General features: G+C 34.6%; 4 protein-coding genes across 10 annotated transcripts in view; 1 reads left to right on the forward strand and 3 right to left on the reverse strand.

Moving 5' to 3' along the window:
- LOC127791368 (phosphatidate cytidylyltransferase 1-like) overlaps window positions 1-10,495 on the reverse strand; it is a 20,931-nt gene extending 10,436 nt beyond the window's left edge. Inside the window, exons 1-5 of one of the 6 annotated variants that reach the window (XM_052321193.1) lie at window positions 10,227-10,495; window positions 9,095-9,190; window positions 6,099-6,370; window positions 5,794-5,945; window positions 5,273-5,414 (exon numbers count right to left, since the gene is read on the reverse strand). In XM_052321193.1, the coding sequence (XP_052177153.1) occupies window positions 5,273-5,414; window positions 5,794-5,945; window positions 6,099-6,370; window positions 9,095-9,169 (641 nt within the window). In that variant the 5' untranslated portion in view covers window positions 9,170-9,190; window positions 10,227-10,495. Of the gene's footprint in view, window positions 1-5,272; window positions 5,415-5,793; window positions 5,946-6,098; window positions 6,371-9,094; window positions 9,191-10,131; window positions 10,197-10,226 lie in introns of those variants that run through there. The other 5 variants (XM_052321194.1, XM_052321195.1, XM_052321192.1 and 2 more) reach the window with 5 other exon arrangements.
- A 12,046-nt stretch (window positions 10,496-22,541) lies between these two features.
- Window positions 22,542-33,991, forward strand: LOC127792074 (protein HOMOLOG OF MAMMALIAN LYST-INTERACTING PROTEIN 5). 2 transcript variants are annotated; one of them, XM_052322405.1, is made up of 6 exons: window positions 22,542-22,723; window positions 22,864-22,964; window positions 29,626-29,735; window positions 31,816-31,891; window positions 32,021-32,152; window positions 32,740-33,991. In XM_052322405.1, the coding sequence occupies exons 1-6, from the start codon at window positions 22,630-22,632 to the stop codon at window positions 33,643-33,645; spliced, it is 1,419 nt and encodes a 472-aa protein (XP_052178365.1). In that variant the 5' UTR covers window positions 22,542-22,629; the 3' UTR covers window positions 33,646-33,991. The 2 variants fall into 2 exon arrangements, with proteins under 2 accessions (XP_052178365.1, XP_052178364.1); XM_052322404.1 differs by having other exon boundaries at window positions 22,544-22,723; window positions 32,012-32,152; window positions 32,740-33,989.
- A 4,755-nt stretch (window positions 33,992-38,746) lies between these two features.
- LOC127791509 (indole-3-acetate O-methyltransferase 1) lies at window positions 38,747-42,734 on the reverse strand. The gene is made up of 4 exons (XM_052321427.1): window positions 42,481-42,734; window positions 41,879-42,298; window positions 40,132-40,407; window positions 38,747-39,451 (listed from the first exon to the last, which is right to left on the reverse strand). The coding sequence occupies exons 1-4, from the start codon at window positions 42,664-42,666 to the stop codon at window positions 39,098-39,100; spliced, it is 1,236 nt and encodes a 411-aa protein (XP_052177387.1). The 5' UTR covers window positions 42,667-42,734; the 3' UTR covers window positions 38,747-39,097.
- An 18,599-nt stretch (window positions 42,735-61,333) lies between these two features.
- LOC127792474 (putative BPI/LBP family protein At1g04970) overlaps window positions 61,334-72,089 on the reverse strand; it is a 19,976-nt gene continuing 9,220 nt past the window's right edge. Inside the window, exons 3-6 of the mRNA XM_052322971.1 lie at window positions 71,629-71,980; window positions 71,298-71,546; window positions 62,836-62,961; window positions 61,334-61,794 (exon numbers count right to left, since the gene is read on the reverse strand). Coding sequence (XP_052178931.1) covers window positions 61,597-61,794; window positions 62,836-62,961; window positions 71,298-71,546; window positions 71,629-71,980 — 925 coding nt within the window. The 3' untranslated portion in view covers window positions 61,334-61,596. The remainder of the gene's footprint in view (window positions 61,795-62,835; window positions 62,962-71,297; window positions 71,547-71,628; window positions 71,981-72,089) is intronic.

Here is a 72,089-nt window from a genome sequence, read left to right on the forward strand (position 1 = left end):
TCATTCCCAACTTGCTTATGATTGATTTGAATCTCGGTCTTGGCATAGCTTTCGTAAGGACATCAGCTTCTTGGGACTTCATAGGAATAGAGGAGAGACTGATACCTCCATTTTTCGATCTCTTGCTCTTGTCAATCCTTACATGTGTCATTCGGTCATGTTGAACTGGATAATTTATATTACCCATGGCTGACTTGTTGTCACTGTATAGCTTCATTGGAATAGATACAGGCATTTGGAGGTCCTTCATTAATCTCTCAAGCCAATTACCTCACATATTTCTTGAGCAATGGTTTGATATTCTACCTCTGCACTACTGCTGGCTACCATGGACTGTTTCTTGCCTCTCCATGTAACTAGATTGCCCCATAACTTTGTGCAATAGTCGAAGGTGGACCTACTGTCTTCAATAGAACCAACCTAGTATGTATTTGCAAATCCCACAATTCCTCTATCTTCACCCTTTTTGAATAATAGACCTTTACCTGATGTCCCCTTAAGATACCTAAGAATATGACATGCAGCATTAAGGTGTCTTTGAGTACAAGAATGCATAAACTGACTTACCACACTCACAATATATGCAATATCAAGACAAGTGAGAGATAGGTAGATTAGTTTTCCTACTAAACGTTGATATCTCCCTTTGTCCACCAGGTGTTTGCTTTCGTCTTCTTCTTTCCACTTCCGGTTTTTTTCTAATGGCATGTTAGTTGGTCTCTCCCAAGTTTGCCTATCTCCTTTAGAAGGTTTAGAGTGTACTTTCTTTGAGAAATAAAGATACCCTCTTTACTTCTAGCCACCTCCATCCCTAGTAAATATCTTAGCTTCCCTAGGTCTTTAACCTCAAAGTCAACCCTCAACTGTGTCTAGAGATTCTCTATTTCTTGACTATCATCTCCTGTGATTATTAAGTCATTCACATATACAATTGAAATTGTCTTCTTTCCATCTGCTGCATGTTTTGTAAAGAATGTGTAATCAGCTAGCCCTTGTTTGTAGTCAAGTTGTTTCAGAGTGATGCTAAATCTCTTGAACCAAGCCCTTGGGGACTATTTGAGGCCGTACAAGGATTTCTTTAGCTTACATACCTTTCCCTTCTTTTCCTCTATCTCAAACCTAGAAGGTATTCTCACGTAGATTTCCTCGTCTAGTTCGCCACTTGGAAATGCATTCTTGACATCCAGTTGGTATAGCTCCCAGTCCAAACTGGCTGCGAGTGATAGCAAGACTCATTGAATTTAACTTGGCAACTAGAGCAAAAGTCTCCTCATAGTCTATCCCATAAGTTTGTGTGAAGCTTTGGGCTACTAGTCTAGCCTTGTACCTCTTAATGCCTCCATCTGACTTTTATTTAACTGTGAACACCCACTTGCTTCCAATTGCCTTCTTGCTCTCAAGTAACTACTGCCTTCCACCTTAGTCTTGTAGGGCACATTGTATGTTTCTAGGAATCTTTTTCTCATCAATGCTAGTAGTGAATAGATAGGATACTTAGCACATGATCTCACCCCTTTTTAAGAGTTATCGGAATGTCCAAATCATCAACCTCCATAGGTACCTCCACATGTTCCTCTCCCACAATGTCATTCAATGGACTTGACTTCGGATCTGATAATTGACCTTGCTAAGAATCTTGAGGCCTTCTAGTGTAAACCAAGATTGGTTTTTCGAGAACTTGCTCTCCCCCTTGATTGGTCACACAGGTTTGGGTAGGGATGGTGGTTGTTTCAGTTTCAAACTCAGCTTGCTGTGGGAGATGGGAGGTAGGAAGTGATTTGGGAAGAAAGATATTGGGATAAAAAGGTTGATGTTTAAGGAATGATACATCACATGAAACAAGGAATTTACGGGAGAAAGGACAATAACACTTGTATCCCTGTTGGGTGGGGGAATAGCTAACAAACACAAATTTGATGGCTTTAGGCTCAACTTTTGTATGGGTGAGATGATGATTATGGACGAAAACAATACAACCAAAGATTTTTGGTGGGTGGAAGAGAATTAAGGATCCTAGTGTGGGGGAAAAATTCAAGGTACTCAAAGGGGTTTGAAATGCAAGAACCTTGGAAGGAAGGCAATTAATGAGATAAGAGGTTATAAGTATTGCTTCCCACCAATACGAGTTTGGAACAGCACTAGTGAACATCACGGAGAGAGCAATTTCAAGAAGATGGCGATTTTTTGGTTCGCCACCCTATTTTATTGAGGGGTGTAAGGACAAGAGCTTTAGTGAAATATTCCTTGTTTAGCTAAATAATGATTGAATTCATTTAAGAAATACTATCGGCCATTGCCGAAACGAGGAACATGGATTGAGGATTGAAACACATTAAGAACCGTTTATAGAATTTTCTGAAAACCGCACATGCTTTGGATTTTTCTTTCACGAGGAATACCCAACAAACCCATGTATGATCATCTATAAAGGTGATAAATCAACAAGTGTTGGTTAGGCTTGGTGTTCATGCCAGTCCCCAAATGTCACTATGAATCAAATGGAATGAATTGGAAGGTTTGTAAGGATGAATAGGGTGAATATTTCAAGATTGTTTAGTAAGAATACAATGCTCACAACGAAAAGAACTCCGTTCTTTATTGATAAAAAAATGAGAGTACAATGCCTTAAGGTAGCTGAAACTAGGATGTCCTAAATGCTTATGCTATAAATAATCTCAGAATCTGAAATAGTAGAAAAAGATGATTTATTGAGAAATCTAGATCTTGAGGGATTACAAGGTTTTGGAACGTAATAAAGGCCATCATTCTCCTCAACACTACCAATCGTTCCCCCACCCCACCCCCCCAAAGACATGTCCTGAAATTTACAATGAGATAGAAAAAATGTCACCATACAATTCATGTCTCTAGTCAACTTACTTATAGATAATAAATTGCATTCTAATTTTGGCACATATAAAACAGATTTCAAAGTTAACTCTTCCAAATGAACTGATCCTTGTCCTGTAGCCGGAGATACCACACCATAAGCCATTGAAATAGTTATATCACAGTCACATGCCTCCTAATCTTGGGCTCCATCAAGTTGATTAACCAAGCCATGACAATAGAGTTTTCAATCTCTCAAGGATCGTAGTTGGCCACTTTAACAATGGGGCATAGAGGTTGACCCTACAAGATACCCAACCTTTCCTTTACCCTTGATGACTAGCAAAACAGATGGGAACCATTCTCTAAAATTGGTTCCATTTAATTTGTGTTGAGTAATCTGAAGAGAGTTGCTATTGAGGGACGTTGGGGTAGCTGGCATCAATGTCACTTGAACTAGGACAGAATCAATGGTAGAAGGCTTTCATGTTGTTACCGTTGATTGATTTCTGACCATGACTTGCGACTTAGAGTTCTAAGGTTTTAAGGGTTATGAATTAAGGGCTGTGGCTGAGAGTTTCAACATGAAGATTGGAAGGTTACAACACATTTTTTTCCAGTTGCCATTCAGCCACAAAGATCAGTGACTCTGATACCATGAACCGATAATTGTTACAAGAAAAATTCTCAAATCATCTTATTCATCAATATCAGTTAGACATATGCAGTAATATTTCCTATAGTTAGTTTACTAAATTATAGGATTGATTGAGATATACAATAGTACTTCCCATAGTTAGTTTACTAAATTATAGGACTAACTGAGAGAATCATAAAAGAAAAACAAACAATCATAAACATGACAACTTCCTAAAAATAGGACTGTCTTAATAGGATTTCTATGAAACTGGTATTATTCTGGGATTCTTTGCCGAAATCCAACAGTGTAAATGACCAATGCAACAGATCACAGAAGATTGAGTAAATAAAACAAAAAGCTCTATACAACCAAAGAGGTGTAGTTCAGAAGCAATTGAAGAAAACACAAAACAAAATAAACTAAGAAAAGGAAAGATCAAACCCATCTTTTAGATCAAATTTATTAGACTCAAGATTGAAAATATTGAATTATTAACCACCATCTCATCTAAAAGGTTAAGTTATTAGATAAAATGATAACTTTATCTTTTATATAATCATTTTTACTCTCAACACACCCCTCACGAGTGGCCAAGCTTCACCACATAACTAGTTAAACACGAGCAACAATTTAAATATTGGGTCAACAATGAGGTTTGTACTCAAGACAAAGGTCCTGTTCTAATACCATATAGAATTGTCAACCAAGATCTCATCTAAAAGATTAAGCTATTAGATAGGGCGTTAAATTTATCTTTTATATTATCATTTTTACTCTCAACAGAAAATATATAATTGAAAAGTTAAATCACAAATTGCCACATAAATACATGATGAATTGCATGCTAACAAATTGACCACTCGTAATAATACCCTTAAATGGATGACAAAAGTAGAATCTTGATCAAAATAATGTAATTAAATAAATAAAGATAAGGGGAGATCATAAAACTCCAAAACCAATTCATACTTCAAGGTATTATAAGATGATAGAGAATCCACTGCAGCATCAATCTGCAAGGCACATGCAGACGCAGCAGGCATCATATATCTGACAATACATATAGAATACTCAAAGTTCTGACCACTCATCTTACTTGAAACATCCCTAACTAAGCTGGACAGTGTGATTTTAGGAGTCAGGATCAAAGGGAGAAAAGAAACTAAAAGAAGACTTAATATGACTATTTAAAATACAAACAATTCAACTAGAACCAATGAGAACTAGCGGCAGCAAGTGGAAAAATAAATATGAACGCAGTATCACTTAACCAGATTCTCCTATGATAAGTAACATCATGCCACAGGAGATTTTATGCAGAAAACCTAGTGACTCCATGTCCTTGTTATACAAACCAAATAATGTGGCAAAAAGGAAAAGAAAAAGATTGACAGCATGATCTTGTTTGAAGTCTCATGTGGGGTTGGTTACACGAATTCTATCTCACCAGTCATTTCTATCTATGGCCTTATCTTCAAATTTTTCATGTTGTTTGATCCGATGAGTTTTACATTGGTTGTCGACTACCTAATGCAATTCTCTTCCTTTACTTTTAGTCTGGTTGAGAAAAACATAAGGGGAAAATGTGGCTGATAAACTATTTAATCAACGAGAAAATGACTATATATCTTAAGTTCATGTGACTAACAATACTATTATCATTAAGAGAATAAAGGAGTGAGATGAATGAATGAAGGGTGTAGCAAGGAACCACAATACAATTCAGAAATAACATAAAAATTTTGAAATCTGAAGTTGTTGATCAAAGCAATATAATAAGAAGAGTCTTGCAGGTCATATTACCAGAAAATCCCTTCAAAAATATTGGCAACAGTAAACGAGGACTGGGTAAAGACCACAATAAGAATCATATGTGTCCATGCATACTGGCCAAACTGATACTTGTACATCTTCTTCTTTAATGTAAGAATAAACCACACGAATCCTGTGTCAAGTACAGAGTAAATTATCAAAATCTGAGAGGCACATTTCAGACAGCTCAATGAAAAAAATTATCCAGAAAAAAAAAACAAGAATATAATTCCGAAAAGTAGTTGAAATGGGGTGGAGCGGAGGGGAGAACAATTCTTATTTCTCAAGGCCAAGAGGTTATTAAGGGTACATTAAATAGACATATCAAATGCATTTGAAGTACGTTGAACAGAGACTGGTGGAGAACAATTGTGATTTCCGAAGACCAAAAATGTTGAAAGGGTACATCAAATAGACATTAATTGAAGCAGCATATTTGAGAGAGAGAGAGAGAGAGAATCTCCAACATCCAAATCATTTATGCAAGTAGTTGTTCTGAGAAATTAACCAACCTGCAATATATAAGAAATAACAAATAACCATCTGATACTTGATAAGGCTGCTCACAAGCTTATAAAAAATCTTTTCTGAAGTTACTGTATTCACAAGCTGTTGATTCAGAATGCGACCATATACAAACAGCATTGCCGTGAAGAAAAAGTGCCTAGTACAATAAACAGTGCACACATCATTAATCATCTAATGATTGTATAAAAAAACTTTTTACTTTTATCTTTCAGGATCATAGAACCAACAATAGCTTGCTATCTTCATTTAAGAACTTAATGCACAAACTAATCATGGCCTGTTGCGTTACCAGTTGAGGAGTCTAAATCCTGGAAGGCGCCTATCTTCATGAGCACGCCTACCTTCATGAGCACGTATGCGCAAATTAAATAGCTCTCGCGCCATAAATATTTGGATTATTACAACCATGGCCCAAATATAAAGGTGACCCAAATAAAGAATGCATGCAAAGCAGGCAAGCATCCACAAAGAAGAATATGCACGGATCCACATTGACCTGTACTTGTTCTTGTCATCAACAAGTAAATGGCTTCCATTTAATTTGCTGAAGTCAGAAGGAATCTGACACCAAAGAGAAAACATCAGGTTATGCAAAAGTGGTTCGCATTTCAATTGCATGTCTAATTAAACTCAATCAGATGACTGGAGGTAATGTGAGAAATTTGATAACTATCTGAAAACGACAACTCCAAGGTACAAGCTTCCCAAGAAATGAACAGAATTTAATCCATTACCAATTGATAAGGTCAATGTTAATATCCCAGGAAGGATCCAGCAATACTGGTATATCAGATCAATCAACATCTCAGCGATCAAATCTAAAATTACAGATGGAGCAACAACAATTTTCCTATTGAGTATTACATTTCTGTAAATTAGTAGGTTGCCGCTACAAGATCATCTTATATTCGATTGAGCATATATATTAGGAGTGCATCACTAGTTTCACAAATTACTGGACATGGGCAGCAAGAGTCACTGTGGGTTTTTCTGAAGTTCATATTTGTTCATAATGGTCAGAGTAGAATAACATAGTCTAGTTGCACAACAAATATGTAGTTCTTTTTTCAATGGAGTTGGATTTTAAAAATTGTGAGAAATTTTGAAATGGTGCGATTTGTTATGTGGTGTTTCCATGGAAACAATTCATTAAGAAATCCTTTGTGGGATTCCTGGAACTTTCTTCCACTTTTCCTTATTTCTCTTAACTTTAAAGAACCAGTGTTCTTGTTTTATTGTTCATAAACAAGAAAATAATCCAAACACTACCAGATCAAGTCAAAATTGATCCTAACAGCTTCCTCTGCCTTTGATCTTTAATCTCAAATTAGAAATCCTACATATAGCCCTTGTTCTCAGAATTTGAATCCTTTCCCCGAACTCTAACCTTATTTTGAAGATCAAAAACCAAATATCATAGACCATCTAATAAAAACCTTACCTCAAGTTTTCTGTAACAAAAACCCATTGTTTATGAAAAAGATTATTGGAAGATAAGCCTGTGCATCCCAGAGTGATCTTATAGCAGTTATCCCAATTACATTGGATGACTACGGAATTGTTTTCCTTCTTTTTCTAGTCCACTCTATGCAAAACAATATTCTCAGTTATAAAATGTAATCTTGTCCAATTGACCCTTTCAATTAAGTGGATGCAAGTATTCTCCAGTTCATAGGACAATAGCATAGTTGAGTCAATTCTTAAGATTAGATCATGAGGAACCACAAAATGACTGAACTTTTCTTTTTCTTTTTTTTACACGAAAATTTAATAGGACTCAAACTCTAGTCTCTTAAGGAGAATTCGCAAGTCCCCAAAAGACAAAAAATGATTACAATTTAAGTCAAATTGTCATGCAATCATCTGCAAGACATTTGAGTAAAATCTCCTCAACTAGGGATAGCTAACCTATACAACAACCACAACAACATATCCAGCTTTTATCCCACTATGTTGGGTCGGCTATATAAATTCTAGACTTCCATGTATTTCTATCTTTTGTCATATCTTCATTTAGGTCCATATACTTCACATCAAACTTTAATGTCTCTCCCAAAGTTTTCTTAGGTCTGCCTCTATCTCTTTTTTTGACTAATTGTTCCATTTCATCAACTCTCCTCACAAGAGTGTCTCTTGATCTCCTTCTCACATAACCAAACCATCTTAGTCTAGTCTCTTACATCTTCTCCTCGATTGGCATTACTCCTACCTTATTAAGAATAACTTCATTTCTAATTTTATCTTTTCTTATATGGACGCACATCCATCTTAGCATCCTCATCTCCGCTACGCTTGTCTTTTGCTCATGCTGGTATATGACTGCCCAACATTCTGAGCCATACAATAGGGCTGGTCTTATAACTGTCCTATAGAATTTTTCTTTTAGTTTTAATGGGACTTTACTATCACATAACACCCCCTATACATTTCTCCATTTTAGCATATAGGTCTTCCAGTTGGGAACAACCTAAATACAAATTTTACTAGCCCACTGGCATGGAGGAGAAAATTGTTCTTAGAGATGACAAGACAAATTAGCCATTGACATATCAAAGGAAACCAGGGATAATTTACTCCATCATTAATGAGACTGTCGATAAATTATTTAAGTAAATCAGTTTAAATTAATGAGTTGGAAACCCAATAGGCTTGGCCATCCAAAAGACATATATTAAGATATACATTAACCAGACGTTACACATTAATTAGGATCTCCAAAAGACATAAATCAGTTAATAAGTCCAAAGGATATTTAAATAATCATAATGATAATAACACTACTATATACTGAGTATCTAGATAAGAGGTTGAGAAGTACTTGGTTCCTAGATAGGTTAGTGCAAAACCGTGACAGAACAGGATCGAATCCAAACTGTGCCCGTATTTTCTAACAACTTCCGTTTAACTATTGTTTGACTATCAGAGCAAGAGAGCATAAGGAAATGAATCTCAAAAGCACCTTCAATGGACCAAAAGCTATGATAGAAGATGATGATGATGAATAATAGTTATTGCTTACAAAAAGGAAAAGACAACGTGAGTAGAGGGCTTTTTGATGGTGGATGCCACATTTAATGAGTTCAAACGGTTAGGAGAGTTCTTAAGCATCATGTTACCACTGGCCATTTCTAGTTAGAAAAAGGTTGGTCCTGGTCAACAAAGTTATGTCCCAGTTAGCATCATTCATTCATTTCTTTCCCATACAACTTGTGTATAAAACATAAATCAAATGTGTTGTGAGTTTGGGTAGAGAGATGCAAATAGTGGATATAGTTTAACACTGACCTCATTTGAACGCCTCCGGTGCCGAATTCGAGATGTGGGTGTTGATGGTGCACTACCACTATGATCCTTTTGCATTTTCTTGTATTTGCTTTTACCCTAAAAAAAAAAAAAAAAACAACTGAGCACACCTGAGGTGAGAAAATAACAAACTACGCTGAAAAAAGGGCACAGTTTCTTCGTATCTAATACAATTAGACAAAAGAAACAAAAAGATTCAATTGATAACTGATTAATATAACTCCTCCGACCATATAATGCATATTTATTTGCATGGGGATGTATAATAGCTTCTAAAAAATAAACACCAGCTTGACATAGTATAACCACACTATAACCATACACTCAATTAACTATGGTAACTATACCGTTAGTGGAGTATACTGGCATTTACGCATTCTAGCAACAGAATAATTCTAAAACACACGTGGGTTATGAGACTCTTAAGGATTCTAACTTCAGAGATTAAACCACCAATGAACTAAGAAAAGTGGTCTGTCTTAAATTTTCAGAAAATAATTTTTTTTGCTTAGTCATCAACAGGCTCACTGCAGTGTCCATAAGAGTCATCTTACCACTGCTATACATACAAAAATTCTATGGATGTGAAGGCTTCTGAGCCAACTTTGTTCTTAGTTGAAAATAAAGACATTAATGATCATTATATTTGGTTTCAGTCACAGGTACAAAGATTTAATTAACAAATTTATTCACTTTAATCCATCACCGCACAACAGAAAGCAAAAAAATTGTTTGGACCATAAAAAGAACTGAAATCAAAGAACAGTATAACAGAGACAAAGTTTCCAAAAGACAAAGAAGCAATAAACTATCCAGAAAGAAAAGAGAGAGAATAGGCCATTGCAATTTGTCTGCTGACAGGGCAAGGTACAACTACTAGACCTCAAATGCGTATATTTCCCATGGCAATGGGCTCATTCAACATAACAAAACAGGACCAAAAAAAAATAAAGAATCAATAAACAAAACCCAAAACAAAAGAAAATAGCATGAGTAAGAAAACAGAAAGGGCCTCTTACGTTTGAATCTGCAATCACCCATATATATATATGCGTACACACAACCAACAGGAATGAAAATATAAGTATTCTATATATATAATGTGTATATATACCTACGATGAGAGAGGAGAGAGTACAGCGACTGATTGAAGACAGTAGAATCCTTGAGAGGGATCAATTTGGCAAGTGAAGACGACAAAATTAGATGATCAAAATGCGTTTTCGTCTTTTGGATCAACGATATAGAAAATGTAAATCAAGGATTAGACGGACTGTTTGCTCATACTTCCTGTTCTTTGGTTTCATTTGTTTTGGCTATTTGGAATATGCTTTTAAAGTAAATAAAATGTTTTTCAATATTTAGAAAACAAATGAGTATCGAATCGAAAAGGGAAGAGATTCACAGCTCACAAAGGTTGATCATGTAATACTTAATTTATCTAAAAAACGAAGCTCATGATCAAATAATTAAACGTAGGGTAGGGTAAGATAAGTATTCAGTCGATTTGATTATCGAATTGAATAGTTCTAATTAAATTAATCGAGCTTACATCAAAAATTGAACCAAATCAAATCAATTAAAAAAATCATAGGGAGTGAAAAGAACTGAAAAAATCAAACAACTAAAATAAAAAAATATAAAAATGACATTTCATTTTTTTTTATATTTCAATTAGTCTGATTATTTTAATTTTTTTCAATATAAATACCAAATTGAAACAATTGAAATTATTAAACTTAAAAATCAAACCGAATCAATCTACCACTTGAATTGAATCAAATTGGCAATTTCAATCTATTCGATTCTTTTATTTCGATCTAATTGAAATATAACCCCTATTTAAGCGATAAGAAATTTAATGTAGATTCTGATAAAATGATAGATGGTATTCTTATAATTGATGTTAACTCTTTTCAAATATCTTCCATTGTTATTGTATTTTTTATATTTAACAAATAATAAATATAAATAAAATACCAGTTCATAGTTGAGCAGTTAATAGATGATATTTCTCCAACTCGTTTTTAACCAACTAGTTAATCAATTCTTGATATTTTTACTATTTTTAAGATTAAGATATTTTGTTATTAATTGTTAAAAATAATTTCTATATTTTGTTAATCCCTGGTGAGAGTCAAAAGTTTAAATTGCGAAGATAATCTCGTTCTTGTAGGCTCTATTTCAATTCAGCCATCCATCTTTGTTACTTTCAATTATTCTTAATAATATTATTTACAAAAAATGACAATCTCCAATCCTCAATAAACGAGATCATGTGAGTTAAATATGCATTTTTCTTGAATGTTCTCACGTTTTTGTAGCTAAAACACATAAACAGACATAGATATATTAAAAAATATGCAATAGAATACAGGCTATATTTTTTATCGTAATTATTTACACCATGATCTAAATTTAAGAACAATGGTCAACACTACCCCTTAATGAGTTGAGGGTTTCATGGAGAATACCAAGTCTCGTGTCACATAATTCGTGCTCAACTTATCATCTTCAATAATGAAATTTAACATCACATTTTCAATATCAAAGCATGTGCCAACATTATCAAAATCAAATATTTAAAATACCCAAATAATAATCAAAATTATAAAAAATTCATAACAACTAGAACACTCATAAGACGACGTTACATAAAAATATCAACTTCAAATGGCATTATTTTACTTATGTATCTTAGGCATTTGACTAACTAAATCTCTACCTTCTTATGAGTTCTATATACTGTTAGATAACTTGCTCGATGAACTAAAATATAGTTAAAAATTTATTTTATTTTATTAAGTTTTGACCTTTCTAAACTTGACTCTTAAGTCAATTAATTTGATTTAGTCAAATTCAAGTGCATTGTAGCGACCCGTAAATAGCAAATTAATTTAATTATTGAGTTATTGTGTTAATCTAAATTAAAATGAATATTAAAATAATTTGTTGTTATAAATAATAATAGATTATGTGATTTTAAGAAAATAAGAAATTAAGGTAATTATTAATTATTTATTTTAGAATATTTTTGGAATAAAACAAAATTGAAATAAATTAAATTGTGGGATTTTTAGAAGTTTTGGGCGTTAGTGTAATTAATTAAGGGGGGTGTGTGTGTGAATAATGGAAGTTGGGGGGGTGGTGCATTTCCGTAAAAGGGACCGAAAATCCCTTTAAGTTTAATGGGCCGTATTATAGGGTTGAGGGAGCTGGCTAGCGAGGGTGGCATGCGGGCATGTGGGCGCGGGCAAGGTCGCGGGTTCGATTCACTGCAGGCGCGCGCCAGGGCCAAATTTTTGGCTGATTTTAATCAGTCAAAAGCATCCGAAACGACGCCATTTCAATGAGGCGGTGGCTTCCCCAACAGTTGTTTCAGCGCTGCCACGTGGTGCCTTCTCGTCCGCTTCTTTTTGCACGAATTTAAGCCCGATTTCGAGCATTTTTTCTGCTATAAAAGCAGCAAATAAAGTGGGAAATTTCAGTGCGCACGCAATCGTGAAATTGGGAGATTTGGGGGCTAAAATTCAGATTAAATCCAGTTAAATTGAAGATTTAATTTGCCAGGTATGTAGAGAAGCTAGTAATAAATATTCTGTACGGTCGGAATTTCGTTTAGAGTCCAATTTCGTTAATTTTGGCAAATAATTTGAGTGTTGCAGTTTGTATAAATTTTTTTCACGTTGGGTCAAATCAAGCCTAAGGATATCTTCGTAAAGACAAATTCTTTGTACCCACCACGTCGATTCTTTCGTTGTCAATTTATTTAACCTCCCTTCAATTGTTTCGACCGTTAATTAATTATGGAATTTTAAATGGTTAGTTTTAAAATTTAATTTATTAAATTGGTCTCGTGGATTTTATTCGTTGGTTGCCTACGGGGGTTTGTGCCACCCTTATGCTTGTGGAAATGATGTTGTACTCACCCGGGGCTAGGTTTTTAGCTGTTCGGTTATTATTATGGATTTTAGTAATTTATAGGCTATAGCGGTTGTGCAGTGGGGGCAATGATCGGCTGTTCGGTGACGGAGTGACTGTCGTACGGTCTATCTTAAGCCGTCGGTTGGTCTCTCCTATTCACTGACCGTTGACCGGTGCTAAACAATGTTGACTAGCTCTGTCGTTACGTGATTATAGCATGACTAGTATCATTTTATTCTTATTGCATGTTTTGGTGTGCACATGGGTACGGGCTGCATGTTGGGATTTTCATGATCTGGTTATGCTTGGTTACGGACATTCTAGCTTGGTTATGATGCATCCAGCACGGGCATATGCATCACGTGTGGTTTACTATGTGGGCGGAGCATGGCCTAATGCCTGGATGTATGGGCGCCAGTGTATCACGTTGATACTCACTACGCCATTGCATTTTTATGTGCATTGCATGGTTACTGGTAGTTATTAGTTCTCGGATGGGAGGACCGTTCTGAAGGAGCCTATGGCTTGGGTGTCGGGAGTATCGACATGGACATACGGGTGATGGGAGTACCGACCCGGGACAGCGCGTACAGGTTTGTGGAGATTTATGTTACCTTTCAGGGCAGCGGCAGGTTGGTATGGGACTTAGGTGCCAGGTGTCTTATGTGGGCCCCAAGGATCGATATGTGCTTTTAATATGCTGCATTATTGTATTGTTATGTCACATGACTTGTGTATACGTGCGGGACTGTATTGGGGGTGATTTCCTCTTTTGTTTAATTTATAACCTTTCTTTTCTTATAACTTGCTGAGTCTTGCGACTCACCTTGCTTTCTATCATTCCAGGTAAGGGTAAAGCAAAGTTCGATGGTGGGGATCGTTCCACCTAGCAGCCAGCCGCGTCGGTAGGGTGTACATTTGGCTTACCCTCATTGTCTCTGGTATTTTGTCAGGATTTTGTTTCTTATTTTTTACTGTTCCGAGTCGTTTCTTGTATTTTTATTTGCTGGCACAAGTGTCTGTATATATTTTTATATATACTCTGTGACCACTGTTATAGCGGGGTACTTGTGTGCGTGCATGTTTGTCATTTTGCTTCCGTTGTTGCTTTTCCTTACATATGCATGCCAGGGTATTTCCGTCTTGTGTTTATTTCTCTTCCCTTATGTAAGCGCTTTCGTTCGGATAGACCGAGTGGTTGAGATATCCGGGCGGGGGTGCTTACATGCATTATCTACCATCTTTAGGAAACTATTAAATGGACTAGTTCATAGTAGTATTTTCTTTCAAACTATTCAGACATGTTTCAGGAGAAAATTCAAAATTGAATGTATAAAAATCATTTTATATGATTTTTGTGTTAAATATTCAAAAACACATCATAATTTATAGGAAAAATACTGGTAGATACATAACAATACATTAGGGATTTTGTTTAAGCTAAAATAGTAAACATCGATAACATAACTATACGTTGATTTCTCATTCCAAAATATTTATGACATAGTTTACTTACAAATCAATATCCATAAAAGTCTATATATCTCTAAATACGATTTGTTTCCATACAAAATAACTCCCTCTTTTACATACAAAAATTTATCATCAAATATGATAATCCAAAACATGTTAGAAAATCTATCTTCAGATATGATAATCCAAAACATGCTAGACGTAAGGATATTTAGATTTGGTACATAACATTGACTTGTGTCTAACATGCTTTATTGCTCAAGGAAGAACAATTTCATTTAATCATCGATATTTTCTTTGCTTTCGCAGATCCCCGTACCTAGATCTACATATATACATATTTCGTAGAAAAAAAATATAGTTAGAGTGAATTATTCGTTTATCAAGTCGTGCATACACATTTTAAAATGTATTACATTTTCAACAAACTTCAATTGCATCAAAACATTCACATGTAACATACATTTTTTAAAGAATACCTAACAATAATATACATATCCATTTTCAACATTTTTCACAAAGTATTTAAAATAACATTTATGAAATCAAATTATCGTGTCAAATAATGTAAGAAAAGTTTACTCGTACTCTTTACCTTGGCAATGTGCTTGAAGATTACTTGTTTTGCTCCTTGACTCGTTCCTTCTTCCTTAATCGAGGTCTTCATTTTCTTCTCTATTATCTCATATTAATTCCACAATATTTATTGAACCACTAAGATTAGAACACTCCACTTTCCTTCTTTATATAGACTTAAATTTTTGCTCTAATTTTTCCATTTCAAGCCCAACTAATTTGAAGACTTATTATTTTATCTATATTTTTGAAACTTTTATTTCTTGTATAATTAACCCATTTAAATTGGATTTGAACTATTTAAGGATAGAAATAGATAAGAGTGAGCAAAATTTTGATTTAACCAAAATAACCAAATTGAATCGACCAAAATTGCTGGTTTGGTTCGGTTCAAGGTAAGGGTTGGTTTGGTTTGGTTTTCAAGTTCGATAATTTCAATTATTTCAATTCAGTTCAAATTTTGTATTAAACAAATTCAAATAATCAAATCGAGCAAAATATCATATTTACTCAAGTAAGATAAACTTTTTAGTTGAGTATTATTATTTTTATTCGAGTAACAAATTGTTAATATTTGTGATTCAAAATGTATTTTACATTTGGGCTGCATTTCATATGTATTTGTGTATATGTTTATAAATTGAATTGGGCCAAAGCCCAAGCCCGTGTCTTGCTTCCTTTCTTATTATTTCCATTCATATCCCTTGGCCCATATATATAAAGGCTGGCATTTGGGGGAAATGTGTGAAAAACAGTCACAAATAGAGAAGCCCTAATCGGGCATCAGGAGCGCGCACAGAGAGAGAGGGCAGAAGGAGAAGATCGCGAAGAAGGTCAAAGGCGCTCTTTGCAAATCAGAACGAAGAAGAAAATGATGGCAGTTCCGATCTCGTTCTCGGTAAGTGCATAATCGCTTGGGTGGTTTGAGGGAGAGATTGGTGAGGTTTGAGTGCATGTGTTGCTCGGGTATTTGGGGCTTTGTACTCTGGTTTTGTTTTGTCTTCTTGTTTTGGTTTGGTTTCTGATTTGAGAGTGGCCGAGAGGATCTTGTGCATGTATTATGTAAATCCCTTGATTATTATTTTAGTGGATTGATTAGAGGCGGAGCCTCTGCCGTGAGTAGGATTCGTTTCGAATCCGAACACGTATATCTTGTGTTTTGCATGTGTGCGTTGTGTGGTTCATTTCTATTTCTTGGATTGGTACTACTATTGGCTTTGTGGTGGTGTGGCCGATTACAGGAAAATACAACAAGTGTTATCAGAACCATTCGAGGGCGAACCAGATCTGTCGGCGTTCAAGATCCAGAGTTGGCATTGAGATCAGAGGATCCGAGATCGGAGAGTCAAGAATGGTCAAGAACGCATGAAAGCGGATCGAAGGCTATCGAAAGAACAGAAGGCTGCGACATTCAGGGAAGATCGGAGGCCGCAATCGGTTTTTCGATTCAGTAAGTAAATATCCTTTTTTTTTTTCTAAGTCGTTTCTGTCCGGTGAGATATACTGGATTGATTTTGATATCCTGTTCTGCTTGTTGTTCTTGTTGTTTTTTGTTTGCGGTATTTACGATGGCTGCAGTTTCTTGTTTTTTGATTTCGTGTTAATTCTTGATTTAAGTTAGGATTTCAACGAGTATGTTTGTTTTTCTCCTGATCCTCACTGTGTTCTTGAGTTGTTTTAAATCGAAATCAAGATAGTTTGAAGAGAGAGTCATTGATCTATAGTGTACTAGATTGGATTATTTCTCTCATTTGTTCAGTACCGTTGCTGTTGATTTCTTGTTGTTATCGTTTCTTTAATGCAAGTTTCATTGCTGATAAGAGTATGTTTCACTTTCTGTTGTAAGTATATATCACTTGATTGTTTCTAAGAAATTGGATCTATTGAGGTTGATTGCATGTAATTGCTAGATGTAATTGGAGCATTGCAATCTGATTCTTGTACAGTTCCTGTGTTGCTGTTCTTTATTGGTTTTTTGTTTCAGTTATTAGCATAGGATGTGATTCCTTGCTGTTGGGTATTTCCTATTCATTTTTGCAAGGGTTGTGAAAGTGTAAAGAACAGTGATTAATCCATAAATTCTTTTTCTCCTTGGTCTGTTTTCTATTTCTGCCTTATGTTTCTATGTGATTTATTGCAAGATTAATTAGGGATTGAAACATGAATTACTCCTTATTGTAAGTATAAATCACTTATTTTTTGGGAAATTTTGTGAGGTTGATTGTGTGTAATTGCTTGATGTATATTGGAAGCATTGCAATCTAATCATCTCATTGTTCTCAAGTACATTTATGTTGCTGTACGTGTTCCGTGTTACTGTCTATTGGCCTGTATTTCCCCTGGCCCGTTTCCTATTTTTTTGCTGCGTTGTTTTGCGTTTGCTTTGCTGTTGGTTCTTTGTTTTTCCTTGCAAGATATTAAAGAACCAAACTGGAGATGGTATCAATTAAGGTGGAACTTGAATAGTTCGATGGCTATGGAAACTTCAGCATGTGTCAGATCAGAAAGTAGTAAAGGCAGACAGGTAAACAAAGAGGAAAAGGATAAGCAACTCTCCATGACCGCCTAAGAAAGACTGGACATGGATGAGATGGCTTATTCCTTGATAATCCTCAATTTGGCAGATAATGTTTCACATCAGGTAAATGAGGAGATCACATCGTTGTAGGTATGGAATAAATTAAAGTATTGTTTATATCTCTGTTTATTGGTAGTGTTGTCCATTTTTTGGATCTAGACATGAAAAGAGTAAGGCACATTGGTCATAAGAGAACTGTTAGAGTTAAGCATGTTAGGCATGAATGGATTTGTTTAGGTTCGTAACCTAGAGGGCGAAATGAATCCTGTTTTATGGTATGGGGTAGAGGTTCCCATAGATGCCTGTGTTTTTTATTCCCATGGGTTGTAAGTTGCTTTCCCTGTCTCTTTATTGGGAGTTGTTCTGAGTTCATAGTTTCTGTCTAGGACCTGATATTTCTTTCTTTATTGATGGATATTCTGGAGAGATTTTGGGTATTCTTCCTTAGGCGTAAAAGTGAATCTTTTGAGAAGTTTAAGGAATGGAAAATCTTTGAATATTGAACATGAAAGATGATTAAGTTTTTAAAACTGATGTAGGTCCAGATGTTGTTGTGTGCCTGGTCTTGTAGCATTTGATGGCCTTGTAGAATTAGACTTACGTGAACAAACTAATAATGTACAGTTTGAGATGGAAATTTGTTATCCTTAAAGTGGAACCTTAGGAAATTTTTTGTGTCTAATGGAAGGCTGAGTGTTAGCCCTGATGTCTTGCTTATAGAAGTCTTGAGAGAGGTTTCTGTTGTCTGTAGTAAGGCATGTGTTAGTCGAGTTTGTCTCAAGTTTTAAGTTTGAGCAAGCTGTGTTGTTGCTCAATGTGCTCCCATTGTAATTGGGAGAGTTGCAGGGGTCTCTGGTCAAGTCCACTATCAATCCATTCTTGAATCAAGGTGGAATTTGTTAATATTTGTGATTCAAAATGTATTTTACATTTGGGCTGCATTTCATATGTATTTGTGTATATGTTTATAAATTGAATTGGGCCAAAGCCCAAGCCCGTGTCTTGCTTCCTTTCTTGTTATTTCCATTCATGTCCCTTGGCCCATATATATAAAGGCTGGCATTTGGGGAAAATGTGTGAAAAACAGTCACAAATATATAAGCCCTAATCGAGCATCAAGAGCGCGCACAGAGAGAGAAGGCAGAAGGAGAAGATTGCGAAGAAGGTCGAAGGCGCTATTTGCAAATCAGAACGAAGAAGAAGACGATGACAGTTCCGATCTCGTTCTCGGTAAGTGCATAATCGCTTGGGTGGTTTGAGGGAGAGATTGGTGAGGTTTGAGTGCATGTGTTGCTCGGGTATTTGGGGCTTTGTACTCTGGTTTTGTTTTGTCTTCTTGTTTTGGTTTGGTTTCTGATTTGAGAGTGGCCGAGAGGATCTTGTGCATGTATTATGTAAATCCCTTGATTATTATTTTAGTGGGTTGACTAGAGGCGGAGCCTCTGCCGTGAGTAGGATTCGTTTCGAATCCGAATACGTATATCTTGTGTTTTGCATGCGTGCGTTGTGTGATTCATTTCTATTTCTTGGATTGGTACTGCTCTTGGCTTTGTGGCGGTGTGGCCGATTACAGGAAAATACAACACAAATCTTTTTAATTGAGTAATATTTTGGGTAAATTATATGAAACCCCTCTACATTTAAGGTCATATGTGTCGACGTTTGATTTCGGCCGACCGTGATTCGTTTTGGGCCGCGGTGAGTCAATCCAAAAAAAATACCGAGAAGGAAGGAAGAAAACCCCCCCTCCCCCAAAGTTCCAAGCGTGTACACCAGAATCTTTTACGTGGTTCGGCCAGAACGATGCCTAGTCCACGGCCGCCCTCTGATTATTCTCCCAGAGTGGCGGTATCTGATTATTCTTTTTTCTGTCCCTCCTCTTTGCTCCTCATGGCCCCCTTTATTTCCATTTTTTTTGAGGGACTTTTACAATCTAGATAATATATAAAAATACAGTGTTTGTATAATGGGGGACAAATAGTTCTTACCGCCTTCGCAAGACCGGGAGTGGGATCCTCATTACGAGGGGCATGGGCTGTTACAGATAAAGTGATCGGACCCTACCTCTGACTTCTCAGCAGCTTTGCCGCTCATGCGAGCTGGAGATTTTAGGCGAGCGACCTGGATGGCCCAGCGATCTGGAGGATATTTCAGGAGCTCGTTAGTCGATTGCTCCGAGCTCGTTGGGGGATTACCGGGAGCTCGCCATACGCTCGCTTTACGAGTTCCGGGTCTTTGATGGAGGCTGGACCTTCCTTGACGAGGTCGTCCGGGCCTTCTTGGCCTTGGGTGATTGGGCCGGTCTATCGGACCGAGTCTGGCCCATGCGGGGAGATGCGGGAAATACATATAACAATATGTAACTTATCCCCCTTTGTTTTCGATTGCATAAAAAAAACCCTTTATACTTTCAAAATGTTGTAATCAGCCACAATCTATTGTTATTTTACATCATTTTGTGCAATCTATTGGTTAATTAATGTAAAATTATGTATTTTTTATATATACTAAAATTCTCTACGTAGAATTATGTATTTTATATATAGATTATTGCACAAAATAATGTAAAATAGCAATAGATTGTAATTAATTGCAATATTTTGAAAGTGTAATGGGTTTTTTTATGTAATCGAAAGCATAGGGGGTAAGTTGCAAATGACCCTAAATTCAGGAAGGTTTCATATAATTTACCCTAATATTTTTTGACTAAAATATGCTCATAAATATTAGTTGAGTAAAAATTATTTTTAATTAAGTATTTTTTTTTTTACTTGAATAACACTTATGTTTATTCTAGTAACAAATCATTTTAATCAAGTAATATTTTTAAATTGAAATCTGCGCACAAAAATCAATCGAGTAAAAATTATTTTTAATCAAATAATATTCTTTTTACTCGATTAACACTTATTTTACTCTAATAACACTTTTTTTTTTTCGATTGGTTTGATTTTTTCCATATTTGTTATATTTTTTTAACTGATTCATTTTTTTTTGTTTGATTTCTTCAATTTTTTGTATGTTCGATTTTTGTATTTCTTCTGTCGGTTTGATTTGATTTTTTATACATGTTAAATTATTTTAATTTCAACATTTCAGTTGATTTGATAACTATAAAGTTGTAATTATTATTCTTTTTTATACAATTATAACATAAAGAAAAATTCTTAAAAAATAAAATATTTAAAAGTAGCCAATGGACAAGGGTGTTCAATTGTCCCCATCTACCCTAGATCATATCAAACCAAAATTGAAATTAGTAAAAATTTTAAATCAAACTCTAGATTGTATGAGGGTGGGGCAAATTTAATAATTCATTTTATTTTGATTCACTTCGATTCTATTAAATTTGTATATAAATACATATTAGTTTGATCAAGTCTTATTAAATATGTATATATATACATATAAAAATACGATAATATATAAACATAACAGTTGTACATTATTGTAAATACAACAATATTTACAATTGTTGTATTTCCAACATTTATAGTAGTATGTATTGTTATATATACAATACAACAATACATATTAGTGTATTACTGAACAATGTTACACACACATATATACTAATTTGTTTGGTTTTGTGTTCAAAATTAGGACTAAATCAAGTCGGGTTGAAAATCGTTTTTTCAAATTTTTTAAACATAAAATATGATTGAATCTTGTTTTTTTTCAGTTTGATATTGTTCGATATTTTATCTTTAAATTCCACTATTTTATAACACGACCTAACATTTGATTATCAAATTTATTTTGATCAAATTTTAATAATTTTTTTCTCAAACTATGATATTTTAATTTTTTATAAAATTTTAAAATGTTACACTTTATATTATATGCTTAATAACTAGATTGCACAGAAACAAAAACGATACGAAATAAAAAATGGAGAAATTCTATTTTTTAAAAAATAAGAAATTAATATACGAGAGAAATGCATAAATAAAAAAAATACAAAGGCATTTTTATAAATATTAAAAAATAATTATTCAATCTAAAAATAGACATAAATTTCATAATATATTTGAACAAATTTTTAAAAAATTAAAAATTTTGAGTTAGAGATAAAAAAATTTCTGTCTCTATCTGCCTATAAGCTCTTCATGAAAAGAAATACGTTTCTAAATTAGAAATACATTTTTAATAATTTTTTAATATTATAAATGATCCTAAAATATTTTTAAAATAATAAAAATTTTAAAATATTTTTTAATGTTTGAAAAACATAAATGTATCAAAAAAATTGAAGTAACACCTCCGAAATATTTTCGTGCATCGTAGTTCCACAATATCAAGGGAGGGCATCTGATAGAAGTTGAATGGCTAAGACAGATAATTGTAGGCAGACACTAGAAAGGGACGTATGGACCATATTGTAGGTACTTCATAGGTTACATAATACATTATAAATGATAAAAATACTTCTTGCACTTTACCGCGCCTCAATGCCTCATGCTGCTTTATTGCCTTAAGTGAGAGGTATTTTAGTCATGTGTCTCATCGCCTCACTTCATCACTTGGGTGAGGGGTATTTTGAATATTTTAGCTACATTATGTAACCCATGATGTAACCCATAGAGTACCAATAGTATTTTTCGGGATGTATAGGTAATGAGTTATGCTGTTTGTACATCACTTTTATATATTTTTTACTACATAAAAGGGTATTATGACCAAAATACCTCTCGTTTTCATGTGTCTCATAATTTTTTTTTATTATTGATATACCTTTATATAACTTAAGTTATACACAAATGTGTACTAATAATATTTTTTATAGGTAATTTGATGAAATATACTTAAAACCGAAGCTCAATTTTGTTATAAACAAGCGACGTCGTATCGGAGAAGTCTTTGGAACCAACACCGCCTTCCCTCTTGTCAAAGACTTTCCTTGTGAAATCCAAATTGGGCCCCTTCTCTCTTCTCTCTTCCGTTTTCTCTCTCGATCGCTGGAACGATGGCGAACGACAATGAACCAGCGAAGCTTCTTCTTCCATACCTCCAGCGAGCCGATGAATTGCAGAAACACGAACCGCTAGTCGCCTATTACTGTAAGTTTCTACTCGTTTTTCTCTCTTAAACCTTACACAACTCTAAACCCTAGCTCCTAAATTGATTCTTCTATGGTTCACTTATTAGCCTTTATTGTGTTTGATTTAGGTTTTATTTTGATTGCTGCTATTTTTCTCAGGCCGATTGTACGCGATGGAGCGGGGCTTGAATATTCCTCAGAGCGACCGCACTAAAACCACCAATGCGCTCCTTGTTTCCCTCATGAATCAACTTGAAAAGGTCTGAAATTATTCCTTGGACGTCACTTCCATTCTTCTTTTGGTGGTTGATTCCCAGGAGAGATGATTTTGTTGGTTTTGGTTATCCATTTTTATAATTTAACTGTTCGATTCACTTCTGAACAAACTGACGGAGAAAGGAGAGAATGCATACACTCACATATCCACATATTGGGAAAGCATTCTTATACATTTTTGTTCATGGATGTGTATGTCAGATCCGTAGAGATCTGACAGTAATTTCGAGAATAAGAGAATCTGATTGGAAGAGAGAGATAAGAGAATTGAGAGAGAGAGAGAAGACTGAAATGAGGGAGAAATTCAGAATGAATTCAAATTCAATTTTCTGGATGCCTCATTACATGGGAGCGGGTCCTTATATACTGGATCCCGCTACCATACTCCCGCCAACAGCAACCTTATTTACATTGATACCCCTTCTAGAATTAGCTAACAAACTCCTAACTGCCTGCATGTGCAATCCCTGCCACCTGCACTATATACTCCCTCCTCTAAGTACTTAGATCATGACAGATTCCCCCTTGCTTGAAACATTTCATGTCCTCAAGAAATGCTAAGTAGGCTAGGTGCTTGAGGGAATTAAAACAACAACAACATATCCAACATTTATCCCACTATGAGGTGCTTGAGGGAATTGCCCAAGTAAATTAGGTAAGTATTCCCAAGTGTTGCTATCTTGGTGGAGATTGGACTACTTCACCAGCACCTATATGATGGGAGCTCCATGCTTGTATAGGACTCTCTGGTCTAATGTGGAATTGGCCTCTGTTGTAACATCCGCATCCTTAGACAGTTGGGGTAGGCTAGAGGCCACTTGCTGTGTTCCCATATATCTCTTGAGTAAAGAGACGTGGAAGACTAGATAAATTCTTGATTCCTCGGGTAGCTACAGTTTGTATGCCAGATTCCCAACCTTAGCTACAATTGGGTAGGGTCCATAATACCTGGGGCTTAACTTGGTCACCTATCCTTGAGCAATTGCTTTGAGATGGGCTGGCCTGAGCTTCAAATACGCCCTTTCCCCCACCTTGAACTCCCTTTCACTCCTCTTACGATCTGCATACTTCATGTGGTTCTGAGCCAAAGCTAGCTCCTCCTTAAGTTGTTGTAACACCTGTTGCCTCTTCTCAATGTATGCTACCATAGTGGCCACTGGGGTCTGTTCTCCTATAGCTAGAAGTAGTGGAGGTTTGTAACCGAATAGTGCTTCGAAAGGTGATCTCTTAATTGATGCATGATGGTGATAGAATTCTTCACAATAGCTTGAACCTCAACTCAAAAAAAAGTAGGAATCCCTCAATTATAGTAGCTTCCACAATGGATGTAAGCAAAAACAATGAAAGAACACAAATCAGGCCTATTCAAGAGGGCTTCACTCTCCCACAACTTCTTCAACAAATTTTCCCCCAACCCTCTCTCTGTTTCTCTCCTCCCTTATATACCTACTCATCCCACTCGTTCCAGCCACATGCTAGATTATTCTCTTCTAACTAACTTGTGACTCTTTTAGCCTTGGGTCATTTTACTTGATTGCCCCCTGTAGTCCCCACCCCTTTCCCCTCCTTCATTCTCCTATGATAAGTTTGTTTAATGGGGGTCTTAACAGATGGCTGGAATTGTACCACTATTGTGCAAGTGAGATCCACTTATGCTAGCCCTTAGGATGCAAAAAACATAAACACTGTAGATAATTCTCCACACACTGATTGACTTGTTTAGTCTAGCCATCCGTTTGAGGATGGTAGGCTGTAAACATTTTGAGCTTCACTCCCAAGGATTTCATCAACTCCTACCAAAATAGACTGGTGAACCTTATCCCTATTCGAATTATTGCATTTGGAACCCCATGTAACTTCACCACTTGATCCAAGAAAACCCTGGCCACTTCTTGGGCAATATAGGGGTGAGTGAGACTAAGGAAGTGCAACCCTGCTGAACCGGTCTACCACTACCAGAATGCAATCCCTCCCTTCTGATTTAGGTAAGCCCTCAATGAAGTCCATATATATACTCTCCCAGGCCTGTGCAGGGATAGGTAAAGGCTGTAATAAGCCTAGTTGAGCTATTGTTTCATACTTGCATCGTCTACAAGTGTTACAGGCCAATACATATTTAGTGACATACCTTTTGAGTTGAGGCCAATAAAAAATCTGCTTGACCTTGTGGTATGTATTCTGAATTCCCGAATGTCCTTCCAAAGGGGATTTATGAAGGGAACTTAGTATTTTCTTCCTTAATGCCTCACAACCACCAATCATGAGTATTCCCTTGTATCTTATCACCCCCTGATTCAGTGTATACCTGGGCCGCCCATTTGGATTCAAAATCAACTGCTCCAATAATTCCTTCATCTTTTCATCTCCTTCATAGCTGGCCTCCACTTCTTGATACCAGTCCGATGTAATCATAGTAATTGCAGCCGCTTGTCCTTTCTCTGAACACCTGGGCAGGGCATCAACAACCACATTTTCTCTCCCTTTTCTATACTATATGGTGTAATTCATGCCCATAAGCTTAGCCATACCCTTCCTTTGGAGGTGTGTAAGAAGCTTTTGATGTAGCAAGAACTTTAGGTTTTCATGGTTAGTTCTAATTATGAATTGACCCCTCTCCAAATAGTGTCTCCACCTCTCCACAGCCATCACTACCGTCAATAATTCCTTCTTGTATATGCTAAGTCCCAAATGTCTAGGGGACAAAGCTTGGCTAAGATAAGCCAAAGGCCCCCCTTCTTGCATTAATATTGCCCCAACCCCCATTCCACATGCATCAGTTTCCAATATAAAGGGCTTACTGAAATCTGGCAAACCCAGTATTGGGGCCTTACTCATAGCTTCCTTTAATTGTTGAAACGCATTCTTTGCCTTTGGACTCCACTTGAATCCATCCCTTTTCAATAATTCTGCTAGGGGCCGGCTTATGACACCATAATTCCTCACAAATCTTCGATAGCATCTAGTTAGCTCCAAAAAACCTCTCAAAGCCTTAATATTAGCAGGTCTTGGCCATGCTACCATGGCTGCCACTTTTCTTGGATCTAAGCTTACCCCTGCACCTGAGATTACATGTCCAAGATATTCAACTTGCTTCTGACCAAAGGCACATTTAGACTTCTTAATATACAATTGGTTGGACTTGAGAACCTCAAATGTAGCCCTTAAATGTTGGCTAAAGGTTTGGCTGTATATCAAAATGTCATCAAAGAAAACTAGAATGAATTTGTGTAGGAAGGGTTCAAAGACTTGGTTCATAAGTGATTGAAAAGTGGTTGAGGGCATTGGTGAGCCCAAATGGCATCACCAAGAATTCATAATAGTCGTGATGGGTTCTGAAGGCCGTCTTGTGGATATCATCAGGGTTTATGCGAATTTGATGATATCTCAAATGTAGGTCTAGCTTAGAAAAGATAGTGGCATTTTTCAACTTAGCAAGTAGGTCTTCAACTATGGGAATATGAAACTTGTTCTTTATGGTTAAGGTGTTAAGTTGACGATAGTCAACACGAAAACGCCATGTACCATCCTTACAAGGAGCACAGGGGATGCAAAGGAACTTTGGCTAGGTTTGATTAAGGATTTATGTAGCATTTCCTTAACCATTCTTTCAATTTCAGTTTTTTGGTGGGGAGGGTATCTGTAAGATCTAATGTTGATTGGTTCTAAGTTAGGTTTGAGATTAATTGAATGATCCAATGTTCATTTGGGAGGTAGGGTACCAGGCTTTACAAATAGGTTCTCATATTCAGCCAAAAGCACATTAAGTTTGTGTAAGTCATGTACCTCCCAATTACTCTGATTTGGTGCATGAATGGCTAGCTGTAGTTTCCCCTCTTGCTCCCTTTCTCCCTCTGTCTCTTCCATCACTTGGATGGAGAATAGTTGGGCAACTTGAGCCCATTTACTCTTGAATAACCTCTGAAGTTTCCTCCTTGTAATCATCTTGCAAGAACCTATCTCCTTACTTCCAGTGAGAGTCAATCTCCTCCCTTCCTTCTCGAAGGTCACTTCCATCTTGTTAAAATCAAAATTGATAGGGCTCACGTTCTTCATCCAGTCTACTCCTAGCACCACAACACAACCCCCTAGGTCAAGCAATCTTAGATTAGTCTCGAATAATTCTCCTTGCATTTCCTAGCAAAACCCTGTGCAAGCTGACTTGCTCAGCACCTTATTGCCTTTGGCAACAGTAATTGTCAAGGGTTGGGTTTCCTTGAGTCTACATTAGAGCTTCTTAGCAATGTTCTCATCCAAGAAACTGTAGGTACTCCCATTATCAATTAGAATCATCAAACTACCTTCTTGCACCTTACCCTCTATCTTATTAATTTTGTTGTTGGTTAGCCCTTTGAGGGCATGCAATGAGATTTCTCCATTGTCCTCCCCTTTTAACTCCACCACCTCTTGTGTTTCCTCCTCTTCTTCCCACACTCCATCCTCTCCTTCCAGCAAGAGCAACTGCCTCTTGCATTGGTGCCCTGGAAAATATCGGTCACTGCACTTAAAACATAACCCTACTTGCCTCATTTGCTCTATCAATTTCCCATTCTGACCTGTTGAAGAGTGAATAGGTATAGGTACCATCATCCCCTTCTGCTCGGAATTCACCCTCATTATCTCCTTGTCATAACCCTTACTTGCCCATGCCAACTCCCCTGCTCTATTGCCTTTGTTTCCTCAATATGGCTTCTGCCATAATCTCCTGCAGCCTAGCACTCTCAGTTGCTTGCTCCATTGTTTTCGGGTGCAACATTTTGACCATAGGCCTGAGTTCTTCACTTAATCCACTCATAAAATTGGAAACAAAATAGGCTTAAGAGAGATGGGGGTTTAGATTGACCATAGTGGATCTTAGCTTCTCAAACCGAGCATGATAGCTTACACCCCTCCTCCTTGTTTGAGTTTATTGAACTCTTCTACAACATCCATTCTATTTCTATCCCCAAACCTTTTACACAACTTGTCAGCAAATTCATTCCACGGGCATTCCCCCCTCACTTTCGACCAACCTTGATACCAGGCATCCCTAACATCATTGAGGTAAGCAGCTGCCAAAGCCACTCTATGTCCCTTGGGTACATTGTACCAACAAAACATATGCTCACATCTTCTCATCCACCATTTGGGATTACTCCCATCAAACAGGGGTATCTCTAATTTAGGCATAGGGAACCTCGGCTGATTGGGTGCAACTGGTCCCTCTCGCCTTTGATCCACTTCAATGTCCTCTCCTCCTCTTAGGATCACCTCAATTTCGGAGGGCTCTGTATTCACATTCCGCACTCCATGGCTGGTAAGGACCGGCTCTGTTCTTTCTGTAAGAGGAAAATCAGGCAATTGGATTGCTTGATTTTGGTGAGCGAACATCATCATGGAATTCTGTAGTTAATCCCTAATCTGAGCTCCCACTTCCTCTCTAATCCCATCCAACCTTCTCTCTAAGCCCCCCAAAGAGGTATCCATCTTCCGATCCATCGCCATGATTGCTTTATGGTTCCAATTGGATCCAATCTCTAGTAATTTCACTTGGGCTTGCAGACTAGTGATCGTCGAGTGGAATTGTTGCACCTGCACCTCAAGGTTCTTCATCCGAGTCCCTTTTGCCATTGCTGATCCTACTGAATTACCCTGGCTTGGACTTGATCTGATACTAAATTGTTAGATCCGTAGAGATCTGACAGTAATTCTCGAGAATTCTATGAAGAATTCTGGAGAATAAGAGAAACCGATAGAAAGAGAGAGATAAGAAAATTGAGAGAGAGAGGACTGAAATGAGGGAGAAATTCAGAATGAATTCAAATTGAATTTTCTGGATGCCTCATTACATGGGAGCGGGTCCTTATATACTGGATCCCGCGACCATACTACCACCAATAGCAACCTTATTTACATTGATACCCCTTCCAGAATTAGCTAACAAACTCCTAACTGCCTGCACGTGCAATCCCTGCCACTTGCATTATATACTCCCGCCTCTAAGTACTTAGATAATGACAGTGTACTCTTATTTCAAGTGAACCAAATGGTTGTGGAGCGCAATTGGAGCAAATAGTTTGGTGTTGATTGGGTTGAGAACGTTGGTCACTGGTCTTCTTCATTCCGTGGTTGGAATAACTTGCTTGCCTAATTGAGTATTGGATACTTGATTTAGAATGATAGTAAAGGGTCAAATGCCAGCCAACATGGTTGGGACCTATGTTTGCCTGCAAGCAATTCAGTTTGCTACTTGCTACTGCATAAAAGATGTTTTGGAAAAACATCTAATTTGTCCTTGTGTGGTCTGTTGGTTGGGGGAATGAATTCTTCTTCTTTGTTTCACAGTATTAAGGATCATAATTTTAGTTGATGGATGTATTGTTATACTAAATCGAAATTTTAAATGCACAATTAGAAGTATAGTTATATGAATTTTATGTTAGCATTATCTATATCAATAATTTGCATCTGTGATGGCAATGAAATATTGGTTAAACTTAATTTTTGTTGTTGTGTGGGTTTGAACCTGGAAATATCTGTCTATTCTGAGTACTATTGCAATCTAATTCAAAGCTCTCATTAGCAATAATCTAACATCTAGATGTTTGGTAAGTGCTCTTTGTTGTATTTGTGTACCTCAGCTCCTCGATGTATATGATTATTTTACAGGACAAGAAGTCACTGAAATTAGGTCCTGATGACCATTTGCACCTGGAGGGATTTGCCTTAAATGTCTTTGCTAAGGCAGACAAGCAAGATAGGGCTGGGCGAGCAGATTTGTATGATAATCTTCTTTTCTTCTTTTATGATAGTTATCTAAACAACATTATCCTGAGGCTGAAATGGTATCTGCTCTCAAGGTCTAGGTGTCAACACTTTGAGAGATACTCTCATATAGTACACATCTTGTACCTTGAAACTTATTTGGGACTTGCACTTCATGATTTACATATGAGATTTTTCTTATTCTGTGCATCTCAACTCCATGGTTTAGCTGAATATTGTTCTGTTACAAAGTACAAAGCCCATAAAATGTTCCTCTAATCATGTTATTTAATAAAGGCTTGTGTTAGTACAAATGAATAATGCAACAATTTATATTCATCATATGATTCAGTGTTGTATCCCTCTTTGCAGTGTAATGCTTCTAGCATATTTGTCATTCTTTTTCCTGACAGAGTTTGCATTTTTTAAAATGTTCTTAAGATGAACTAGACAACATTACACCTCTGAACTTTTTAAATTTTTTATTGTAGAAGTTTTAATTACTTGTACGTACTAAACTTATTGAAACTTTTTGGCCCTTGCTCATTAAGAGGTCATTTTGATTCTCTGTCTCAAAGTTAGTTTCTTTGTTGCTTGTTACATGAATGTATTAGAAAAATGTTTTAAGTGTAGTATTCTTTGTTGCAAACTCGGTGTCTCATGTTTAAGCAGTGTTTCTTAGTTAACTGAAGATGTTTATAAAACCGCTTGCAATTTTTTGTTATTAGAAACTTGAGCTCTCTCCTTTTCCTCTTCTTTTGAGAATGATTGGTAAACATATGGATATATGTCAAGTTTTATGTTTCTTTGCAAGTGCCTTAAGGTTACAACTTCAGTGACGCACATCTGTTGCTATTTTGTGTCATTCCTTCCACAAATTGATAAAAACAAGAATATTTTACGTGTAATAGTTTGCTATTATTATATGACTTGAAAAAGATACTACATGGTATAACATGTTTAAGAGTTTGACAAATGTCTTAATGGTTGGGATTGTAATTATTTATTTCTAAAGGAGGATTACTTTTGGTAGCCAATAACCATCGTAAAACTTGTTGCATCAAACAATATGATTTCTAGATAAATGACTAATTGTTGGGGCATAACCCATTGTCATGGTGGGCTGCACTGCCTGTATGTAGTGAAAAATGAGCCAGGGCTGTTATTGGTGCTTGGATGTAGTGTTAAATCTACAAGGGTTCTTGCATTTTCATGAATGGATGCGAGTAAAGAAGTTAGTCCAATACTATACATTAACGATTGAATCATGGAATATTGGGGCTTTGATAGGAAAATCTATGGAAGTCAGTGGATGTTATTATAAGGAGAAAATTAATATATGTGCCTTCAAGAGATGAAATGGGTTGGAGAGAGCCAAAAATATTGACAGAATCTTGATATAACTTTGGTAGTCAGAGAAGGATTAGGCCAAGTATGGAGTGGGGATTATTATGGATAGGATTTAAACATTAACAAATGAGGTAGTGGATGCAAAGAGAATAGGAGATAAAATTAATGTAACTAAAGTTGTTTTAGGAAATGAATTATAGATATTGTTAGTACATATTATGCGCTGCAACTGCAAGTTGGGTTAGTAAGGAGATAAAAGACCATTTTGAGAAAACTTAGAGGGGTTGGTATGAGAAGTAACTACAGGAGAGAAGATCATTATAGGAGGTGATTTAAATGGTCTTGTGAGAAAGAAGGGAACGGGTATAGAGATGCGCATTGAGATTATGGATTTGAAGAAAGAAATAAAGATGATAAAGTTATTTTTAATCTTGCCATGGCATATGAGATCACTGCACATCATAGCCAACTACTACCCAAATAGATTACTTTCTTGAGAAGCAGGAGGCCTGCTTATTTTGACTCCTGGACCATCCTTTTCCTATTGATCTTATTCCCTGGAATACCTTTGGAGTTACAGTTAGAGAAAGGTTTTGAATCTTGACTAACGCTGTTGGACAAAGATCCCTTATCATTAAGCCGGTGACTAAGGCCAAGGTCATAGGCGCCACATTTCCTTGCCTTTTCATTTGTATCTCAATTTGATGTAATTGTTTGAGAGAGTTACTTGTTGCCTCCTTACAGGAATACAGCAAAGACATTTTATGCAGCAAGCGTCTTTTTTGAAATTCTTAATCAGTTTGGTGAACTTCAGCCTGATGTGAGTCTCAGAGCCCTTGGTTGTCATCCTGTATTAATTATATTTATAATATTTTTTCAATAAACATTTACTTTGCTACAGTGGGTTTTATATTCATGTTTATGATTCTTGGTTTAACAGCTTGAGCAGAAGCAGAAGTATGCAGCATGGAAAGCAGCGGATATAAGAAAAGCTGTGAAAGAAGGAAGGAAACCTGTACCAGGTCCCCCTGGTGGTGATAACGATTTTTCAGCATCATCAAGGACATATAGTGGTGAATATGTATGATTTGAAACTCAGTATGCCTAGTGAGTGGAATTATGCAGTTCTTTATGTGGCAACAAAGACCATACTAGATGCTTTACTTGTTAAACGAATAGGAAAAGAGCACAACTAACAAGATGCTATAACAAAGAATTCCTTCTAGTTTGTCATCTTTCAAAAACTTGGTTGATATAAATAACTCATCTAGAAACTTGTCCAGTTGACTTTAATCCAAGTCACCAAATTGAAACATAAGAAAATCTTGGACAATTTCTATCTGGAAGGACAAAATTTAGCCTCAATAGGGGTTTTGCTTCATGCATGTCTATCTGTAGTGCCTTACTGTCTTTGATGGTAAAAATGGTTGTTGGGGATCTGTAGTACCCTTGAGACTCTGATTTACAGAATCCACTGTTTTCTGTTTGTAAATAGCGATTTGGTTTTTGAAGTATCTTAGGACCTTGATTGGAAAATAGGAGTATATATATATAAAGGCGGAGGCTTTCTATATTTTAATTTTAAAATTATTTTTGGACTTTGATTGGGACATACTTTTATATTGTTCACATATTTTTGAGGATTATGATGAATTCTTTTCTACGCAGGAGGATCTTGAACCAAGTAGAAATGATCCACCTGTAAAACCTGCTGCTGCACAGGAGCCAGATCCATCACCTCATTACTATAATGAAGTAAACCCCAAGCATGCTGCAGATATTCCACCATCGCCTCAGTTTTATAACGAAGTTAACCCCAAGCATGCTGCAGATATTCCACCATCGCCTCAGTTCTATAACGAAGTTAACCCCAAGCATGCTGCAGATATCCCACCATCGCCTCAGTTCTATAACGAAGTTAACCCCAAGCATGCTGCAGATATCCCACCATCCCCTTCGCAAAATCCATCACCACCTTCTTATCCCACTGCAAGTTATCCTTCTCATGATTTGCATCCACCTTCTTCGACCAACCGATCAGAAACTTCTACTTACTCTCAGCCATATCATCATCAAACCTACCCTCAAGAAGGGCCCTATCCTCAAGAATCACAAAAACATTTTCCGCAAAATTATTCTTCTCATGAAGTTTCCCCCTATTCATATCCCAATTTTCAATCTTATCCTAGTTTCACGGATGCCAGCCTTCCAGCAGCCCCATCTCACTACCCCTCCTACTATCAGGGCGGTGATAATACTTATTCAACTGCATCAGCTCCTACCACAGCGACCTATCCAGCAGCAGCACCACCACCACCACCACCAGCAGCAACAGCAGCAGCATCTCATTACAATTCAAGCAGCAGAAATGGCACTGTTTCTGAGCCCGTGCCAACCTCTGTACAAAGGTACCAATATGACAGCAATTACCAGCCAACCCCTGAGAAAATTGCCGAGGCACACAAGGCTGCAAGGTTTGCAGTTGGGGCATTGGCATTTGACGATGTATCTATAGCCGTCGACTACCTTAAGAAATCACTTGAACTACTGACAAATCCATCAGCAGGTCAGTGATTTACTGTACTAGTTGATCTTCTCGATCTGGATTGGGGCAACATCATCTGTTATTCAGTGTTCTTTTGTCGTTATACCTTTTAATGGTTTGATTTGTAAAGTTGATTGGGATTTTCGTTGGAGGTGAGTTCCTGTATCCTTACCTGGAATCACACATATATTTTTATGTGTGTGTAATTAACTGGAAAATCTTAGGGCTCGTTAACGTTTTAAAATTTGGATGTTATTTTATTTATTCTTTTTGCACCCAGGTTCTATTCTGGTGTTGCACTTCTTTTTTGTTTTAAAATCTAAACTATAGGGTTTGAGTTGAAGGGTTTCTGAACTTATGTTGCTGCAGTATTTATTTACATGTCTCATAAATACATCTCTCTCTATTTTACAAATGATTTCACTTTGAAAGAGATTTAATTGCGAGGAAAGGAAACTGTCTTTTAACTTTTTTTTTGTGTAGCAAGGACTATGGGTTTTAGGGCCCGTTTGGTATTGGTGTATTTTAAAGTATAATATTTTTTATTTGTTTTCTTTTTTGGTGGTAAAAAACTAGTGTTTGGTAAAGTATTATTTGAAGCACAATTGCTTTTTCAAGAAAGCATGTAAAATTGTTTTTAGGTAGAAGTAGGACTTCCCATGCTTTTTTAAAAAAAGACAATTTTTGGTGAGATATATCACCTTTAATGATTATATTACCATTTTAACATTTATAAGTACAGTAGCATACTTGATTATAGGGGAGAATAAAAGTTTAATCTACCCGAATTGAATTGACTGAATTTGTTGGTTTTATTTGGTTTTATTCTTGTATCGGTTCGGTGTAGTTAATTTTTTTCAAAAGGTTGGTTTTTGGTTTAGTTTTTTAGTTGGAAGAACTGAATTAATCAAATTGACTGAATTTTAAAACGATATTGTTTTGATATTTATAAAATAATTTTATTTTTTTCGATTTTGTATGTTTTTTATTGCTACTTTGGTTTTTTTTTTTTTTTTTTATGTTTTTTTGATTTAATTTTTTGATTCGAGTTTTTCGATTATTGGTTAGTTCAATTTTTTGAGTGAATCGGTTCGATTTGATTTTACTTCTCAGCTCAGTTTAATCGATTAGTGAATTTAAGATCAATAACCAAATTAACTATTTGTACACCTTTAATATTAATCGAGTTCCTATGCTTAAAAAAGTAGAGCACTGGATAAACAAATACCAAGCAAAACAGGCTTTATAATGGGCTCCTTTGTTATTAGAGATTAAAAACCTTAAGTTTGTATAGAAGCTTTAAACTCTTTTAAGTTTTTGAATAAAGAAAAAAAGTTTTTTTACTTTTATTTCTGTCCTCACGCGCCTCTATGCGCCTCATGAGAGGTTTTTTGTCATAATACCCCATTTTGTAGTCCAAGGTGTACAAAATGGGTGTACTAATAGCATTTTCCTTTAAAAAATATTTCGTTCCCATGCCTCCCCTCTCTCATTTTTTCTATGTCAGGTAATATAAGAGTTGTCTAACGCAAATAACATAATGAAATGCAATATTTTATATTTCAGAATCCAAAAGAAAAAAAAGAACTCAACTTTAACTTTTTAAATCGTGTTTCTTTTATTTCTTTGTTTTCACGTATATGGTTACATTATTGCATTATTCTTTTATGGATGGGATTCACTTACCTCTATATATTATTTATTTATTTATAAATAATGATACAAATGAAGTTAATTAACTTTTTAAATTCATAGTAACTTAAAAAAGTATTTTTTATTAAACAAGAAGATAATAGAAAATGAGATCAAGAAATTTTCAATGTAAGATTAAATTTTTAGACCTAAGATAAGATTGTAAAATATTTTAAAATTTTTATCAAATTATTTGTTAAATTTTTTGAAATGTATTGGGAGACATATATGTTATTTTTTTTTATCTATAAGGATCAAAATAAATTTATCTGAAAGGAAAGAGATAAATTTATTTAAAAAAACCTTGATAAGAAGACACATAATTTTTTTTTCTAAGGATTGTAAAATAAATATAATAAAAATATTTTTATATTTTATTTTTTTCAATTTATATCTTAATTAAATAATGAGGGGAATTTATTGTTTACATTAGGCCCTTTCATTAAATTTAGGCCCAATCAGAGAATTATTCTTTAATTGGGAATAATCTTTCAAAACTAACTCTCTGGGCCCACTACATTTATGGCCCGCGCTTACCCGTTCATAGCTTATTTTAGTAACCTTCACTTGACCCAAATCCATCTTACCCATAGTGGGCCCATTTTTGGTTGCTTGGCTGCCCTAAGACCGAGCCTTAAAAGGCTCTCTTCGGCCCATCCAACCATTAATTAATAGCCTTTTTATATAAGAGAGTTAGTAATAATACAAAACGATATGAAAAAATATTAAACGAAGAGTATGGGATAGAAAGTAATGTAACCCCTTTTTAGTTGTTCGAAAGAGTAATAGAACCATTACTCTTTTAATGGAAAGATGGAGTGCTATTAAGTGCGAATAAATTTGAACATTTACAAAACTATTAAGATTAATGTTGTCAATACACAAATCTTCATTTATTTTCAATCCTTAATTCTTTTCCAATTCTAGGAAGACAAAAGAAATGGGTTTCGAGGAGAATGATGAGAAGCATCTCATTTTCTTTTCATTCTTGTTATATGTATTTTCTGCACCATTTTTCATGGGCTAGACCCAATCCAATAGACCGGTCCAACCACCTAAAACCCAGAAGGCCCAAGTGAGCTCGCCAGGATGAGTTCATACGTCATTAAAATCCGAGCTTTGATCGTGGAACCAAGCGAGCTCCAAACAAGCTCTCAACAAGGTTTCTAGAGAGCTTCCAACGAAATATCCAACGAGCTTCTAGCAATACTCCTAATTCACTGGCCTAACCATTCAACTCGCTGGTTTAAAATCTTTCAGTTTGCATAAACAATAAAGCTGCTAGACAGTCGGAGGCATGGGACCTACTCACTTTATCTGAGGTGAGCCATATCCCTCGTAATGAGGATCACACTCTCGATTTTATACAGATGATAATGACTGTTTGTCCCTCATTATATTATCTTTATATTTTTATATTTTATGTAAATTGTAAAGGTCCTTCGTTATAAATAGGGGGCAGAAATATCACCAAAAAAGGGACCAACAGGAATAATCAGATACTTTCACTCTGAAAGAACTAATAATCAGAGTATAGTCATGGAGTAGGCATCGTTTCGACCGAACCATGTGAAAATTCACCAAAAAAGGGACCAACAGGAATAATCAGATACTTTCACTCTGAAAGAATTAATAATCAGAGTATAGTCGTGGAGTAGGCATCGTTTCGGCCGAACCATGTGAAAATTCTTTGTGTTCTTTCTATTTTGTTCGTCCTCCTTGTATCTGACATTTACTCATTCACTGCGGGCCTAATGAATCACGGTCGACTAAAATTGAACGTCGACAATTATATTATTATGATCAATTTTTATATAAAATACATCAAGTAAAAAGAAAAGAAAAAACACAAGAAGAACACTCTTTTGTCAATTTTCATTTCCTTCCCTTTTTTAGACTCATTGTTAGTGGTTAAATACACTTTTTTTTTCTTTTTTTGTAGCACTTAATACATGTTTGGCATTATTGTAAAAATATAAGAATCATGCTCAAGAAAAAAAAAAACATTTTAGTATTTGGGCTAATCACTTGAGAAATGCTTTTAATACTATTATGTGTTTGAACAATGATTGAAAAATTACATATCTCTGCTTCTACTTTACAACAAACAGTTCATGTTCTGGTTAGTTTGAGATGAAGGATTTTGTGAGCAGCCAAGGATTCTTGTGAAAATCTATATAGAGACAATAAGGTAGGAAAATTTTGGTCAACTCAAGAAAGGTATATTGAGAATGTTTGTTTGTGTGTGCTTAATTTGGCATGAAAAATGTCAAAATGTGAGAATAATACATTACATCCTTTATTTGTTATTTCAGGGTTTTTTGTTTGTTTTATTATCCTCACAGACAGATGAAGATAGGAAGTGAAGTATATGTTTAATGTTGCATATCTTAATGGAGTTGTTGTTTGAGTGAAGTATATCATAATATGTACCCATTTACATATTTCACATACTTTTAAGTGTAATTAGCATGTGTTTGTTTAATCCAAGAAAAGTTCATTGTCAAGTAGTTAATAAGCAGATTTAAAAGCAAAGATATTTGCATGTTACTTTGATGAATTTTCAGAATTTGGATATAATGATATACTTTTTATGGGTTATAAATCTTAAACCTTAAGCTCTAAAATTTAAACCGGATATGTTTTTATTCTTGGTCTAAAGTGTTACTAATTAGTCTTTTAAGGGCTGCTCAGGTAATGACCCACACCAGATAAAGTCGTGGGTTTAAGTCTTTTCATACTTTTTTAATACAAACAATTTTTATAATTTTTTATATTAAAAAAATGTATTACAAATTAGAAATCAACCTTCAAGTACCTGCTTGAAGTTGCAATTATTATCTACTATAGAAGTAGAACATATATGACAATTATAAAAGTAATACCCAAGGAAGCAATATAGTTGAGATGTTTGTATATTAAGCTTAGGTCACTATAGTATTTCATGACAATTAAAGTGTTATTCATATATTGAACTAAGAGGGTGTTTGGCTTACCCTTTTTATTAGGATTTATGTTGATTGAATTAATATGTAACTAATATAATTTAAATTAATTTAATAGAGTTAAGAGAGAAATGAGTATCTTTTTAGAAGGACTAAATTATAGAGATTGTTAGAGGTATTTTCAAATCACTAGAGATAAACACTGATAAAACTACAAAGAAGTCATAAGTGTAATAAAAAAAAAAAGTGGGTAAACGTTATATATATATATTATATAATTACAAAAATAACAAAAAGAAAAGCAGGCGGGAAAAAAAAAAAGTAAGAGTGGGTGAGAAGAAGTGACTTAAAAGTCCAAAAGCAGTTGGCATTTTTTCATTGTTGTCATCCATACAACTTTAGACACATGATAAAACTAAAAAGGAATGAGAAAACGAGAGGAAAGGGAAAAAACAAAGAGGAGAGGTGGGGGTGGGGGTGGGGGGCAGAGCCATATAGCCGGCCTGGCCTGGCCTTATTCAATTTCCTTTAGCTATAAAGCAACACCAAAAAGCATATTTTCTATAAAAAGAAAAAGAAAAAGAAAAGAAAAAACCCAAAAAGCACATAAACCAAACCACCATCAAATGTTAATGCTAATGCTAATGGTGCCAAGACCTAAAAACACCCACAAACACAACTGCTTTCTGATCCTCCTTCCTTCCCCTTTCCACTCTTTTTCTGTTCCTATTTTCCCCTACTACTTGATTTTCATACAAAAGAGAGCCAAAATAAAAAAGTCCAAATTACCCCTTTCTTTCTTTTTGTTTATTTTTTTATTTTGTGATTTTTCTTCGCCTCTTAATTAAGCAAACGAAAGGGAGGCGACAATGTGAAAGAACTGGAGCTGCTCCAGCAGCTCCTTGGCATGGCGGCTAGCGCGGGTCTGGACACGCGAAAAGAGCTCCTCGCCGAGGCGGTCGCCGATGTGGGCGTCGACGAGGACGCCGCTAACCGTCCGGCAGCTGTTGGCTAGGGCTCGGCCGACTTCGGCGGCGTCGTCTGGGGAGTCCACCACCAGAGGGCTTCCCCCTCTGAGCACCTCCAGCCTGTTGATGGCGAAGGAGCCGTTCGCCTCCACCACCTCTTTGAAGTCCTGCAGGCTCGGGGCGTACACTGGAATGTTGAAGTTGTCGCGCTTCTCGCTTGTAATAAGCCCCTGTACGTACGTGTACGTGCGTTCATTATTCCAATCTCTACCTTCACTATTAGACCTTAGAAGTACTAGAAGGAATAATATTTATTAAACTAGAGATAAAGTTGAGTCAATAATTTAAACTGATTTTAATAACAAATAACAAAATACAACGTTTTTTTTTTTTTAAAAAAAATCAAATAAGAATTATCTTTTTTTTTTAAAATAATAATAATTACTTGTTTTCTTTTTAGATAAGAGAGGGAAGATGAGGCAAAGAGAAAGAGAGAGTGATGATAGAAGTTTGATCGGAAGTAGAGATGGCGAACATATTCAAAGGATGGTGAATTTGGGTGGGCCCCAGCAACCAGCCATTGGTTATGATACTGCTAGCATGCTGCTCGACAAATGGAAGGCCACAATCAGTCCATGCATCAAACAAGACAAACCCAATCTCATCCGCCATCCGACGCCCCCACAACCTTTTTAATCATGACCACCGCCATTCCCATCCCATTTCAAGATCGCCGATGGCGTTGTATCCCCCAACACTTCATCATAGCCTCCTCTCCTCTCCTCTCCTTCTATATTTCTTAACTTCCTTTTTCTACTCGCTTTTGATGGTATTCTCTCTCTAGCTATATATAAAATTTAATTATTTAAGTAATTATAGGATGATTAATATGCAAAATGGAAATGATTACCTCTTGGACAAGATCATCCCAGGCATCCTGAAAGTGGGTCCCGAAGAGGAGCCCGGCCCCATCTTGGTCAGTGGGGTCCACGGACGTCCGGCCCAGGCAGACCAAGAACATTGAACCCCCCCGCTTCATCTCCTCGGATCTTGATCTCAGAAACGCCGCCAGGTCCGCCTGGAATTGTTTCCGGTAAGCGTTCGCCGTCGCCTCCGTCGCCCCGTGGATGAATACCCTCTCCTTGTTGTAGGCTGGCGATCTCTTGTCTATCACCGCTTCAGGCACCTGTAGCCGTCTCACCATATAAAAATTATTATTTCTTAACTAGTAAGTATATACAAAAAATATATATATATTATTATTAAATAAAAATGTTATTTGGAAATAAGTCTTAACATTTATAATAAAATTCTGTATTTATTATTATATCTTACGTTATGTATTAACATTTCCATAATTATATATATATATATATACCCACTATTTAGCAAATTCCATATATAGTGGGGATGCAAGTGGAAGTGATGCTGAGTTTTAAAGATGATTAGGTGGACCACAATTATCGAATAATTAACCTTAAAATATAGGTCCTAATTAAGGACGTGGAAGTGGAATTGGAGCCATGCAAGTCTCACGACAAAAAAGTGTAGTATTATGTAGCCCACCTGACGGCCTAATTGTCCAATGCGTGCACGGTAATTGGCTAATTGCGTACGTAATGAAGTCTTAATGTATGATTATAATTATAAGTTAGTATAAGAAAATAGAAACTTTAGTGTCGCACTTGCCGGCATCAGCCTGTTCAGAAACCGTCGGAAGGAAGCAGACAATAAATGAATTAATATCAAAAGGAGAATAGACCACAAGGTGGTACCCCAACTAACAATGTTGAAAACACTTTTATTATTAATTCAAGTAAGTTTTATAATGCCTTTCCTTATTTTAACAATTAAAATTATTAAAATAAACATTTCTTTTGCTCGGACAAATGAATTGTGTGTTTGATTACATGAAAAAGAAAATAAATTTCAATTTTCATGGAAAATCAAAACCAACGTATATATCCCTAAGAATTGATTTTTCTTGATTTTGTAAAAAATATGACATTTTTGTACTTAAATAAAAAATAAATTTTATAAAAAAAATTGTCAATTAAACACCCAAAGTTAAAATTTAACTGAAAAATATTTTATTTTTTATGTCAATCAAACACGCATATCAAATGTCAGAACGTGGATAAGGGTAGAAGGACAAAAATATATATATATTTATGACTGATGGAGAGGAGAGTCAGTCATTGCAATCATGTGAGTTGAGAAACAAAAGAACTTAGGGGACAATTAGACAACAATAGGCCATTCAAATGCATGAATTCATATGTTCATATGTATATGGGTATACATACAGGTGTTTTAAATAAGAAATGATATTTTTACAAAATATCTATATAAAAATATATACCACCAAAATATATTTATGACTATTGCTATATGCATTCCTTTCCTATATGTTATTCTGTGATGGAAATTAAATTCACTACCCGCAAATTAAGATGAATTTGGACAGAAAAATAATCAGAAACAAATGACTGAATATTTTCGGTGTAGATAATCACAAGCCCGGCCGATCACGAGACGAGATTATTGGTAATCAGTTTAAATTCAAAATCACAAAGGATTTCGACCGAATTGCAATCTGTTGTAAACAAATCTAAAAACAGTAAATGTAGAAGCATCAAAGAAAATGTGTATCTGACCTGAGAGAGCCAGTGCAAGGAAAATGCGGAGTAGAAGACGTCAACAGATCTGGACGGAAAGAGGCGCCGGTAGAAGGATCCAGGGACTCCGGCGGCGAAGTAGGAGCGGTGGCCGTTGGGCGCCGCCAGGCACTCCTCCATGCTGCCGCCATTGCTGGCCAAGGGCGGCAGGAGTTGGAAGAGAGTGTTGAAGTCATTCGACGGCAGGTCGGAGAAGAAAGCCGAAAACTCCGGCGGCTCACACCCCACGGCCTCGTACCGCTTGATCACGTGCTTGACGATCACATCAACGATGTATATGGTGTTCGTGCCGGAGGAGCATCCCAAGTCCGCCACCACGAACGGGACTTCCGGCGACTCCAGTTGCACTCTGTCCAGCGTCTCTTTCAGAAGATGAAGCGTACACCGAGCATGCTTCGCCTGTACATACATACATACATACATACATACATCAAATCAACAAAACTTCTCGCCGGTTTCCATCTCCGGCGGCCACGAAATCCGCCGGAAATCGTTTAAAACAGAGTCCGATAACAAATTAGGCTTTAGCAAAATCTAGAGAAAATCAAACAGCCGCGCGCGCGAGAATAATTATCCGGAACCTGAGCTTGAGAGTTGTTGGCGTAGCTGGCCTCTCCTTGGCCTCCTTTCATGCTAAGCAACTTCTCGAGCTTCATCGTAGACACAACGACGTTGTCGCCGGCGGGAATCATATTCCTCCGTTGGCCGATAGAAATGGAACCTAGAGAAAGCGATTTCTGTAATTCTGTTGCCGAAGAGCTATACATTCAGAACTCAATATATATAGAGATCATGGCGGTGGAGCTTTGCCCTTGTACTTGTATCTATGTGTGTATCCGTGTATCTCTATAGCTTCGATTTGATTTTCACAATTAATCAAAATCCTTTAAATTAGGATGCAATTAGAACTAATTAATTATAATTAATTAATCTAATCTAATCAGCTTTTGGTTGCCGGATTTGCTGTTTACAGTTACTAAACAAAAGGAAACCACAAAGTGAGGGAACTTTGATTAATTAAAAGGAAATGTAAATATAATTAATTAATTAATTAATTAATTAAAATGGCCTTGTGATTGTATTACGTGAAGAAATGATTCATACAGTATAAACCATGCAATGGTGATTAGATTGTGTTTTTCTCATCATGTTGTGCCTTGTTTGGTTTAGGGCAAGTCGGGTCATCAACTACCAAACCTCATCGATCATCTCTTACCACAAGAGACAAACAAAACCCACACAATCCCCTCCCTTGCTTTCCTTTCTTTCCTATATTTTTGTGTCTTTTTAGCAACAAAAATGCCAACTCGTGTTATTAATATGCTGTCGTATCATCGCTATTGCGAGTAACCATTATGCGGGTTAATTACTCAAATGAAAGATAAAGTATAAAAATTATGGGTCGAAATAACATTTCCATTTTACATTGCCCATTTGAAAATGTTTTTATCTTTTTAATGTAATTAAATTAGTTTTGTTTACTTATTTGTCTTAATTAATAATATTTTTGTAACGTTATAATCGATTAAGTAAATTCATTGAGTACATGTAATGATTTACAAATTATGTGTAATATACGTAGAGTATGATTTTATCGAGATTTGAATCTTACATGTTGAAGAGATAAATATAACGTCTTTATTGTTGAGACAATTCTTGCGATTTTAAAGATATATATATATAAAATATGTTAAACGTGTATTTAGATAATTTAATTAATCTTATTATTTTTTTTTTCCCCCAACATCAAAAGGGTAATTAACTTGTATAAATGTTTTTTTTTTTTTTTTTGGGTTGAGAAAACTAAGTGTTAGGAAGGTTTACTCAATGTCACCTAAAAGGATCACTTAGGTGGAAGTCAAAGGGACTAATGATAGATGGTAAAATTTTAAAGTTGATCAATGTTTGAATATTAGAGACCCATATTTACTATTTTTTATAATTAATGATGTCTTAGTCATATAATCTACTGGTTTATAGAACTTTTAATCTTATCAAGAAAGTCTGACTAAGAGATTTTACTCATAAGCAATAGATAATTAAGCGCTTGGACCAAACTCGAACGTGAGTTATTCAATTGCTATCTCGAATAGCAATTGAAAACCTCTTTTAGGTTAATCATGCTCTTAGACTTTTCCCTTTTTATCTTGCAAAAGGAAAAAGTCACCTAAAAGAATTCAAAAACAATTTGTTTTGTCCTCGACCCAAGTGACCCGCCTATACACCGTCAAGATTTTATTATACCTTTCGCTTAAATTCGTAAATCTTATAACATAAAAAATATCTCAAATAGTAACATTTAAACTCACTTATATGTGTATCACATCAATATAAATATATAATACACTAACATATAGTCTCAATATCAAAATTGAATGTTTAAATAACATTTAGTACACACATATATATATATATTCTAAAGTGATTAGAAGGGTGTGATGGAGCTGTGGCCATAATTAGTCCAATATCTTGCTATAATGTGCCCATATTAACATATAGGGACTAGGCAAATTAATTATATATTGACTATAGCTAAGAGAGGACTTAAAAAGCAAGGTTAAGGGCATCAATTAATTAAAAGGCACATGAATAAATGGGTGATTGTTGTTTAAATTGAACAATCATCCCTGAAATCAAGGTTCTATTACCCCCCTAAAAAGCTTAAACTAATTACTAGACCTATAGACTTTGTCTCACTCTATGTGTTGCCTCTTACCACCACTAGCCCCATAGTGTTTCAAGTGAGTGAGTAGAACAACAAGCATTTGGGTAATTGTGGATACATTAACTATCTTTCTCCTCTTAAATTTCGGGTCTTGATAAGCATAAAATATTAAAAATTACATAAAAAAATCTTAATTAAATGTGTAGGAGTAAGAGGGTGTTTTAGCTTTTAAACTCTAGGGTTTTAAGTCGTAAATTTTACATTTTATGGAGGGCATTCTAGTCTTTTAATTAGGAGCTTATAAACTTCGTTTGACTAGCAAAATGGAAGAGTCAAACACCCACTAAAGAGTAATAAGATTCTTGGCTAACCTTTCTTAGTGAGCTCTAATATTATACTTAATATATATTAAAGGTTAATTCATCTTATTAACCCAAATTAATTATATAAATTCTAATTAGTTGATCATTTGATAACTATTTAGTTGCTCGATTTAGAATTTCAAAAGTGAAAAAAAAGTAAAAATTATAAAGATAAAATTATTTTTAAATTCATTGAAACCGTCAGGGCATGTATAAATTTTATGAAGATACTCTTTATTGATATCTTGTATTTTATACCATATCGATATAAATGTACAAAATATCAATGTAGAATATGAATCAAGTGTCGAACCATATAACATTTTCGTAAAATTTTGTTCTTTTATGAAAGAGAATATGGATATACTTTCTCTTTGAGAATTGAATCTTTTTATTGAACGAGAATGTGTTGATAAAACAAAGATAGATATTGCGAATAAAGACAAAAAAAGGTTGATCGGAGAATAAGAATTTTGCATTTGACAAGACAAATAACTCAGAGTATGTTCCTATTAAATCCAAGTCAGAGTTAATAAAAGAGAGGAAGAAGAATAATGCAATTGAGAAAACTCAAGAGAGTTCCAAAGACTTAGGTATAAGTAATTATGGATCTAACTTAATGATGTTAGTTTTCTGTATATTTTAATGTTAATACATTATAAAGTTAGTTTTTCGTTAGTTTGTTTTTGTGGTTCTTCTTTATTTTTCTTTATGATTGTTCGGGATATGTCTTAACGTAAATCATACCCGTTTTACGATTTTTTTTAATATAAATTATAAAAAAATAGATAGTGCAATAATAAAAAATTAAAGAGAGATGGGTTGAAAAGAAGGGAATTAATTGCATTGACTGACTGAAATATAATAAGATTATATCATGTAAAATAATATTATAATAATAATAATAATTAATGAATAACTGGAAAGACCCGGAATCTAGCTTGGTGTGGTCTTTATCCAACATAGCCTCCTCTTTTTCTTCTTTCCGCTTAATTCCCCACCGGAATCTGCGAACCGCCGTGATCGGCGCCGGTTCACATGACCATAGGCACAGCCCAACCTAACCGTTTCTTTTATCTTTCAAACTTTTATGCATCATTCGTTTCATTTGGACGGTTAGGCGGCAGTTTATTTGAAATCTACAAAAAAAAAAAAAGACAATGAACACTTGAATTTCATATATAAACTAAATTTTCTTAAAGAACAATTTGTTTATTTATAAAGAAATATAATTTTTTTTAAATTCATTAAATTAGAATTTTCTTAGATAATATTTATTTTAATATTTCAAAATTTATTAAGATTAAAATTCTCATAAATGATGTCTATTCTTTTCACAGGATTTTGGGACGAATTTTCGGATATTGGAGTTATTTCATTTGCGCCTTGTGTGGAGTCTCCACGATTAGGAGAAAATTATACTTTTTTAGCTCAAAAAATTATTTTAGTCTTTTAGGCTTTTTTATTTTTATTTTTTTTAATAAAAAAAAGAAATTGATTTTATATTCAAGTTTTTCATAAAATGTCTTCATTCTTTGGATTTAAAAGTTAAAGGGGTTAATGAAACAATCATTATAATAGTTAACTAAGTGATTTCATGAATCTTTTGATCGATATTTGCATGGTAAGTTGAGTCATGAACAATGGCATGTAAATTGCCCCATAAGGTTACTTTTGCAATATCAATTTTTTTTTTTGTTCTTTAAAAAAAGGGTATGACAATATTGAGACTACATTTTTAGAGTTTTTCAGAGTAATTCGAACATTAGTTTTTCGTACCTATTCTTAATACCTTATTACAATCATCTATAAGGGTCGATCAATCTGGTACAAGATGTGAGATTATAACACTTTCTTATTTAATTAAGATTCAAAATAGGGTAATACAAATTTTTATTGACCTTATGAATAATGACATCTTATGAAATAATTAGGATCATTCAAACAAAACCATGTTAAAAGAGGCGAATCTCTAACTCAACTCAACTCGCAATGTCTCAAACATAAAACATTACGTGTCAAATCCATCACCCTCAATGGATAAAATTCCAAGCCAACACTATGATTGAGAATGAAAAAATTGGTGATAGGAGCGACACGAAAATGATAGGAAATTGAAGGCATATGAAGCAATTTGGGTTGTGGGCGGGGGTGGATGGGGGGGATGGCATTTGATGAGTGGACATAGGGATGAATTATATGTATAGAAATGGATGGATCATAATTGGGTAGCTTTTGTCGGTTTGACATTGAAATTAATATGGAAAAGTGAAGGGGGTGAAATGAGAATATGGTGGAATGGTCAAAAGGGTGTGTTGTGGGTGGTAGTTATGCTTCTGTCATGAGTTCTTGTCTACCCATGTCAATTTCCCTTTTTGCCCTTGCCCCCTCACTTGATTTACCCTTTTTTTTGTTTTTTTTTGTACTTGTCAAGTTTGGAAAGTTATTTTTTTTTCATGTCAATCAAACTATTATATAGCTATGTTTTTATTTTTTGTTTTTAAAATAAAAAAGTTAAAAAGATACTCGAGAGTCGAGTCGAGTCAAGTCGAGTGGCATTTAAACTAACCCAAACAAGTTACTAATTAGTATGGTTGAAAATGAGGTGAAAAAGTCGATGGCTTTTTTGCCAAGGACTTTTGCTCCATATCATTCAACAAAAACTTTTGAATTTCTTACTTTACTTGACTAAATAACATAGTTTTATATAGGTAGGTGTTTTGGTCGTTCTCCTAAGTTTAAAATCAAAATTAAGTAATCTTTGATAGTGATATCTTTAACATTTGAGAAATAACAAAATTAAAATTAAGTAACATTTGATAGTGATATCTTTAATATTTGAGAAATGACAGAGACCGTCATTAGTTATATAAAATTTAGTCTCGTATTTTTTTCCCCTCTCAATCTCTTTTTCTTGTATGGCAAATTAGTCAAAAGTCAATTTTTCTCTGGTTTATCCATAGTCGAACTAGAGATAGATAAACCGTCAAATTTTAGCCAATTTACTAGAAAATAGAGGAGAATAAAGGGATGAAAAAAGAAAATGTAATAGTATTTTCGTCACACTAACAATTTTAATATCGATAAGTTAAGAATTGTAACTAGAGTTGTAAAGTTAGAAGATCTATCAAATCAAACTTTCCCTAACATATGGAGTGTAATTTAGGGTTTAGGGTAATTTACCCTAATTCCAAATTTCTACCATCTTAGTAGTGATTTGATAACAAAAAATAGTCATAATGACCTATAATTACGGGGTACCACTCTTATGTACTGTCACGTTGATGAGATTTTTTTTGATATAGAAATATTATTTTTCATGTGATAGCAACTGGACATCATAACAAGCCACAAAAAGCTAGCTTAATTAGTAGTAAGATGGCTTATATGGCTATGATCATACGTAATGTTATTAGGGAGTCATGATGTATACTATCACGTATCATGTCTAACTCACAATAACATTGTATTAATAGTATTTTTTACCTTTAAAGTGAGGATTAAATTTAGCATAAAAAGTCTAGATAACTATTTATTGTTGTTCGAACACGATAATAAATTTATCAACTAGAAATATCATCACCAAGTCGTTTGGATATTGCAAGAAAAATAAAAACTAAAGGGCACATGGAAGTTTTTGTATAAACACTCAGATGCTTAAATTAGATATTGAAGAGTTGAATGTCGTATTAAAATCGATATTAGAGACGTACCTCTTTTGAAAGAAAGTCTTATTTATTTATAAAATAGTGTGGAGTTTTCCCTATCGATTAGAATTAGGATTCTTCTAAATAATGTTTATCCTAATATTTTAAACTTTACTAAGATTAGAATTCTTATGAATAATGTTTATAGACATTTCGGGATCCATTAGAATTAAGATCTTTATAGATAATGTTTATTCTTCTAGTAAAATTCTCGAATTTTTTTTTGGATGTTGGGGTTATCTTGTATGCGCTTTATTTGGGATCCCTCCTATTAGGAAAAAAAACACACTTTTTTAGTACAAAAAGTTATTTTGAACCTTTAAGCTTTTTTAGTCTTTTAATGAATTTTTGCCTATAACACATCACTACCTAACATCTCGAGATAATGATAATCGATAGTACAAAAATAACTTAGGGATCAAAGAACAATTTTGGGGACTCCTTCGAGTAGTTTGGTGTTTTGGTCGTAGATTCAACGATTATTGATATGAAGATCTATAACTAATTATTTAACTATTAATTCAAGTCGAATTAGATTTATTATTAGTGATCTCTTGCATTATCATTCACCTTGTTCGGAATGAGAAAAATATAAATTTCAATTTTATATAATTAATCTAAATTTCACCAAAAAGTGAAATTTGGAAATCAATGCTTAAAAGACCAAATTTTGTGGACAAAAATACCCATGACCTTTTGTGTCACATCCTTTTCATACTGATTATGTTGAAAGGTATTTTAGGACGTAAGACCAAATAAAATTTCAATTCTAGATTTATTTCAAAGGTAAATTTATGAAATTTAATTAAATTTTATTTTAAATTGTGTCGTTCCAAATATAAAAATTCATTTTCAAATGAATTCTACTTCAAATTCATTTATAATTCATTTATAAATGAATTTCACATTTCAAATCCATTTATTGGAAACATAGCATTAGCGTGCAAAATCCTCCGAGCATCACAATAAAAAAATTGTACAACTATATACAAGAATCAGAGAATGTCTTCAAAATCTTAGACAAGAAAGCTAACTCGCAATTATTATCAAACAAACCCCCGTAATATTTTAAAGGTTTTTGATACGAATATCAATATTAGTGAAGTAAACGCTCAGTTACTCACCTAAAAAACTTAAAAAGGGCACGACTAAAAGTTGTACCCATTAATGTACATGACCATCCTTAAACATTAGAATGATACATTTACACAAATGTTTAACATTTTTTATGCTAACCCTCGATTACTTCTCAAATAATGACTTAGAGTGTCAAAAGCACATTCACGAGTCAACCACTGTGTTACATAAAAATTAACATTTATGAGCTTAAATTAATATTTCTTAGGCTTTGTTTGGCAAAGCGATTTGATCGCTTATAAGCTATATCAACAACTTTTAAGCTATTAAGAAAAGTTAGTGAGATGTTTGGATACACCTCACCAGCGTTTCAGGTAAATAGCTTAAACGCCATTGGTATAGCGTTTTGTAAAAGCTATTCGGAGATAGCTTTTGCAAAAAACTGTTTATTTAAAAGTTGAGTTGACCAAGTAGTTTACCATTTTACCCCATCTTTTCACTGATTTTCAGCCATACCCTTCATCTTCTACCTCTGCCTTCTACCGCCTCCTGCCGCCTTTTTCTTCAGCACTTCTGGCTGCCATTGTCGGCCATTGCAGTCGCCCCCACCAGCTGCTTCCCGTCGACAGTCGCCCCCATCGGCAACAAAAGCTGCCCTCGCCCCAACCGCTACTCTTATCGTCGCAGGCCGTCCTTCACCCCACCGCTGCTCCCATCGTCGCAGGCCACTGTCGGCCGTGGCAGGCCGTCCGTCTCCCCATCGGCCGCTACCCGTCACCATCTTGCTTCGCCTCCCTGTCCCTGTTGCTGTCTGTGCGATGTATATATATATGTATGTGTATATATGTATATATAACAGCAAACATTTAATAATAAAATTTTACATCATTCAAATAACATGTCTATTTTTGTCTTTTTATCAAGTTATAATAGCTTATCAGCTATTTCAAACCAAACACGTAATTATTAATTGATAGCTTAAAAGCACATTTATCCAAACACATTATCAGCTTAAACGCTACCTGTTTAAATGCTATTACACAACTTAAACACTACCTAGCTTAAATACTGTTAAAAAAAAGCCTAGCCAAACTAAGTTTTACTCATGTTGAGGTCTTCCAGGCCATTAAGACGAACAACGAACAGTTAAATTCTACATATTATACATAAACATGGTAGCAATACGATTCAAACCTCACGTGATGACGCCTAACACTTAAACTCAAAATCTCTAATCTCTATTCAAATTTGACTCTCTAAGAACTATACTTTCTTGAAAGCTGGACATTTATTGTTTTCAGCTAAAAATATAATTTTTTTAACATATTATTATAATTATTAACAAATCACATTATTATTATTATTATATAAAAATTGTAGCCTACAGACAATGGGGGCACTTTGTCCAAATTGAACGCAGTGCTGTAACAGATGCAAGGAACAGTCTTCCTGCCATTACTGATGCATGTAGGGGCTTTGTTTGTGAAGTGATGGGGCGAAGCCAAACATGGCCTACGTTCTGTAGCCATCAATTGGGGGCAATGAGTCAACAAATCCTTACTATTATAGCTAGCTCATGGCTATATAGGTAGCCTCTTGTACTTATGTATGTATTTCTATCACTATGAATAATAAGATGCCATTGTTGCTTATTACTCTTTGTTGCCTCTCATATGGCAACCAATTTTACTTTTTACTTGGGCATGTCTCTTCTAGATGATTATATATATATAATTTTATATTGACAATTGTCAAAAGGTACTCATCCCTTATAAAACAAATAGGATCAAGTGTTAAATTTGTTTATCTATTAGTTTTAAACAGCTTTAAATAGTTAAATGAGTTTTCGTATTTTTAGTTTCGATATCATGTTAGCTTTTATAAGGTACGCTATCTAGGTGTCATCCAGTGACATTTACATTTTGTTCGAAAGTTATATTTTATCTCAAATCAAACTCTAATCCTAGGATAATTAGACCCAAAACAATGCTATATATGATCGCATCATGTATTCTAGTATTAGGGTTCTCGTGTGTAATTTGGGTGCGACGAGTTCTTAGGTTGTTAATGACTATGTAATGCAATTGTGAGGTACGGTTGCGACTAAAAGTTTGATTTAAGTTTTGAATTTGGATTTGATTTGAATTGTTAGAGCCAAGTATTTTTATATTTTAACTCCCTTTGGCTTCAAAGTAAGAAGGCCATATTAACGATGAGTCTAAAGATACAAGGGTTTGTTTGGCTATTTTGAGAGTGGGAGAGCCAATTTGACTCCCAAACAAAAGTATTTGGGTTAATTTGACATTTCATCCAAAGAAATAATTAGTCTTTGTTATAAGTCAAGTTGATAAAGTTAGTGATTAGTTAATTACTACATGTTATTTTGACGAAAGCGATGAAAAACTTCGCGACATTTTTACTTTTAGAACATGGGATAAAACACGTCGAGTTTAAATTAATACTGGTGAAGTAGGATTAAATAAAACTTAGGGAGGGGTGGTTTTATATAATCCTACTTGTGGGATTAAAGATTTGGATTATATGATACTTTTACCCCTAATTAACTACTTAAACAAATCAAACCATTCTCGCTCTACTCAAATTCATTTTTTTTATTTTTAAATTTTGATAGGTTATTTAGATATATACTTGTAACTAAAATATATTTTATGTAATTTAAAAATACTTTTATTTGCAAAAAAAATGTTATTATTATTATTATTATTATATATTTAGATAAAGTGACAAATTGGTCTTTTGACAATTAATTAATAATAATACCTCATTCACAAACTGACGTACCAAATATAGAATTGAAATAACTCTAAATTATACCTTTCTTACCAAACGTGGAACAAAATTATTTAATTTAAGTACCGAAGGACCCATATAAGTCTCTCTATAGGCTCTAGCATTGGTCCTTTTTTACCAACTAGGGTTTTGTCTTGACTTGTTCATGTCCTTTCTCTCCCACAATATCAACTAGTGCTAGTGCCTTACATTTCAATTTCGCCCACACACTTGCCTTGAAAATTGCCACCATAGCCTCTCTCTACCACTTATATCATTTTTCACATCCGTATCAATCTCTTTATCGTTGAGGGTAAATCTTATACATAGCCCATGTGGTTTGACACATTTTTCATGACACCCCCATTGACCTTAGAAGTCCTTGTGCTTTCAATTTGTCTTGTTACGTACACCATCTTTTTTTTAGTTTTAAGAGCTAACATCATTACTTTTAATTTGAAAGGATATTTTTTTTTTCTTTTATAACTTTAATAAAGTTGAATTAAGCTAATTATTAATTAATGTATTAATCTTTGATTAAGTTATATTTAATTAAAATAAAAAATAAAAAATAAAAAATAAAAAAAAATCTAAGTGCTCGACGAGGTTCATTGTTGGAACCATTGTTGATCGATAGGTCCATATGGTCATGGTTCAAGTGGTTGGAACCTTGTAGTTTGATGGTGATGAATTCAAATGCTGAGCTAGAAAGAAGAAGAAGAGAGAAACTAGAACTATCAATTGGCGATGGTTCCACTGATTGAAATCTTACTAGCTTATGACAATAGGTTTGAGAGTGAATTTAGAGAGAGAAGAAGAAGAAGCCATTATTTGAGATTTGGGAATCGAACAAACCGTTCTAGAACTCGGAATTGAATGAAGATGGGTTCGTTTCAAAATTGGAATGAATCCTCATGGGTTCAATTCCAATCATTCAATCTAAGTTTGTCTTTGTTTATCTTCGACGAATAAATCAAATTTATCTATCTATTTTGGACCTAACCTTGGACTCTCGAGGTATTACATTCTGCTCGTCATGTGACCCTACAACTAGTCTCAGATCTTCTCTCATTTGGGGGCTATCATTCTAAAAACCAGTCAGGAGTTGCTCCTTGTTCAAGCTCTCGCGCCCTGGCGCCATTCTCCGCCCTCATCGGACCGCCTTCTCCAAGGGTCAATTTTAATATCACCTGTAACATCTCGTATCGAACGATAAGAAATACCGAATCAATTTCCCCTGATGGGTCTACACGAACTTTGCAGGGGTCACCCATCTTTGAGCTACCATAGATCAAGTACGCTCAACCCTAGAGTTTTTTTATCCACATTCAGCTCAAAAGGTATCCAGCTGGTGTTATTTCCTTCCTTATTATCTTCGATATATATATTAGATTCTCTAAAGTCTCTTCTTAGACCTGATCTTGAGCTCTCAGGGTATTACAGATTACATCTTTAATTAGGACATACCTCGAACTTTACAAAAAAATTTAAATAAAAAAGGAAATAATAAGATCCAAACTATCAGTGTATATGATACACTCCTCATAATATAATTTATGAATAAAACATGCCGTAAACTTGAGGATTTATATTATATATATAGGTCACGCGTACGCAAGTAAAACGTAATGATTAAGTCACAATAAATGTATTTTGATTTTAGATAATGTGTATTGTTTTAAATTTTAAAATAATTTTATTTTGGAAGATAAATATATCTTATTTTATATCAGCCAATAAAGTTATTTTAAAATTAAAATAATGCATTTTATCTAAAAAAACATGTATTAAAACTTAATCATTATTTTTAACACAATAATTAACATTATGTTTAATACATAGGACGACCCCTTAACAATTAAAAAATATGACATTTGATCCTTAATGTATAAAACGTCAAGATTCGATGTCTCGTCTATTAAAAACTATTGTTTTAAATACTTAATATGATTGAGAGCAAACGGAGTTGTTATTTACATCATATAAAATGTCACATTAATAAGACACATCAAATTATGATTAATATATAAATATGAGATTTGATCTTTGATATGAAAAAAATATCAAATTTAATAAACATAAAACTAAATTTCATAAAAAAGAGTTAAAATTTTCATTAAAAAAACTTAAAATATTAAAAAGACCAAAATTTCATTAAAAACCTAAAATTTTATAAAAAAACTAAAAATATTAAAAAAAAACATAAAATTTTTATAAAAGATCTAAGAATATTAAAAAAAAAGACCTAAAAATTTCATAAAGAAGATCTAAAAATATAAAAAAAATATCAAATTTCATAAAAAGACTTAATAGAAACTGTGATAACAAGAATTCAAATAAAAAGCAACAAAAAATCATTAAATCCATAAACCTTGCTCAAAAACTGTTAAATGATGTCTTAAACAAGAAGTGACAAAATAAATGCCATCAATCTTTTAGAATATTTTTAGGTCTTTTTATGAGAATTTTAAATCTTTTCATGAAATTTAGGTATTTTATAAAATTTAGGTTTTTTTTTAAATGTTTTTAGGTCTTTTTTATGAAATTTTTAAGTTTTTTTTATGAAATTTAGTTTTTTTTTTTTTTTTTTTATCAAATTTGGTCATTTTTTTATTTTAAAAATCAAATGTCAAAATTTTTAATTGTTGAAAGACCAAATGTCAAATTTTTTATTTATTGATGGATCAAATATCATATTTACGTATTAAGTCTAATATAATGTATTTCTTTGAAGTGACTCACTCACGAAAACAGGCACATTTATACATGCGCTAATGTTCAGTTATAGTAATAATTTAAAATAATAATTTTTAATAATTAACATATTAAATTTTCACATTTTATATATCAAAAAGTAAACGTCATATTTTTTAATTGTTGAGAGATTCTTATATATATATATATATTAAATTTTAGTATTATCATATATATATATATATAGGACCGGCCCAAGACATAGGCCACTAAGACCTATGCCTAGGGCTCCCAAAAATTTGGGACCCCCTTAAAAATACAATCCCCCTCTTTGGGGCCCCTTAGAAAAGACACCCCCAAACAAAGAAAAATACAACAGTCACTTGAAAGAATAAAGTATCTCTCCCCACCTCCAAAAAAAAAAAAAAATTGGGGGCCTCCAAAAAATACAGCACTGTCTCACAAAAAAATTTATTATTGCCTAGGCCCATTGGGTCTTGGGCCGGCCCTGTATATATATATATATACATATAGGATTTTATATATTATACATGTATGTAAGTGGACTCGGAAGAAAAAGAAAGAGCTTTGATTGAATTGAATGGGCACGGGGAATGACAGATAAGTGCATGAAATTTAGGGTTTTATTTATATATGCGCATTATTATTATTATTATTCTAATTGACGGAGTTGGTGGAGTCATTATTATATATTAAATCCAGACTTGAAGGCCTTGCATGGATGCATGCACGAGCATGCTTACTGTTTTCGTGTGCCTCAAGTTACTTCATTAATATTATATTATACATTTATATATATTTATATATAGGTTTTTGGGCTTGGGCGCCCATAGTATAGACCCTAGCTAGTCGGAACTTGGGATTATTAATTAATTAGCGTTTTCAAACCCCATTTATTTTTTTACTAGATTTATTGAATTTACAAATTTAATGAAGTGGTGATCTATTATGAGGTTAATTATATCAATAATTATTTAATTTTGCATTCTGTTACTATTTGATCATTAAATTTTAAAATGTTATATGTTCAGTTATTAATATTTCAAAATTGTTAGCATTTAGTTACTAAACTTTAAAATGTTACCTATTAATCATTAATATTTCAAAATTATTTCTCATACGTTATTCATGAACTTAAAATTCAGTGACTAATAAGTGACATGTAAGAAACGATTTTAAAATATTAATGATTAGTAAGTAATCTTTTAAAGTTCAGTGATTAAGTAATAACAGTTTTGAAATATTAATGACTAACAGTAACATTTCAAAGTTTAGTAATCAAATAATAACAGAATGTAAAGTTGAGTAATTATTAGTGTAATTAACTCTCTATGATGCACAGAAACATTTTAGAAGTGTTGTTTCAGGGTTTTCAAAAATTTTTTATTTTCAAAATGCTAAGAAACATTTTTAGACTGTTTTTACAATTTTAAAAAGTTTTCGCGATAATTTTATAATATAAAAAAATATTAAGAACACATTTTCAATTCGAAAACTCATTTTCATCTATAAATACAGATAATTTTTTTTATCTCTAATTCAAATTTTTTAATTTTTTCTAGAATTTGTTTTCAAAATTTATTTGAATGCATTATAGAATTTATGTTTATTTTTAAATTAAATAACTATTTTTTATAATTTTTTATATTAAAAATTATATTTAGAAAAAATTTCTATATTTTTTTTATTTAAGCATTTCTCCCGTATTTTTGTTTCTTATCTTTTCGAAAAATGATGTTTCCCATTTTCTTTTCGTTTCACATCATATCGTATTTATTTTTCATTTTCGTTTCAGTATAATGTATGTATTAATCATAATATATAAATTATTTTTTAATTGATTTAATAAATATTAAATATTATAAATTAAATGTTAAAAGTGAATTTAAACTAATGTTTGGAAGGAATGAATTCTGAAAAATTTTGTGAAATTTATTTACAATTTCAACTTTTTATGTTTAGAACGAAAAATATTATAAAATTCAACTAGGCTAAATTAAATTCCATCAAAATAGGTAGAATTTTGAAATAAATTCCTCAAGAAAAATTTTACTTATAGATAAAAATACCCCTCATTTGTCTCCCCTCCCACTGCCACCAATCTTCATCTCTGTTACCGTCGCCACCATCGATATGCCGTCACAGATTTTTTGGGTATAATTTTATTTAACTCATTATTTTATTTGTATTTTAATTAATTTAAATTATTAAATATAATATACTTAGTTAATTCTTAATTCCAAACTTAATTTTAAAATTTAATATATATATATATATATGTGTGTGTGTGTATTGAAGAAAAGGTTTTGGATCTACTTTAACAAGCTTTATTATATCAAGGGCATTTTAGAAGGTAAGAACAAATAGAACTTTAATTTTTGAATCATTCTAAATATAAGTTTATAAAATTCAATTGAATCTCGTATTTTAAGTTGTATCATTTCAAACATAATAATTTAATGCGAACGATTTCCAAATTTGGAGATTCATTAGTTTCGTATGAAACCTTAAAGTCTACTAAATCTTAATTAAGTTCAAGCAACCATTTGGCTCTACAAACTTTTTCACGTCTATAATTTCGAGTTACAAAACTATGAGAGTAACATTGACAAAAAATTATATGTAAACCGAACAAGAACAATAATTTTAAATCTTAATTTTATTAAAATTATATAAATTCTAATTTTTGTTAACCATCAATTTGACCTACCAAAAGGCAAATTTGGTCACAAAATGAGAACCAAATTGTGGATAAATTCTAATACCACACTCACAATGGACCAAAAAGCTTAAAGAAAGCCAAACAATCAATAACACCCTATGTTGCACGGAAACGGAAACGGAAAACGTTTTCGATAGAAAATTGAAACGTGAAAATGGATATTTTTCTAAAAAAATAGACATAAATAAAGTTCGAAACGAGAATAAGAAACGTTTCGAAAACGAGAAAACGACTCTTATGAAATGTTAGATAACACCATAATAAGCTTTATCCATTAGGCCCATTTTAACCACTCCCCCCCCCCCAAAAAAAAAAAAAAAAAATGGAATATATGGACCCGACAAGATACAATCTTCTGTTCAAATCAGTAAGCCTATTGGCCACCAAAGACACAGTTTAAAAGGCATGGATCTTAGTCCATGAAGGGAACTATATAGATTCGAAAAAACCTAAACAATATAAAAATGGAAGGTACCTTTATAAGTTGGTACAAATATTTCCTTCTTGTTTCACTGATTGTTGGTTGTAATCACCGTTGCAAAACAACTTATGTCCACCACCTAAATGTCGTGTCGTCGCTAGGACCCGAGAGAGAACAGTGATTTTTTTGAGAGAGAAGCAAACACGTATTGTCTTTTGTTGTTGTATAAAATATAGTACCCTTAACGCTCTTTTATAAGTAAGTTTTTAATTATCGTTCTAATTTTAAATTAGAATTAAAGTCAATTTGACTTTCAAATCGAAATTAATTCAGTTAGATAGCAATTATATACATTTATAATAATTCAAATTGAATAAAAAATTATTACTACAATTTTAATTCAATTAAATTTTGGGATAAACACATTATATCTCTTGTGGATTAGTGGCTCATGGGTCTGGGCCATGGACCTGGGTAAGGTCACCTCACATGGGCGGTCCATAAGCCAATCTAATCAACAATTCAGACACTAGGTTCATACTAGGTTCATACACTAATACAAAGCATTCCTCTTTGCCAATGAAAATGTTGGCTTGAGAACATGGAATTATTGCTCGAATGTATGGTTTAGAATAGGGTTTGATTGTAGAACCCATATCACCAATCCTTCAATCTCATGGCCAAATCATTTGGTTGAAATTAAAGCTAAGACGACTAGATCTCACATTAAGATCAACTCAGAAATGACTACCAATGACAACATATTGTTGAAAATATTTGTGTGGGCTACCATTAATTGGCAATGATTTTATTTTGTTAAAATTAGGGTGATAATATGGTCGATTATATTTTAAAGAGATATGCATGACATTCTCGTTGTTGATAGCAGTCTATCTAATTGATAGTGAGATGTATATATCAGTTTTTGAATTTAAGTGTGACTTAAGGCAGAGTATATGTCATTATCTAATTAACTTGTAATAGAAGGGTTATTAAATGAATATTTTATTTACGGCTAAGTCCCCTCTCCACTATTTTAAATAATAATGTTGGGTTATGATTTTTTAAAAATCCTCCAATATATTGTATGCTTGTCCCATTGAACAACTATCTGTCTGAGAAACAGTGAGAGACAAATTTTGTCGCCTAAAGATTTACTTTGATCTGATATCCACGTTCGTGTCTCTCATTCAATGTAAGATCGAATCACACATAATCACATTCTGTAATACCCCGAGAGCCCAGAGAGATTAGTATATATCGAGGATAGTGTAAGAAAGAAAACAACACCAGCTGGATACTTTTTGGGCTGAATATTGGCAAAGAACTCCCAAGTTAAGCGTGTTTGACCTGGGGTAATTCAGGGATAGGTGACCCCCCTGAGAAGTTCGCGTAGGCCCATCAGAATAAGTTCTTCCGGTTCTTCCTATCACTCGAGCGGGATGTTACAGGTGGTATCAGAGCCGACCCGGGCCGTGTGTTAGGACCGTGTACTAGCTAGAGGCTGGGGGTACTGGACTGGAAACCTTGTACTAGCCCAAGGCTGGGGGTACTGGACCGGGGACACTGGATGGGGGAGAGCTGAGACCAGTTGTAAGGTCGCATGATGAGGACGTCATGTGGTTAAGGGGGGAGAATGTAATACCCTGAGAGCCCAGAGAGATTAGTATATATCGAGAATAGTGTAAGAAAGAAAACAACACCAGCTAGATACCTTTTGGGCTGAATGTTGACAAAGAACTTCCAAATTAAGTGTGTTTGACCTGGGATAATTCAGGGATGGGTGACCCCACTGGGAAGTTCACGTAGACCCATCAGGATAAATTGTTCTGATTCTTCCTATCGCTCGAGCGGGATGTTACACATTCAATGGAAAATACATGTATGTCATTTTTTTTTTTTTGTCTATATTTGATATTTTATTAAATTCATACCATCATATCATTTAAATATACTCTACAAATATACTCTACACACGAGGATTCCTTGATAAAAGGCAAGTGAAATCCCTAGCTACAAAGGCAACCAAAACATAGGTGAAGATTAACCGAGACAAACAAAAGTAAGGCTAAAAGGATCTTGACCAAGGTTGAGGGAAAAAGGCTAGGATAGAGGTGAGCCAAGAGGTCATAGAAAAGATGCAATGACGATCAGAGGCGAATAAAGATAATAACGACCAGAGAATACCCTTTATCTAAATAAACATGGCATAAACCCTAGTCTCTATGACAAATTGAATCCCAAAAATCTCAATCAAAAATCTCAATAGCTAATTTTGACTATCCTTCTCAACCAAGTCTCAACTCAACCTATATAAAGGTTTTAGTCTTTTACAAGTAGAGGGGCATTTAGCTCATCTAAGCATTCTACTTATTCACATTTTTGATTGATTAAATTGAGAATTGGAGATTAGATCAACAAATCTATCATGCCTCCTTTTGTAGGTATTTGGCTCGAGATTGACCTATGATGATCGATTCTGGCATTATCAAATATAAAAAGGTATGCACAATCTAAGTGGAAAAAAAATGGAAGATTATTACAATATAGAATATAATATACCGAGCACTACCCGAACAATTTTTTTTTCTCTAGATAATTTAATTTTTTTCTATAGTCTATCTCTTGTTCTCACTTAGCTAAGGCAACAATCAAGACTCCAAACCCTTCACTTATCAAAAAAATGTGTAAAAAATGAAAATATTATGTATCTTGTTCAGGCAAAATTGTTATTTTATTATGTTTATATATTTAACAATATCTATTGTTAATTTATTATAAATCTAAAATGGTACCTTGACATCTCCTGACATTATCATACTATACCATCTAGCACATGACATCTAGCAAGGGATTAACACTATATGTTAGTTCACCTTCCAAACAATATATTGCAACCTTAAAGGAAACTCGAGAAAAAAACTTTTACATGTCACAAGATATAATGATTTTACAAACGATATAACTATGTCAAATATGATTGAAAAGCTAAAATTTATTAGGTAAACCGTAGCTAGTGAGGGGAACAATTGTGACATGAAAATACAATATTCATACAAAATACAAATAGAGTTGGATTGACAAATACATTCAATAAGTCTACAACTATTTCCACATGGCTATCAATGTCTAAGGTGACTACTGTACATGAAGCAATGGCAAACATAATCTAAGGAGACTAAGATTGTTTGCTAGTTTGCATGTACATTGCAAGCATACTTGCATAGAACAGCTAGCCCTAAAACTCCATAATAGGATTGAAACCCTGCTGTTTTACAGACCCTACATCACTGCAGACAACAATCCTCGGACCCTTGTAGCCAATTTCAGCATTTTGGAGAGTAAAGCCTCGAATACTCGGCAAGGGAATTCCTTTCCAGAGGAGCAAGTTCACATATGGGAAGACGATGGTTCTCAGGACTGTACGGACTACTGGCTGCAAAGAATATAAAGCTTCTAATCAGACTCCCCGCTGACTAAATTTGAGGATACAATACTTGTACAAGCGGGTTTTAGATTTTAATGACGATAGCATATCAAGTCTTAATCCCACAAGCGGGTTTTAGATTGTGACATGTTAAGAGTTTAAGCAGCACGTGAAAAGTATTATTGATGAAGGAGTGTCACAATCCAATTACTGCTTGTGTAAACATTTCCTTGTGTTGTGCATCGAAACTAAAAGAGCAAATCTAATGCAATAACAGTGTAACAATTGACTAGAGAGCAATCATCGTACGGTTAACGAACAACCAAGTGCAGAAAGCACAGCCAATTCTGTGGCTAGTTGAATCAGAAAGTAGAATGTCACTGTTCCTGAAGCATAGATTCATGTGCTTACAAAAATTTCAGCTTAATTGAAAAACAGTCATGCTAAATACAGCAAGTATGATTGAGCCAGTAGATCCACAAACTGAAATACTAAGTCAAATATCAATTAAGTTAACATCTTAATTTGATATGTGAAGCCTTGTAAAAATTTTCAATCTCTGTACTCTCGTGTTGATAACCTGTTGCTCTCACCCTTTATTTAATTAAAAAGTCAAATATGTAATTTAAATGCAAACAACATTAACTAACAACTGGATGTGTCTTCTTGGCAGAAAACACATTTTTCTACTCAATCACAATCTTAGTAAAAAAAAAAAATTATCATATTCATCGCATGGTCATGTCATCCTAGTTCTAATATGTGTTAAAGCATCTATTGTTTTGGAAAGCTCGAAGCAGTAGCGCTACCAGCATTTATTCTAATTTCAAACAACAAAATACATTTAAGGCATTTCATGATGATCTTCTAATAACCAGATGGGTGAACGTCATATGCTAAGCCAAATGAGTAAAGCTAAACCAAATTGCATGGTAGTTAGGTCTTCTTGATGCAATTTAAGAGATATTCAAGTTCAAATTCCATCTGGATGCTCTTAGATTTTCAACTACTACATTTGGCATAGTGCATTTAAAGGTTGAACCAGTATACCTGCACTAGATTCAAGTGAATGTTACCAATTGTGCTCCACTCCAAAGCCATGGTAAAAGCATTCAATTCGACTCTGCCAGCTAGACCATTCTTGGAGATTTCCGGATAAGCTGAGATAGTGATTTTCTGCAAGAAAGAAAAGAACAAGATTCTATCATAAAAAAGGGAAAAAGGCTGAGAGTTGAGCAAGCATTTGTTGCATCCCTATCTAACTGACATAAGGTTGTGGACATCAGATGAGTGGGAAAATGATATTACAAACAAAATGTATACTGATTTCCTACTCAGAGAAACATACGGTTGAGAGGAAGAATTCCACCTCACGTTTTGTTTTCTCTAAGGGCCTTATACAGAAAGAATTCCTTGGTTTACTCGCAATTCAGAACAGTAGCATCTGTTCACACAGTACTGAACCATCACCCTACTCTGAATTTAAATTAAAGTTCATGATATCCCCACATCAATCACGTCGTCCCAGCTCCAAGATTTAAACAATCCTATTATATTCCAATTAATTGCAAATAACCTTGGTAGGCAAATAAAATTAGTGGTTCATCTGAGTATCTAAGATGCAGAAAGGAATTCGTGTCAAAGATTGGCATTCCTTAATAAAGAAGACAATACAAATTCTAGGGGATGGCAAATAATAGATTGAAACGAAATCAAAAGCAATCAATTAACAGGGAAAACACAATTAGGATGTCTTCCAACAATGAATCCACCCCAGGGATGTCTTCCAACTATGAATTCAATTAATCTCTTACCTTTGCCTTTTTACATTTTGTTTCATTGTACCCCTCTGTTTTCAAAAACTATTAGATCTTTCTCTCTTTATAATCACATTTTAGGAATATGTCTTATACTGGATACACAATTTATCAACAAATTATAATAATACTGAAGGAAGATTCTTTGGTTGCTGGGATTAGGAAAAGAAAGAAGTGAATCTAATTTTTTTTTTTTTTTTTTTGCTTGTAAAATAAATCTGATTTCATACTACAGTGCATGATGTATCATCCAAATGAGACCAGGATTATGGTTAGCCATCTCCTCAAAAGAGTAAGGGCCAAACAGTTACGGCTTTGTGTTTTCGATCCTTTATTTTAATTATTTTCAAAATTAAAAATTTCTAGAAGTTTTGAAACCACTTTCAATTGCATTTTTCATTTTTGTGTGAAAATAAATTTTGAGACTTGTGGAAACACCTTGTCATTCCTAAAACTAGTATTTTGAAATCAATTTTCAGAAACAGTTTCCAAACCAATTAACCAAATGCATCTTCCTGAGCCCTCCGCTTGGGGATGTTATCCACTGCCGGTCTCAAGCCCGGATAAAGGAGGAGGGTTGTGTTAGATAGCCGACAGCTAACATAAAACTTAGTCGGATCCAAAACATGAACTCTAGACAAATTATGAAAAAACGTTTGAGCGTGGGCGTAACCTTTCATAACGACGCGCTACACTGCCTGCGTGTAGTGTCAAGTGAGCTAGGGCCGCTGCATCGGCGCCCGGATGTAGTGACAAATGAGCAAGGGTTCCCGCATTTGCTTGGACAGATGTGGGTAAAGAAGTTAGTCCAACATCAAAATCAAAATCAAAACCAAAAACAAAATCAAAACCAAAACCAAAAACAAAATCAAAAAGAAAATCAAATTCAAAGTCAAAGCCAAAAACAAAATCATAAATTAAGGATTGGGTCATGAAACATAGGAACATTAACAGGCAAAGCTATGAAAGTGGTAGATGTGATGATTAGGAGAAAGATTAATATTATGTGCCTTCAAGAGACGAGATGGGTAGGGAAAAAAGCAAAAACTTTGTCAGAAAATGGATATAAAATATGGTACACAGGAAATGATCGAGAAAAAAATGGAGTGGGGATCATTATGGATAAAAGTTTAGTAGATGAGGTAGTTTTTGTAAAGAGAATAGGGGATAGGATTATTATGGTGAAGGTTATTCTAGGAAGAATGACTATGAATATCTTTAGTACATATGCACCACAAGCGGGGTTAGGTGAGGAGATAAAAGCAAAATTCTGGGAGGATCTAGAGGGACTCATACAAATGATATCAAGAGGAGAAAAAGTGATTATAGGAGGTGACTTAAATGGTCATATGGATAGAGACGGAAACGGCTATAGAGAGGTACATGGAGGGTATGGATTCGGGGAAATTAATGAGGATAAGTCTATTCTAGATTTTGCAATGGCATATGAGCTCATCATAACCAATACTAGGTTCAAAAAACGGGACGAACACTTAATCACATATAAAAACACATCAAGCACCCAAATAGATTACTTCCTCATGAGACAAGAGGACCGGGTATGTTGTAGGGATTGTAAGGTGATACCAGGAGAGTGTTTGACTACTCAACATAGACTTCTAGTACTTGACGTCCAAGTAAGAAATTGGAAGAGAAAAAATCACATAAAACAAAATTCAAGAATCATGTGGTGGGATTTAAAAGGGGAGAAACAACTAATCTTCAAAGAAAAATTAAGGGGTAGAAGAGAATGGAATGGAGAAGGACAGACAAACCAAATGTGGAGAGAAATGGCTAATGTCCTGAGAAACACAGCAAAGGTAGTGCTTGGAGAGACAAATGGTAGAACTCCTGACCTTAAGGAGTCTTGGTGGTGGAATGAAGAAGTGCAATTGAAAATTAAAAATAAGAAAAATTGCTATAAGGCTATATATCAGTGCAATAATGAAGAAAATCAAAAAAATTATAAAGAATCAAAAAAGGCAGCAAAAAAAGCTATTAGTGAAGCAAGGTCAAAAGCATATGAGAATCTATATAAACGACTTGATAGAAAAGATGGAGAAAGGGATATATATAAATTAGCTAAAGCAAGAGAAAGAAAAACAAGATATTTAAATCAAGTGAAATGCATAAAAGATGAAAATCAAAATGTATTAGTGAATGAGGGAGCGATTAAGGAGAGATGGAAGGAGTATTTCACAAAATTATTTAATGATGATGGCGACACAAGAGTTAGGTTGGGACATCTTAGTAACTCCGAAGGGAACGTGAGCTATACATTTTATCGACGCATAAGTCCAAATGAAATAAGGCAAGCATTAAAAAAGATGAAAAATCATAAGGCGGTGGGACCGGATAATATACCAATAGAAGTATGGAAATGCATGGGAGAAGAGGGTATCTCCTGGCTAACGAAATTATTTAACGCGATTCTTAAATCAAAAAAGATGCCAGATGAGTGGAGGAAGAGTACTTTGGTCCCTATATATAAGAACAAAGGAGATGTTCAAAACTGTGAAAATTACAGAGGAATTAAGTTAATGAGCCATACCATGAAACTCTGAAAGAGAATAATAGAGCAGAGGCTCAGAAAAGAAACAGAGATCTCAGAAAATCAGTTTGGTTTCATGCCCGGTAGGTCAACAATGGAAGCTATATACCTACTGAGGCGCCTAATGGAAAGGTATCGGGATCATCAAAAGGACCTACATATGGTGTTTATAGATCTAGAAAAGGCCTATGATAGGGTCCCTAGAGAAGTATTATGGAGGGTTTTAGAGAAGAAATGAGTCCGAATAGCCTATATACAAGCCCTTAAGGACATATATCATGGTGCAGAGACAAGGGTTAGAACATGCGGAGCGGATACTGAACCGTTTAAAATTACAATAGAATTGCATCAAGGTTCTGCACTAAGCCCATACTTATTTGCTTTAGTAATGGATGAACTCACTAAAGATATTCAGATAGAGGTGCCATGGTATATGCTATTTGCAGACGACATAGTGTTGGTGGATGAAACAAAAGGAGTGAACACTAAGCTTAAGTTATGGAGAAACAATTTAGAATCTGAGGGATTTAAATTAAGCAGAAAGAAAACATAATATATGGAATGTAAATTTAGTAAGAATGCAAGAGTGGAGGATGTTATAATAAAATTGGAAGACCAAATCTTACAAAGAAAAGACCATTTTCGATATTTGGGATCAATGATTCAAAAAGATGGAGAAATTCACGAGAATGTCACACATAGAATTAAGACAGGTTGGCTAAAATGGAGAAATGCATCGGGGGTGTTATGTGATGGTAAAATCCCATTAAAATTGAAAGAAAAATTCTATAAGACAGCTATAAGACCAGCTTTGTTGTATGGCTCAGAATGTTGGGCAGTCAAATACCAACATGAGCAAAAGACGAGTGTAGTGGAGATGAGGATGTTAAGATGGATGTGCGGCCATACAAGAAAAAATAAAATTAGAAATGAAGTTATTCGTAATAAGATAGGAGTAGTGCCAATAAAGGAGAAGATGAGAGAGACTGGACTAAGATAGTTTGGTCATGTGAGAAGGAGACCAAGAGACGCTCATATGAGAAGAGCAGTGTTCAAAAATTCGGCCTAGGTGGCCGCCTAGGCGCTGAGCGGCAACCGGCCGCAGCGATTTAGGGCTACTCGATAGCCCTATGCGCCATGGCCGACTAATCGGGCCGCGGAGCTGCCTAGGCGGACCAGGCGGCGCCTAACTGCCTAGGCGGCCACCTGGGTCGCGCACGACCTGGGCCACCTAGATCGTGCGCGTCTTGGGCCGACCTTTTTCCCCCACCCTTTCTCTATTTCCCGATCCCCTTTCCCTTTCTCTCTCTAGTTGTGTTCATCGCAGCTCCTCTCTCTCTCTCTCACCTTCGATCTCCTCTTGGTTGTTCGCCACCACCATTGATCTCTTCTCTTGGTCTTGCTCTCTCGTTGCTGCCGACCTCACCTGTTGCCTGTTGGTCATTCTCTCTCGTCGCCATTCGCGTCTTGCTGCGGTATGTATCCAACCATCCATCTTCCTCCGCCAACGCAAGCTTGCCTTTCTGCAACAACTCAGCAGCAAGCAGCAACGCAAAGCTGCTCGTGGCTCGCTTGCGTATTGCTTGCTTGCTGCTTCAAGCAGCAAGCTTGCTGCGTCAACTTGCTGCTTCAAGCAACAGCTATTGATTTCATTTCATTAGATGAGTTTTAATTAAATTTTAATGTATATTATTGAAATTATTCAATACTCAGGGAAAAATAGGAAGTGAAATGAATGATTCGGATAGGACTGGAAGTACGGGAGCATCGTCCGAGGCCTCCTCAATTCTTAAAAGGAAGTCAAATGATGTCGGATGGGAGTATGGAATGTTAATTGATCCGAAGAATATGGATAAAATTAAATGTAAGTTGTGTGGTAAAATTATGTCTGGAGGTGTTTACAGAGTAAAAGAACACATTGGCCACATTTCTGAAAATATTTTTGCATATCCAAAATCTTCTCCAACTGATCAAGCCAAATGTAAGAATGCTATTGCCAAGGCAAATAATAAGAGGAAAAATAAGAAGAAGGAGAAAGATTTGATGAGATCAACTATTAATATCTCCGAAAGAGTGGAAAGGGATGATGAAGATGAATTGCAAGAGTTAGGTAGCAGAAAAACGTCCCGTACTCTTGGCCCTATGGATAAGTTTGCAAGCTCCATCAGTTCTGAAACTTGTTTGAGTGCGAGAATGACCCAAAGGCAACAAACTATTAGTGAAGCACTATTTAAAAAGAGAACACAGTCTGTTCGTGAATATTGTGCTAGATGGGTGTATGAAGCTGGTATACCTTTCAATGCGATTGACAATGATAGCTTCAAATTGTTTGTTGAGGCGGTTGGTCAATTTGGGCCAGGCTTCAAACCTCCCAGTCAATACCAATTGAAGAAACCACTATTAAAGGGGGAAGTTGACAGAATAAAAGAGTTATTGAAGAAGCATGAAGAAAAGTGGGCACGAACTGGGTGCTCCATTATGACAGATGCTTGGACAGATAGAAAAAGGAGGAGCATCATGAACCTATGTGTTAATTCTAATGCAGGTACTGCTTTCCTTTCTTCTAGAGAGTCTTCAGATGAAGCACATACAAGTGAACTTATCTTTGAGTATGTGGATAAATGTATTGAGCAAGTTGGGCCACAAAACGTCATCCAAGTAGTAACCGACAATGCTGCCAATAATATGGGAGCGGCAAAATTATTGAAGGTGAAGAGGCCAAATATCTTTTGGACCTCATGTGCTACTCACACCATCAATTTGATGCTTGAAAGTATTGGAAAACTGCCGAAGTATAAGAAAGTCATTGATCAGGCCAAGAGTTTCACAATCTTCATTTATGCACACCATAAGACCTTGTCCTTAATGAGGTCATTTACGAAGAAGAGGGATATAGTGAGACCAGGAGTCACTAGATTCGCTTCTGCTTTCTTGACTTTACAGATTTTGATGGAGAAAAAGGCCCAACTGAGGGCAATGTTTACCAGCTCTGAATGGGAGGAGTGCAAATGGTCAAAGATTGTTAAAGAGAAAGCAGCCTATGCTATTGTGATGAGCATTGCTTTTTGGAATGGTGTGACTATATGCCTTAAAGTTTTTGCACCTTTGGTGAAGGTGCTTCGAATTGTTGATGCGGATAGAAAGCCTTCTATGGGCTTTTTATGTGGAGAGATTAAGCAAGCAAAGGAAGATATTAAGGAGGCCTTAAATAATCTTGAAAAGAACTATAAGCCTATTATGGAGATTATTGAAGCAAGGGTAAAAGATAGGCTAGATAGTCCACTACATTTTGCAGCTTATCTTTTGAATCCCTACTACTTTTTCAAGGATATGGATATACAACTTGATAATAAAGTGATGGATGGGCTTTTTAACTGTGTGGAGATGTTTTATCATTATGATGGTGAATTGCAAGGCCATGTTATAAATGTTGAGTTGCCAAAGTATACTCGTAAAGATGGAGCTTTTGGAAAATCGTGGGCAACTCAAGGGTGTGCGAAAAATGATGACAATTATAATCCAGGTATAAAATTCTTTTAATTCTTTCTATTGTGTATTAGTGTATAAATTAAATTTGTTTACTTTATACTTGTTTGACCTATGTAGTTACATGGTGAATGACGTATGGAAATCAATCTCCAAACTTGCAACGAATGGCGAGAAAGATTCTCTCGTTAACCACTAGTTCATCCGGTTGTGAAAGAAATTATAGCACTTTTGAAGGGGTTAGTGTATATATGAATTATATTTATTTAATATCAATTAGTTATCCTTATTCAGTTATCATTTATATTGATATTGCTTTTATTTTATTTATGTAGATACATACGAAGAAAAGAAATAGACTAGACGTGAATCGATTGAACAATCTAGTCTATGTTCAATTTAATGCGAAATTGATGAACAAGCACAAAAGGGAGAAGGAAAGGAATGTTGATGTGCTACTTGCTAGTGATGCTAGTAATGCACAAGGATGGATCGTTGATGGAGAAGATGATGAAGAAGTTGAGCCTGGTACGGGGCTCACTTGGGAAGTGGTTGGTGAAGCATCGGGAGCAGACGAGATGCTTCAAGCTCGAAGAAGTTCTAGGATGAGAGAGCTTCATGAAGATGATTTTCAATCAAAATAAAAAGATGAGTAAGAAATCAATGAATTTGATTTTGAGTCCGATGAAGATCATGTATTGGAAGAATATGGAGAGGAAGAAGACCAATTAGATAGCTAGATTTAGATTCTTCGGATATGGTTTATGTTGTATTATTGCTACTTCTACCTTCTTGAACTTATAACTAATATAATAGTTTATTTTCTGAGTCTTAATTCCATTATTTCACTTGTCTTTTCAACTTTGATTTACCTGAAAATAATATCAAATTACATCAAAAGGTTTTTAGAAAAAAAAAATCATTTTTCCTAGTCGTCGCCTAGGCCCCGCCTAGGCGCCCTAGGCGCTAGGCCCCAGCCTGGCGCCCGACTAGCGCCTAGCGCGTTTTTTAACACTGGAAAAGAGTTGATGAAATGGAACAATCAATCAAAAAAAGAGGTAGAGACAGACCTAAGAAGATTTTGAGGGAGACATTAAAGTTTGATATGAAATGTATGGATCTCAATGAAGATATGACAAAAGATAGAAATACATGGAAGTCTAGAATTCATGTAGCCGACCTCACATAGTGGGATAAAGGCTAGATATGTTGTTGTTGTGTACTTCTACAGTCATTGAGAATTCATTGATCAACTATGTTATAGTTCAGAAGTTCAAATACAAGCTTCTGAACAGGACTGCTTACTGCATCTGTAGAAAACCACATGGATCTGAAGGAGTAAATTGAAGTGATACCAATTTTTCTTGATTTTAGTGAACAATCAGCCTCTGCTATCTTTCTTACTGAAAGTAAGACACACAAAACATATAGAGTTGAACAACATAACGAAGACAACCAAGAAAAATTATTCACCATGAATGTAAGTTTTATTTAACTCCAGTTATTAGGCTCTGAAACGTTTACTATACCAGTACTCACATTTTTAGAATAAAAAATATTATGTAGTTCAAGAAAGGAAAGGAAGAGACAAGAAAAGTTGAGGCTTTGCCCTCAGAATATAACTGTTTAAACCTAATTGCCATTTCAATTAAGCTTACCGTTGAGATGCATGCAACTGGTATTACTTTTCCATCATCAAGAACATCAATTATCACATCTAAGTGAATTGCAGCATCAATATTCTGCTGTGCAACTTTTACGGTCGGCGGTGAAGTCACAGAGACATTCAGATTCATGTCATGATTTGGGTATTGCTTGTACAGCTGAGGAAGAACATATTTCCATTCAGCAGTGTTCAGCAAGGACTGATCTGATATTTTGTCAATTATCCAATGCATAACATCTGCCTGACCACAGAAAAGATATTAAAAACTTCTTACTGCAAGTCAAGTACTTAACTGCATAATTATGTGAAAAACAAGGACTTACATCAAAATAAACCAAAGATGCTGAATTAACAACTTTTTCATGTATTGAAATCCCAAGCATCTTAGCTGCACTCTCACAGGAAACTGAAGCTTGTGAATTTCTCACATTGTATTTACTCGCTACAGCTTTATCCCTTGCTGAGAATAACCCATCAATCTCAAAGTTGATGGAATCATTGCTGTAAACAAGGTCGTTTATGCATGTTACATTCAGGGTAGCAATGTTATCAATTGAAATTTCTTTTGGAATAGATTTCAACAAAGGGTCAAGCTCCATAATTGCATCTTCAATTGCCTGGGAAACAGTATCTTCAATTGTTGAGCGCAATGGCTTTTCAAAAAAACCCACCAATCTGGAAAGTAGAAAATAGGGTCAATTTAGGGTTTGATCAGTGATATTAATCGAGCTCATAGCTCCAGAAATAGAAACTTCAAATTTGACATCAAGAATATTAAATTTGC

This window comes from Diospyros lotus, chromosome 15, assembly GCF_014633365.1.
Source record: "Diospyros lotus cultivar Yz01 chromosome 15, ASM1463336v1, whole genome shotgun sequence".
NCBI lineage: Eukaryota > Viridiplantae > Streptophyta > Magnoliopsida > Ericales > Ebenaceae > Diospyros > Diospyros lotus.

Excerpts from the sequence above, each read along its gene's own strand:
- LOC127792074 (XM_052322404.1), top strand. The coding sequence starts at position 22,630 with ATGGCGAACGACAATGAACCAGCGAAGCTTCTTCTTCCATACCTCCAG. Across the intron at positions 22,724-22,863 it reads ACCGCTAGTCGCCTATTACT|GCCGATTGTACGCGATGGAG; the intron begins GTAAGTTTCTAC and ends TATTTTTCTCAG. Across the intron at positions 31,892-32,011 it reads TTGGTGAACTTCAGCCTGAT|CTTGAGCAGAAGCAGAAGTA; the intron begins GTGAGTCTCAGA and ends TTGGTTTAACAG.
- LOC127791509 (XM_052321427.1), bottom strand. The coding sequence starts at position 42,666 with ATGTATAGCTCTTCGGCAACAGAATTACAGAAATCGCTTTCTCTAGGT. Across the intron at positions 40,408-41,878 it reads CCTTGCACTGGCTCTCTCAG|GTGCCTGAAGCGGTGATAGA; the intron begins GTCAGATACACA and ends AGACGGCTACAG. Across the intron at positions 39,452-40,131 it reads GGGATGATCTTGTCCAAGAG|GGGCTTATTACAAGCGAGAA; the intron begins GTAATCATTTCC and ends ACGTACGTACAG.